Below are 66837 nucleotides of genomic sequence, written 5' to 3'. Positions count from 1 at the left end.
TTATTCTTAAAGGTTATTCTATGGCTACTGGTTACTAGGATGAATCAAACCCCCTCAATACACCTTATTTAGTAAAAACAAATCACTTAAAAAAAAAAGCACCTTCTTCTAATTCGGGTACATGTGTGTTGATATATATAGCCCTCAGTATATATAATCAAAATCATTAAGAGAAATGCGGCTATATTAAAAACTGGTCCAATTCTTGCTAATACACTGCAGAGGGGTTGTCACTTTGTACCTAGGAAATACCTGACTCTTAGGAATACATTGGCCCAATGAAAATATTGTCTAATGTGAATATTTGGTTAAAGTTTAGGAGGTCTTATATGGAACCCTCAGATGCATTTTTGTCAATACATAACTGAAAATGTTCTAATTTCACTGATACAACATCTGGAATCAAGCAGTATACGATTTGGAACACCTCTAATGTAATTTATTGCATCTCATACAAAGGGTACAGCAAACAATATGTGGGACAGATATGCAGGGTTTTAAAAGAATGTATACAATCTGGGCAATCTCTCTTTCTTAACCCTTTAAGTGCCAGCAGAATTTCACATTTTGGTTACGCGAAATGCCAGCCGTTTTTAAGCATTTTGTGCTCTCTCACTTTAGGGGCATTTTCTGAGGGGAAACCTATAGTTTACCTAGGAAAATTATACATTGTTTTTTTCGGTAGAAACTGAGCTTTCTAAATCTGCCTGAGTTTTCATGTATTTCCACCTGTGCAAAAAAATTTATAGTGCTAAATAACAAAAAAAAATGAAAAATTACCATTTTTCATCGTATATCAATTTATACCAGAAAAATATTTCATTTTACAGATGAAAATCCAACGTATTTGGAAAGCCTTATGTCTCTCGAACGTGCCAATACCAGATATGTATAGTTTTAGGGAGATTTAGGATTTCTGTACAGCAAAAACTCCCGGCAGTATATTACTGAATTTTGAAAGCACTAAGGCAGAAAACGGCATGCTTTAGATTCCAAGGCAAAAAATCCTGAAACCATAGGTTTACCCCAGAAACCCATACATTTTTGAAAAGTACACATTCTGCCGATTACAAAATGGGTAACTATGTCTCTCTACTCCCAACTACCAAACAGAAAAGCTTGTCTGAACATAGCGGTTTTTCAAAATAAAATTCAAAATTTTGAAAAATCATTTCAAAGGTTTTATTTTGCTGCTCCGCATATCCCAAACTATATTACGTACCAAGAAAAAGCACCTGAAATATGATTGCCAGGGGTCCACTGAACAGTTTGATACCCATTATGCATAGGTTTACCAAAGTATCTGGCATTTAGAGACACAAATATGAAGTTAGCGCATCCAAATTGTTCAGGACTTTACTTCAGCTACTGAGAAATCAAAACATTGACTGCATTTTTTGTGGGGTAAAAACACAGAAATATATGTTTACCCCCCAAACCCATATATTTTTGGAAAGAACACATTCTACAGAATCTAAAATGGGTACCCATGCCTTTCTGCTCCAAACTACTGAGTCGCAAGGCTTTCCCAAAATTGTCGGTTTTGGTGAAATATCTGAAAATTGCCTCAAAGCTTCAACTTCCCAGCACCATATCACCCATGTATCATTACGTACTAAGAAAAAGCACCCTAAATATGATTGCCAGGGTTCCTCTGAACATTTTGGTGGCCATTGTTCATAAGTTTACCAAAGTATCTGGCATTTAGAGGCCCCAAAATGAAGTTAGCGCATACAAACAGTCCTGTGGGTAACTTCAGCTAATGAAAAATCAACACATTGACTGCATTTTTGTGGGGTAAAAACACAGAAATATATGTTTACCCCCCAAAACCCATATATTTTTGGAAAGTACACATTCTACCGAATCTAAAATGGGTACCCATGCCTTTCTGCTCCAAACTACTGAGTCGCAAGGCCTTCCCACAATTGTCGGTTTTGGTGAAATATCTGAAAATTGCCTCAAAGCTTCAACTTCTCAGCACCATATCACCCATGTATCGTTACGCACCAAGAAAAAACACCCTAAATATGATTGCCAGGGTTCCTCCAAACAGTTTGGTAGCCATTGTTCATAGGTTTACCAAAGTATCTGGCAGTTAGAGGCCTCAAAATGAAGTTAGCGCATACAAATAGTCCTGTGGGTAACTTCATCTAATGAGAAATCAACACATTGACTGCATTTTTGTGGGGTAAAAACACAGAAATATATGTTTACCCCCCAAACCCATATATTTTTGGAAAGAACACATTCTACAGAATCTAAAATGGGTACCCATGCCTTTCTGCTCCAAACTACTGAGTCGCAAGGCTTTCCCACAATTGTCGGTTTTGGTGAAATATCTGAAAATTGCCTCAAAGCTTCAACTTCCCAGCACCATATCACCCATGTATCATTACGTACTAAGAAAAAGCACCCTAAATATGATTGCCAGGGTTCCTCTGAACATTTTGGTGGCCATTGTTCATAAGTTTACCAAAGTATCTGGCATTTAGAGGCCCCAAAATGAAGTTAGCGCATACAAACAGTCCCGTGGGTAACTTCAGCTAATGAAAAATCAACACATTGACTGCATTTTTGTGGGGTAAAAACACAGAAATATATGTTTACCCCCCAAAACCCATATATTTTTGGAAAGTACACATTCTACCGAATCTAAAATGGGTACCCATGCCTTTCTGCTCCAAACTACTGAGTCGCAAGGCTTTCCCACAATTGTCGGTTTTGGTGAAATATCTGAAAATTGCCTCAAAGCTTCAACTTCTCAGCACCATATCACCCATGTATCGTTACGCACCAAGAAAAAACACCCTAAATATGATTGCCAGGGTTCCTCCAAACAGTTTGGTGGCCATTGTTCATAGGTTTACCAAAGTATCTGGCAGTTAGAGGCCTCAAAATGAAGTTAGCGCATACAAATAGTCCTGTGGGTAACTTCATCTAATGAAAAATCAACACATTGACTGCATTTTTGTGGGGTAAAAACACAGAAATATATGTTTACCCCCCAAACCCATATATTTTTGGAAAGTACACATTCTACAGAATCTAAAATGGATACCCATGCCTTTCTGCTCCAAACTACTGAGTCGCAAGGCTTTCCCACAATTGTCGGTTTTGGTGAAATATCTGAAAATTGCCTCAAAGCTTCAACTTCTCAGCACCATATCACCCATGTATCGTTACGCACCAAAAAAAAACACCCTAAATATGATTGCCAGGGGTCCTCCAAACAGTTTGGTGCCCACTGTGCATAGGTTTACCAAAGTATATGGCAGTTAGAGGCCCCAAAATGAAGTTAGTGCATACAAAAAGTCCAGTGGGTAACTTCAGCTAATGAAAAATCAACACATTGACTGCATTTTTGTGGGGTAAAAACACAGAAATATATGTTTACCCCCCAAAACCCATATATTTTGGAAAGTACACATTCTACCGGATCTCAAATGGGTACCCATGCCTTTCTGCTCCAAACTACTGAGTCGCAAGGCTTTCCCACAATTGTCGGTTTTGGTGAAATATCTGAAAATTGCCTCAAAGCTTCAACTTCTCAGCCCCATATCACCCATGTATCGTTACGCACCAAGAAAAAGCACCCTAAATATGATTGCCAGGGTTCCTCCAAACAGTTTGGTGGCCATTGTTCATAGGTTTACCAAAGTATCTGGCATTTAGAGGCCTCAAAATGAAGTTAGCGCATACAAATAGTCCTGTGGGTAACTTCATCTAATGAAAAATCAACACATTGACTGCATTTTTGTGGGGTAAAAACACAGAAATATATGTTTACCCCCCAAAACCCATATATTTTTGGAAAGTACACATTCTACAGAATCTAAAATGGGTACCCATGCCTTTCTGTTCCAAACTACTGAGTCGCAAGGCTTTCCCACAATTGTCGGTTTTGGTGAAATATCTGAAAATTGCCTCAAAGCTTCAACTTCTCAGCACCATATCACCCATGTATCGTTACGCACCAAGAAAAAACACCCTAAATATGATTGCCAGGGTTCCTCCAAACAGTTTGGTGGCCATTGTTCATAGGTTTACCAAAGTATCTGGCAGTTAGAGGCCTCAAAATGAAGTTAGCGCATACAAATAGTCCTGTGGGTAACTTCATCTAATGAAAAATCAACAAATTGACTGCATTTTTGTGGGGTAAAAACACAGAAATATATGTTTACCCCCCAAACCCATATATTTTTGGAAAGTACACATTCTACAGAATCTAAAATGGGTACCCATGCCTTTCTGCTCCAAACTACTGAGTCGCAAGGCTTTCCCACAATTGTCGGTTTTGGTGAAATATCTGAAAATTGCCTCAAAGCTTCATCTTCTCAGCACGATATCACCCATGTATCGTTACGCACCAAAAAAAAACACCCTAAATATGATTGCCAGGGGTCCTCCAAACAGTTTGGTGCCCACTGTGCATAGGTTTACCAAAGTATATGGCAGTTAGAGGCCCCAAAATGAAGTTAGCGCATACAAATAGTCCTGTGGGTAACTTCAGCTAATGAAAAATCAACACATTGACTGCATTTTTGTGGGGTAAAAACACAGAAATATATGTTTACCCCCCAAACCCATATATCTTTGGAAAGTACACATTATACAGAATCTAAAATGGGTACCCATGCCTTTCTGCCCCAAACTACTGAGTCGCAAGGCTTTGCCAAATTTGGCGGTTTTGGTAAAATATTCTGAAAATTGCCTCAAAGCTTCAACTTTCCAGCATCGTATTGTCCATGTATCATTACCAGCATAAAGCATCCTAAATATAAACATAGGGGTCTACTAAACAGTTTGATGCCCAATGTGCATAGATATACCAAACTATGTGGGGCACAGAGACCCCCAAATGACAATATGTATAGACATTTTCACGGCTGACGCGCTGGCTGCTGCAATATAACCACCCAGTGTGTGTATTATGCGACATTAGACCACCTAACAGTACAGAGACCCCAGAAAACCATATATTTTCAGAAAGTACACATTCTGACGAATCCAATATGGGTAAATAAGCGTTTCTACTGCAAACTGCCAAACTGCAAAGCAATGCTGAACATAACGTTTTTTATCAAATTTCTGAAAATCGTCACAAAGCTTGAATTTTACCCCATTATATGCCCCACATTTCGTAACTTATCAGCCTAAAACATCCTGAATATGAACGCCAGGGGTCTACTAAACACTTTGATGCCCAATATGCATAGATATACCAAACTATGTGGCGCACAGAGACCCCCAAATGACAATAGTGTATACATTTTCACGGCTGACGCGCGCTGGCTGCTGCAATATAAGCACCCGGTGTGTGTAATATGCGACATTAGACCCCCCTAACAGTACAGAGACCCCAGAAAACCATATATTTTCGGAAAGTACACATTCTGACGAATCCAATATGGGTAAATATGTGTTCCTACTGCAAACTGTCAAACTGCAAAGCAATGCTGAACGTAACGGTTTTTATCAAATTTCTGAAAATCGTCACAAAGCTTGAATTTTACCCCATTATATGCCCCACATTTCGTAACTTATCAGCATAAATCATCCTGAATATGAACGCCAGGGGTCTACTAAACACTTTGATGCCCAATATGCATAGATATACCAAACTATGTGGCGCACAGAGACCCCCAAATGACAATAGTGTATATACATTTTCACGGCTGACGCACGCTGGCTGCTGCAATATAAGCACCCGGTGTGTGTAATATGCGACATTAGACCCCCCTAACAGTACAGAGACCCCAGAAAACCATATATTTTCAGAAAGTATACATTCTGACGAATCGAATATGGGTAAATATGTGTTCCTACTGCAAACTGTCAAACTGCAAAGCAATGCTGAACGTAACAGTTTTTATCAAATTTCTGAAAATCGTCACAAAGCTTGAATTTTATCCCATTATATGCCCCACATTTCGTAACTTATCAGCATAAAACATCCTAAATATGAGCGCCAGGGGTCTACTGAACACTTTGATGCCCAAAATGCATAGATATACCAAACTATGTGGCGCACAGAGACCCCCAAATGACAATATGTATAGACATTTTCACGGCTGACACGCTGGCTGCAGCAATATAACCACCCGGTGTGTGTGTATTATGCGACATTAGACCACCTAACAGTACAGAGACCCCAGAAAACCATATATTTTCAGAAAGTACACATTCTGACGAATCCAATATGGGTAAATAAGTGTTTCTACTGCAAACTGCCAAACTGCAAAGCAATGCTGAACATAACGGTTTTTATCAAATTTCTGAAAATCGTCACAAAGCTTGAATTTTACCCCATTATATGCCCCACATTTCGTAACTTATCAGCATAAAACATCCTGAATATGAACGCCAGGGGTCTACTAAACACTTTGATGCCCAATATGCATAGATATACCAAACTATGTGGCGCACAGAGACCCCCAAATGACAATAGTGTATACATTTTCACGGCTGACGCGCGCTGGCTGCTGCAATATAAGCACCCGGTGTGTGTAATATGCGACATTAGACCCCCCTAACAGTACAGAGACCCCAGAAAACCATATATTTTCGGAAAGTACACATTCTGACGAATCCAATATGGGTAAATATGTGTTCCTACTGCAAACTGTCAAACTGCAAAGCAATGCTGAACGTAACGGTTTTTATCAAATTTCTGAAAATCGTCACAAAGCTTGAATTTTACCCCATTATATGCCCCACATTTCGTAACTTATCAGCCTAAAACATCCTGAATATGAACGCCAGGGGTCTACTAAACACTTTGATGCCCAATATGCATAGATATACCAAACTATGTGGCGCACAGAGACCCCCAAATGACAATAGTGTATACATTTTCACGGCTGATGCGTGCTGGCTGCTGCAATACAAGCACCTGGTGTGTGTAATATGCGACATTAGACCCCCTAACAGTACAGAGACCCCAGAAAACCATATATTTTCAGAAAGTACACATTTTGACGAATCCAATATGGGTAAATATGTGTTCCTACTGCAAACTGTCAAACTGCAAAGCAATGCTGAACGTAACGGTTTTTATCAAATTTCTGAACATCGTCACAAAGCTTGAATTTTACCCCATTATATGCCCCACATTTCGTAACTTATCAGCATAAAACATCCTAAATATGAGCGCATGGGGTCTACTGAACACTTTGATGCCCAATATGCATAGATATACCAAACTATGTGGCGCACAGAGACCCCCAAATGACAATATGTATAGACATTTTCACGGCTGACGCGCTGGCTGCTGCAATATAACCACCCGGTGTGTGTATTATGCAACATTAGACCACCTAACAGCACAGAGACCCCAGAAAACCATATATTTTCAGAAAGTACACATTCTGACGAATCCAATATGGGTAAATAAGTGTTTGTACTGCAAACTGCCAAACTGCAAAGCAATGCTGAACATAACGGTTTTTATCAAATTTCTGAAAATCGTCACAAAGCTTGAATTTTACCCCATTATATGCCCCACATTTCGTAGCTTATCAGCATAAAACATCCTAAATATGAGCGCCAGGGGTCTACTGAACACTTTGATGCCCAATATGCATAGATATACCAAAGTATGTGGCGCACAGAGACCCCCAAATGACAATATGTATAGACATTTTCACGGCTGACGCGCTGGCTGCTGCAATATAACCACCCGGTGTGTGTATTATGCAACATTAGACCACCTAACAGCACAGAGACCCCAGAAAACCATATATTTTCAGAAAGTACACATTCTGACGAATCCAATATGGGTAAATAAGTGTTTGTACTGCAAACTGCCAAACTGCAAAGCAATGCTGAACATAACGGTTTTTATCAAATTTCTGAAAATCGTCACAAAGCTTGAATTTTACCCCATTATATGCCCCACATTTCGTAGCTTATCAGCATAAAACATCCTAAATATGAGCGCCAGGGGTCTACTGAACACTTTGATGCCCAATATGCATAGATATACCAAAGTATGTGGCGCACAGAGACCCCCAAATGACAATATGTATAGACATTTTCACCGCTGACGCGCTGGCTGCTGCAATATAAGCACCTGGTGTGTGTAATATGCGACATTAGACCCCCCTAACAGTACAGAGACCCCAGAAAACCATATATTTTCAGAAAGTACACATTCTGACGAATCCAAAATGGGTAAATAAGTGTTTCTACTGCAAACTGCCAAACTGCAAAGCAATGCTGAACATAACGTTTTTTATCAAATTTCTGAAAATCGTCACAAAGCTTGAATTTTACCCCATTATGTGCCCCACATTTCGTAACGTATCAGCATAAAACATCCTAAATATGAACGACAGGGGTCTACTGAACACTTTGATGCCCAATATGCATAGATATACCAAACTATGTGGCGCACAGAGACCCACAAATGGATATATAGTAGATAAAATTTACATAGGCAAAACAAAATAACACAGAACAGTGTGAAATGCAAATAAATCACCAAAAACTAATAAAACCACAAAAATCAATGCTTTTTTTTTCACACTAGTGTAATCGGCCACCAGAATTACCGTTTGAATATTTTAGCTGGGCCAAATCGATTATACGGACAGAAACAAGTGAACAACACAAATGCAGAGCTGAAAATGCAATAAAATGGCTAAAAATTCAATAAAATGGCTAAAAATGCACCAAAATACCCAAAATTGCAATATAACCACCAAAATAACATACAAATGCTATTGCACAGTACGGTTAGCGAATACGCTATTCGGAACGGCAATAAAACATTTTTTTTAGCCCAAAAAGAGACGATGCGATAAGAAAAAAAAAAAAAAAGCCACAAAGCCATATATGTACATATGCGTGTGTACAACGGGTAAATTGCATGTTATTTGCGCGTGTGCGCGTGTGCAAGTGTACATGGGTGCTGTGAGTGTGTGTGACCCCCCCAATCCCCAAAAATCTATGTGTGAGTGTGTGTAAGTGTGAATGTAAGTGTATATTACTGTAATAAGTGTGTGTTGGTGTGTTGGTGTGTTTTTGTGTGTGCAAATGTTACACTTACCTGGGGTAGATGCCTCAGATCGATGAGAGAGGGCTCCACGCAGCAGATCTGCAGCTCCAACGGTCATCAGCCATGTGGGGGCGGAGCTGGGCGGAAGTGCAGCGCAGGCAGCAGCAGGACGCATAGGAAACGCGTCCCTGCTGCTGCTTTGGGGCCCCTGGGCGATCGCGCCCCAGGGGCCACACGATCCCCTGCTCTGCTCGTTGTCTAGGGGCAGGGGATCGTGAAGGAGCGGAGCGAGCGGCTCTAACAGCCGCTCCTCCGCTCGCAAACCCGGAAGTGCTGCAGAACGTAGAATCTACGATCTGTGGCACTTTGGTCCTTTGATCCACAGAACGTAGATTCTACGTTCTGTGGCACTTAAAGGGTTAAAAAGCCACAAGTGGGGGAGGACTAAGCCTGTGGAACCAGTGTTTTGATCTTGACACTCTTTCCTCTTTAGGGCTAGTCCACACGGGGAGATAGCGACGCGTTTGCGGTCGCGGCGACAAAGCGCCGCGACCGGCGCAGGCGACAGTTTTGTATGGGCGCCTATGTAAAAACGCCTGTGCTAACCACACGAGGCGATGCGCTTTTCAACAGTCGCCTGAAAAAGCCTGGCGAGGCATTTTCAGGCGACTGTTGAAAAGCGCATCGCCTCGTGTGGTTAGCACAGGCGTTTTTACATAGGCGCCCATACAAAACTGTCGCCTGCGCCGGTCGCGGCGACTGTCGCGGCGCTTTGTCGCCGTGACCACAAACGCGTCGCTATCTCCCCGTGTGGAATAGCCCTTAAAGCCAATGGCAGGGGGAAGATTAAGCCCTGTAAAACCAGTCCCTCGGTCAAGAGACACTTATGCCAAGAAATGCTACCATGCAGGGAAGAATAATTTTGAATAAAAGAGGGGTGACCTAACTAGAAAACTACTGCATCAGAAACTTGGATTGGATTTTTGTGCTAGCCATGTGCAGCACTGTATCTAGGTCCAGTGCCACCCTAGACACTGGACCTCAGCGCACCCCTCCATGAGGATGTGATGTCATGCATACAACTGCACATGACATCATGCACATGACTTTTGACACCATTTCCACTGACACAAGTGAAAAATGTGCTTATAACCCATTACCCTAGGGTGGCAAATTTAAAGGATGTCTATATAACAAATTTAATTTTTTAGGTAAAAATCTTAAATTTCCCCAGCAGCCAGAGACCCATAAGTATCCGGGCAGCTGTAGAAATTTTTTATTTGAACCAAAAAAATTTACAAGGCCCTGTTTCATGTGGTCAATCAAACCATACCTCCCAATATTTGAATAAATGGAAAGAGGGACTAAAAGATCTGCCGCACGTAGTGCAGGGATAATTTTTTGTCCACATTCCCATGTCCATTTTATAAAATTTGGCAGGTTATGGAAAGTTTGTAGAAATTGCCCTTTAGGGTGGTGGCAGACAGGGAGATTAGTCGCCCATCGACTTCCACCGGCGGGAAGGCAGTTCGGGCAATTAGGAGAGATTAGTCATTCAAAGTAGAGGAGATTTGTCACTTGGCGACTAATCTCCCTGTCTGCCACCACCCTTTGGGCAGAGACACACGATGCAATTTGGGGAGATTAGTCGCCCAGCGACAAATCTCCTCTTCTTCGGGGCGACTAATCTCCCTGAACTGCCTCCCCTGCCTTCCCACTGGCTAGAATGTAAATCGACAGCGGGATGGCACTCGGATCGCTTTGTTTTCCTCCAAGAGACCTGCTTATCTTATTACTTTTATCTAAGTTGTATCTAAGAGCTGAGAGTTCTCCAAAAGCTTCCTTATGTAATTAAGTTTAAGAAACTTTGTATATTTTTCTAGCGGGCTGTCCCCAAAAAAAGAGGACAGTTGGGAGGTAGGAATTAAACCCCTAACATCCCAAGAAAGTATCTTAAGCATAAGGGAAACCAGATTTGTGTTAATACAGAGGGAGATACACCAGTATGGTGGGGGGCTAGAGGAGTTAAAAAGGAGGTCTGTGGAGTTCAACTTTCCCATCTAGTGGGAGATACAGGGCTAGCGAAAGTATTTGATAATAAGGCATGCTTTGCAATAAAGTAGAATAGCATGGAAGACAACACACATTAATCATACCAACAGTAAATACCCCCCCCCCCCATCAACTCTATCCCAAATTGAGTTGGTACTTTCTCTGTGCTGAAGGGAAGTAATTTAAAAGAGAGGTGTAGCAATAAGCTAATATCATTTATGGACCCCTCTGGCGGTGTGTGTCCAGCTGTAGACGAGTAGTGTCCTGGGGGAGTCATAGAGCGAGATTCGGTATGGACCACCGGAAGAGATTCCAACACGGAAAGTGCTTCTGCCAGGTTGTTAAAGAAATTAGTGTGCCTGTCCTTAAACACATGAGGCTCAGGTGGGAATATCATGGAATAGTAGTTTTTCATTTACAAGGTTGTATTTCATCTGTGATTGTGAACCTCCTTATAGAAATATTGAGATAGTTTATATTCATGGTATAGTCATAATGTAGCCATGCTCTACTTGATAATAGCTAGAGAAGCTTAAACTGGGCCAAGAAAGGTTTACAACTGACAGTGCTGCCCAAAGCTAAATACAATACAATTTACAAAGTACAAACCTACATCCACTGCATCCATTTGTACATATGCTCTACTACTTGATAATAGCTAGAGAACCTTAAACTGGGCCAAGAAAGGTTTACAAATGACAATATTGCCCAGAGCTAAAGACAATACAATTTACAAAGTACAAACCTACATCCACTGCATCCACAAGCGGCAGTATTTGCCATTTTGTATTTTAACATCATATAACAACTTATAACAAGAAAATAACATTTTAAAATGTTTTTCTTTTTTGTTGCAGCTTTGTGAGTGTGTTTATATTGTATTGGTCTCAATCTCTATATTGGACTAGATACAATAAATATATATAATAAATATTAATATGTGCAAATTGTCCCTCACATTCTTTGCCCTGCAACTTTTGTATTTGTCTTGACAATAGCGACAAGAGGAATGCTAGATACACTAGGGTTAATGAATCAGTGTGCTGTTTACCCTGTCTCCTTCTCATGTAATCTGTACCATTTGCTAGGAAGCTGCCTGCTCTCAGCCAATCCTCAGTGACTCACCACAGAAATAGGATGGCTGGGATCTAGTCAAGCCACCCCTCCTCCTTCTTGCCTCCTGGTCTCCTCCATTGCACATACACAATAGCTTGAGCTAAACCTATACCAGCTGTTCTGTATCTGGGCAAACAGCTTGGGAAATAGCAATCTCAAGAACACTGTTATCATAAGGAAGCATCAACTACCCAAATCTGAGGGGTGATGGAATACAAATTGTCCTGTGTGATATGAGACACTGGCTGGAACGTGCATTGTCTTGAATGTGCGAAAATCAGTGACATCTACATTTTTTGGATTTTCAAATACTCTGCAGGGAAGATAAACACACTGGTCCAACAAGAAATAAATGGATGGCAGTTCTATTATTCAATGCCACTGCTACAGGATTTTAAGTGAAGCATAATGGTACATTGTGGCCCTATGTGGGACAGTGTATAGATGTGGAACAGGAATAATTACACTGATAACTAAATCTGAGGTAAGCGTGGTATATATACAGTATACTTTAGAAAGGTCATATTTTTTGTTAATGACAGTTATTTACATGATTCTTAAAAATATGTAATGTTTCCCTGTTCAGTTGTCATTTGTTTTTAAAATTTTGTTTATGCATATAATATGTGATTTTTTTATCTATATTATGGAGGTTCTTTTTGGGCAAACTCTAGGACAGCCCTGTGAAAAGATAAGCTATTAAGCATAAAAAAATAAACGTTTTGGTACTCATGAATTGTTGTGGAGCTTCCCACTGATATTATTCATTACAATGACCTCAATTCTCTAGCAGATTTTATTACGACAAATTTTATTTTTTATAATTTTCCAATCAAATAATCAATTTCTTTTTGTAATTTAGATTTTTATTTAAGGATCAAATCAAACATATCGTATACAACGTGTATGTTAATATAATATTGCATAAAATATAAAAAGTAAAGTAAAACCTTGTAAGGTATAAAGAAGGAATAGAGTCGTACATGGTTAAGATGAGAGGCCTGGTATGGATGTATTAAGCATTGAGTATCAGATTCAAATAATCAGTTTTAATGCACAGACATATGTGCCCATTTCTTAACCCCAGAGTTCTGCATTTACAAAGTTACGTTTAGAGCATTTTCAACCGCCATTCAGTAGAGTGAAAAGTCATTCATAACTTGTCACCAGCAATCATGTCAAGTTTGAAAATAGTGCACATTAAATCAAATATTTAGGGAAGTGTCAGCTGCACATACAATTCCCAGCAAGCACAAACAAGTTCTGTTGACATACAAACATTCAATCAGACATGTATAGGCACATGACTGTAGGCAAACTCTGTATTAGAATTAATCTTGTTGCTGTAACATAGGATAATTTAAAAAAGACTGAAAAAAGCCCGAGAGGATTTATGTAGTAATTCTTAAATTATAAAAATGAGAGCTATAAGAGGTTGTGTTATTGGACGAAGAGCTGCAGTTGCTGATGGAGAAAATTAAATCTGTTACAAATTGCAGTAGAAATGGGGGTGATCTCTAGGAGTTTGATTTTATGTTTAAACCACACCCAAATGTACCAACATTCCATATCTTTCCCATGATTCATTAAAGCTTTGTTTCACCACCAGAGAGGTTGATTTTATCTGGCATAGGAGTGGCCAAACAGAGGAGATAAGTAGATACATAGATCAGTGCTGTCCAACTGACGGCCCACAGGCCCCTGAATTAAAGTCTTACATCCGCATTTGCAGTTATGCTTCCTGAAAATTTCTTGCAGTCAGTTGTGCGCAAAACCACTTTCATTAAAGATAATTTCGTCAAATGTGCTTCTTGCACTTTAATATAGTTGTGCTTAACAGAATTTGCCTAAGCACAGTCTTAAAGTATATCCCAATTATTATTAGGGCTCATTTATTTCCACCAGTGCAATTCTGCTGCCTACCATTTCTCTGCAGTCAGTTGCATGTAAAGCCGCTATCAATAAAGGTACTTGTGTCAAATGTGCTTCTTGAAATGCAAACATCAATTCAGATGGGGATTTGGAAAAAATGGGGGAATGCCTTAGCGCACTGCTGTCCAACTGGTGGCCCACAGGCCCCCTTGTATACCTCCCCCCACATGAAAGTCTGTCTTCTGTGACTGGGCCATGCATTGTTCACATCACAGACTCAGACTGTAAGCTCCTGCATGATTGCACTGTTCACACCACAGACTTAGACTGTAAGCACTGCATTGTTCATTTATTCACAGCTCTCTACTCTGCCTGCCCTACTCTGCTCCTGTGTGCCATACAGTGCCTGCCCTATTCTCCATGTGTGTGCCATACTCTACCTGCCCTACTTATCTATGTGCCATACTCTGCCTGCTATATGCTGCCTGTGTGTGCCATACATTGCCTGCCCTATGCTGCCTATGAGTGCCATACTCTGCCTACTCTACACTGCCTATGTGTGCCATACTCTGCCTACCATACTCTTCCTGTGTGTGCCAAACTCTACCTGTCCTACTCTGCCTGTGTGTGCCATCATCTTCCTGCCTTACTTTGCCTGTTTGTGCCATATTCTACCTGTCCTGCCCTACTGTGTGTGCCATACTCTGCCAGCTCTACACTGTTTGTGTGCACCATTCTCTTCCTGTACTGTTCTGCCTGTGTGTGTCATACACTGCCTGCCTATGCTGTCTTTCTGTGCAATACTTTGCCTGCCATACTATGCTTGTGTGTGCCATACTCTTCCTGCCCTGCTCTACCTGTGTGTGTCATACACTGCCCTGTCCTACTCTGCCTGTGTGTGACATACTCTGCTTGCTCTACACTGCCTGTTTGTGCCATACTCTGCCTTCTCTACTCTGCCTGTGTGCCATACTCTGCCTGCTCTACTGTGCCTGTATATGCCATACTCTGTCTATCCTACTCTTTCTGTGTGTGTCATACTCTGCCCTATTCTGTTTTTCTGTGCCATACTTTGCCTGCCCTACTGTGTCTGTATGTGTTATACTCTGCCTACTCTACACTGTCAATGTGTGTCATACTCTGCCTGCTCTATGCTGCTTGTGTGTGCCATACTCTGCCTGCCTACTCTGTCTTTCTGTGCAATACTTTTCCTGCCCTACTCCTGTGTGCTCCATATTCTGCCTGCCCTATGCTGCCTATGTGTGCCATACTTTTCCTGCTCGACTTTGCCTTTTGAGTGCCATACTCTGCCTGTTTGTGCCATGTTCTGCCTACCTATACTGCCTGTTTGTGCAATATTCTGCCTGCCATACTCTGCCTGTGGGGGTTTGTTAACATTGGGAAATAGTTGGTATGAGGTGCCTAATTAGGTGCTAGGGGTTGCTGTGCTATCCACAGGGGAGGAGGTGGCAGTATATGGACTTAAGGATATGTCTTAGTATTACTTAATAAACTTTTTTTTACATTAGTGATGGGTGATATCCCTGCCATGAGCACCAACCATTTGGTTTTTATGCTACCACCATTGATTTGAATATGGTTATATTATATTTTCTGTACACTTAATTTCTCATCCTTTAGTTATTGTTCCTGTAGTTCTGTCTAAATTTAAAACTTTATAATTACATTTTTGGATGACAGTTCATGAATAATTTTGCACAAAGTGTTTGAATGTGTGTATACAGATTTGCAAGGAGACACTTATAATATTATGAAATATGTTACACTGTTTGATTAATAAGCATGTTTAATTGATTGGTGGTTTTGAATATTTATACAGTGTGATGACTTCCAGGGGTATCCTGACAGGTTTCAAGGAGAATCAAAATATATGTAAAGTTCCAATTAATCTACTTTTCTATATCCGCGAGTGATTCCAGTGTTTGTATTTGTTTCATTTATTTGGGAAGCTCCCAGACTTTGTTTGGAACATGGCGAGTGCCAGTATCTACAGTGACTGTGTATGTGTATATATATATATATTGTTAAATGTATATTTATATATGAGCTATGGTTATATTCTGTTGTAGAGTGCAGTGCACATCATACTATTGTAGTGCAGAGTTTCTATAGAAGAGCACCTGTTTGATACTTACTGACCAAGCCATATACAGATGGGGACCACCGAAGCCACACTACGCATGGAAAATGTGGATGTAGAAGTGAAAGAGGAATGGCAAGATGAAGACTTCCCCAGGTAAGTTGCCTTTTTTACAGTATGCTATTTCATTTTTGCCACATAGTATACTTGACAAACCTAAACCTCAACATAAAGTATCAAAAAGAGATATGTTAAAGGAAACATATACACATTATTTTATCTTTCATTTTCATGATATGAGCAGCCAGACACTGCTGCTATCAATAATGTGTTACACAAGTGCCCTCTGCTCTGGGCATGGACCAGCAAAACTTCAGAAGCAAAAAGGGGTTGTTCACCTTCCAAACACTTATTTTCAATTCAGTTGTTTTCAGACTGTTCACCTGAAATATTGATTTGTTTCAATTGCTTTCCAGTTTTACTTTTTTACCATTTTTCCAAAATTTACATGGACAGGAATGTTCCCTGTATTGGTAGAACTGGATTGTTTGCATCAGAAAGCCTATTATAGTTTATATAAACAAGCTGCTGTTTAGGCATGGGGCAGCCATTCAAGGCTCAGGTTACATAGCAGATGCACTATGTAGAATACCACTGTATTCTATTACACAGCTTATCAGTTATGTTATGCTTTAATTTTTTGGTGTTACTTTTCCTTTAAGTTTAAAGTTCCTATCTGGTGTTACAGCTCAGTAATCCGGGGGCAGATTCCAAATTGTTACATTAGTGGATAAATTTTTCAGCAGCATGTGTGGAATATTAGCAACTATTGTATCATATAACAGGGGTTCTGCTCAGCAGGACCAAATAAAAGAAATGTATCATTTACTATAGTTTACAGATTTGAAGCTGCTTTAGGAAGACATAAGGTGAAAAATGGAAATATAATGGAAATATTAGAAAAGCAGTAATATTTCTGGTGATCTGAAAACAACTGAACTGAAAAAAAGTTCTGAACAACCCCTGATGCAGACACAACTCTACTGGGCTCTATCACTCAATGTCAGTGAGTATTCTGGAAAATTCCTGTACAAATTCTTCTTTTTAGATTTATATAGACATAGGGTATATTTATCAATGAGTGAAGTCAGAGGTCGCCACAGTGCTCTAGAGTGATTTCTATGGGACTTTTAAAAAAGTATTTATCAATGAGTGAAAGTTCATCCTTTAATAAATAAGCCTTTCAAAATCCTATAGAAATGAATGGAGAGTGGCAGAGTTTCAACTGTGGTGATCTCTAACTTCACTCTTTGATAAATATAACCCATAGTCTTATGGCGGTTTTACTTGTGCCAAACAAATGCTATATATTTATAAATATATACAAATTACAAAATTTACAACAGCACTCCCATATAACCCCCTGAGAGAACCTGTTTTGCACAACTGAACTGTAACTCTAATAAAAAAAGACACTTTTAGTTACAAAGTTTGTACAAAATATGCATAAGCCGGCACTCCCCGTCAAGGCAGTGTCCATGCGTCAGTCCTATCTAAGTGAAAAAAGTATTATCTTTGAGGGGAGAAAGACCATACCTGCTTTTCCTTTTATTTAGCATGATCTCTTCCAAAGACACCATTAAGCGGGGGTTGGCAAAGCAGGCATTTAAGGACAGCGCCACCTCCCCATAATATATAATTTAAATAAACAATGAAATGCAGCTCACCCCTTCCTTCATTGGGTGCATGTGGTCAGGCTTGATATACAAATTACAAAATTTATCACAGCACTCCAACATGTAAGGGGGTTGAGAGAGCATGTATTTAAGGAGAGAAAAGCAGGTATGGTCTTTCTCCCCCCAAAGATAATACTTTTTTCAGGATCATGGTTTAGGTGAAGGCTACAAAAAGCTATCTCAGAGGTTTAAACTGTCGGTTTCAACTGTAAGGAATGTAATTGGGAAATAGAAGGCCACAGGCCCAGTTGCTGTAAAAGCCAGGTCTGACAGGCCAATAAAAATACAGGAGTGGCATATGCGGAGGATTGTGAGAATGGTTACAAACAACCCAAAGATCACCTCCAAAGACCTGCATGAACATCTTGCTGCACGTGGTGTTTCTGTACATCGTTATACAATTCAGCGCAATTTGCACAAAGAACATCTGTATGGCAGGGTGATGAGAGAGAAGCCCTTTCTACACTCACGCTGCAAAGCAGAGTCGCTTGTTGTATGTAAAAGCTCATTTACACAAGCCACAGTCATTTTGGAACAAAGTGCTTTGGACTGATGAAACAAAAATTTAGTTATTGGGCATAACAAAAAGAGCTTTGCATGGTGGAAGAAGAATACCACATTCCTGGAAAAACACCTGCTACCTAGTGTCAAATTTGGTGGAGGTTCCATCATGCTGTGGGGCCATGTGGCTAGTTCAGGGACTGGGACCCTTGTTAAAGTCAAGGGTCGGATGAATTCAACCCAATATCAACAATTTCTTCACTATAATGTTCAAGCATCAGTCCCAAAGTTGAAGTTACACAGTTGGATATTCCAACAAGACAATGACCCTAAACACACTTCGAAATCTATAAAGGCATTTATGTAGAGGGAGAATATTCTGGAATGACCGTCACAGTCCTCCGACTTGAATATTATCGAAAATCTATGGGATAATTTGAAGCAGGCTGTCCATGCTCGGCAGCCATCAAATTTAACTGAACTAGAAAAATTTTTGTACGGACGAATGGTCAAAAATACCGCTATCTTGAATCCAGACACTCATCAAAGGCTATAGGAGGCATCTTGAGGCTGTTACATTTGCAAAAGGAGGATCAACTAAGTATTGATGTAATATCTCTGTTAGGGTGGCCAAATGTTTAATTTTGTTATGATGCATATTGCATATTTTCTGTTAATCCAACAAACTTTATGTCACTGCTGAAATACATTTTTTTTCCATAAGGCATGTTATATATTAAAAGGAAGTTGCTACTTTGAAAGCTCAGCCAATGATAAACAAAACTCCAAAGAATTAACAGGGGTTCCCAAACTTCCAAACTTTTTCATATGACATATATATATATATATAGATCCCATACAACTGGTGCACTCTAAACTGTCCTCAAATGCCTGGGTGCTGGTCAAGGTTCTGTTTTCTATATATATACTGTATATATATATATATATATATATATATATATATATATATATATATATATATATATATATATATATATATATATATAAACCTAGGTGATTCTGACACCATAGCCTGAAATGCATAACATTTGTGGCGAGAGTAGGGCTGATCCAGTAAAATTTCCCATTGCTTTGCAATTGTTGGCTGAAAGTATAAGAAGCAGGGCAATATGTGCAAAGGTGTGAGGGTAGGAGCTCTTTTCTAATAATGAAGTAATGAATTTCCTTTTAAGTTGATTGACATGCATGAATCTGTAAGTGCATATTAAACTGTTTGCTTAAAAGTCTAGGTGTTATTGTAGAAGCCCATAATCCACTACATTACTTTTTTTTTTTTTTAATAAAAAAATGTATTACTTTGGCAGGAATAATCACATCTGTACTGAAACTGAGTACTTTTCTCCTGTGCAATAGTATAACGCTTTGTGCGATCTCAATGAGGAGGTTCTTAGTGATATAAGAGGGTTCACTGTCTATTCATGATCTGGATACAAGCACAGCTGCAAAGAGGATATGTTGGTACATCAATGCAGGAAGTAACCAAGATAGATTAAACAAAGACTAAATAGAATCTTTATACAGCCTGCTGAGATTGCACTCCGTAATACAAAATACATATTATGTAGTAAATACAGACATTGCAGCCTCACCTTGGTTTTAATTCATTTGCAATAAACGGAAGGAAAGAACTGGGAAAACAGACCCTAAGGCTAATGGCATACAGGACTTTTTGACCACCCCTGCCATCCTGCGGATACAGTGATGTCTGCCTGTCACCACTTGTAATGTTTTCAAATAAAAAGCTTTTTATTTAATGTACCCATGTTCCATTAGCCTAAAAACTTTTCATTATTGCCAACCTGGCAATACAAATAGTAGATGATGGTTTTAAACAATTTGAAACGGAAGTATGTGGCTTTTATTTTATAGGGTTAGACACCCTAGGATGTATCCATCACTGAGTTACTTATTTTGATATTTTGGTTCATTTATATAACTTTTATAGTTTTTATTAAAAAGTTCTGTGCTTGCACAGTGTTGGACCTGGCTGTGTTGTAATACATAGAATACATTTGTCCTTCTTTTTAATATTCAAATGTTAGGAAGTATTTACTTTCAATGCCTCTTTCCCAGCAACATAACATGCTTTATATTCAATGCTAGATTTAACTTTCCTGCCCCCTAAGCTGAACTGCCCTGCTGCCCCACCTCACCAATCTCTGTGAAGCTAACAGTGCACCAAGTTTAAAACAGGTTGACAATGTCTGGTACCCACAGCAACTTCCACATACCCCGTTCTCCAAGAGTTAGCAGGTGCATTTTTCGATCATATCCTATTGAAAACTAGGGGGTACAAGTAGTGGTGCTGGCCTTACCACCTGCCAGTGAGAACATGCAAAAAACATTGAGGTAGATACCTGAATGATATGCAGTTAATGGGTGGTCCCAAGTGCTCATGAAACTTCACAAATGATCAAACATTTAGGGACCTAATAGGCCTTTCTTCAGTGATGAGCACCTTGTAGTAAATTTGGGATCACCCCATCATTCCACATCATTCAGGTGTTTGTTCTCATTTTTTGACTGAGTATACTTTGATCATGACTTTCATTGTTTTTTTAATGGAGAACTAAAGCTTAACTAAAGAAGTATGGTTAAATGTTGTACATTATGTTTAGGGTTTCTATACCAGCCCAATGGAACATCAGTCATTTAGCAGTAAAGATCTGTACCTCCAAATATGCCCCTGTAACTCCCCATCTTTTTGTCTGCTGATTCACTGCACATGAAGCATAAGATACTGCTTATGTATAATATAACAACAACATAAGGCTGATTAGTAAATAATTATTGGTACAGGGTAGCTCAGAAACATGCACAATTAACATCAGAATTTAATAAACCCTCTAGCATCGCTTATATGACCAGCAAACCTCATATTCTGCTTGATGATTTGTGACGACCAGCTTGGGCAATATGGGAAATCCCTTTGACAACTTTGAAGGCCTGGATTATTATTTCTATGGAGATACTGAACCATTAGGCTGGTTCCAGAAGTTCAATACCTAAAATATGGCATTTCTAGCCATATCAATTTTTAGGGCTTAATTTTCCTTAATTTTCCTAAACAAGCTTTTATAGAGACCTGTCATAACAGTAAGAATACCAAATTGACCTTTCATACAAATACCCTGATAAGAGAAGGGTGGATTGATATGAAAATATATAGCATGATCAAAATGTAGATGAGGTTCTAGTTTTAGAGTTTAGTAAAAGTAGATCACAGCTGCCTAACATCATCACAGATACCAGCATTAGATTATTTCTTGCAACTAAATTAAGTGGTGGAGCTTGGGTGGTGGTACAAGGGTCTTCTGAGATCAGAATATGCACTGTGCAGCAAGACCATCTGTGCATTTGCTGATTGCCATGGGAAGGGTGCAGACTGAGGTCCACTGCCTAGGGAAGCACCTGACCTAAATACAACCCTGGATACTTACCATTATTTGTTTGACTTGAACAATGGATGCTTCTGATTTACAACATTATCGGTTTCTTTCAGTGTAATACAGTGAAGTGATGATGATTTCTATGGCAGTGTAATACGTGAGGTGAAGACACAGACCATACATTGGTAAAATCTGGGATCAAATGGGTTTTCAAGCACCGCCCAGTGATTACAATTGCTGACTTTGTTTTCCAGGCAAAGGGCTCCACTCTGCTGAAAAATGCAGTGGCCTAGGATATATATTTAACCCTTCTGGCTGCTCAGGACCAGGTACATGCACAGTATAGTAAACTATATGACATTTACTATAATGCACATGCTCACTATCCTGGGCAGCTATACTGAAGCAGCTGAAAGGGCCATCGGGAAGCAGGTGAACATGGTGGCATGACACCAGTGTTAGTATACCCTGGGCCAAGGAGGAGTACCACCTGGGGGACATGGTCAGCAACTGTAATCACTGGTGGGTGCCCTCCATTGATTTTTACTTTCCTTGTTCTTTAATCTGCAGGCTGTGCCTTTTCATCAGACTTGGGCCAAGTAGGGTGGCCCTAACTGATGTGCTTTTTCAATATATATACAGGTTTGGGATCTGTTATCTGGAAACCAGTTATCCAGAAAGCTCCAAATTATGGAAAGGCTGTCTCCCATAAACTCCATTTTATCCAAATATTCCAAATTGGGTTTATTTAATGTTTACATGATTTTCTAGTAGACTTAAAGGGATACTGTCATGAGGAACAAAATCAAAATGAACCAGTTAACAGTGCTGCTCCAGCAGAATTCTGCACTGAAATCCATTTCTCAAAAGAGCAAACAGATTTTTTTATATTCAATTTTGAAATCTGACATGGGGCTAGACATTTTATCAATTTCCCAGCTGCCCCAAATGTGACTTGTGCTCTGATAAACTTCAATCACTCTTTACTGCTGTACTGCAAGTTGGAGTGATATCACCCCCTCCCTCCCCCCCCCCCCAGCAGCCAAACAAAAGAACAATGGGAAGGTAACCAGATAGCAGCTCCCTAACTCAAGATAACAGCTGCCTGGTAGATCTAAGAACAACACTCAATAGTAAAAACCCATGTCTCACTGAGACACATTCAGTTACATTGAGAAGGAAAAACAGCAGCCTGCCAGAAAGCATTTCTCTCCTAAAGTGCAGGCACAAGTCACATGACTTGGGGCAGCTGGGAAATTGACAAAATGTCTAGCCCCATGTCAGATTTCAAAATGTAATATAAAAAAATGTGTTTGCTCTTTTGAGAAATGGATTTCAGTGCAGAATTCTGCTGGAGTTTGAAAAAAACATGTTTTCCAATGACAGGATCCCTTTAAGGTATGAAGATTCAAATTACGGAACGATCCGTTATCTGGAAAACCACAGGTTCCTAAACATTCAGGTAAACAGGTCCCATACCTATATATGTACAAGTATATGTATAGAGGTTTTGTATGTAAAGATTTGTAAAGATTTAATGGATGTTAAATAGAATTGTTTCTATTTAGAAAAAAAATGCATAACATAATAGAAAACATAATTTGTATAATTTTCTATTCAGATATGGAGAATCCTTATATTTAGCTTTAAGATTACTGCTCATTTATTTCCAGAAGAGAATGTGCTGCAATAAACGAGTTAGGCCCATGCATCTCCCTGCCCATATATATATGTTTTTAATGTTGGATCAATTAAAGATTGATATAAGAAAAAGTGAAAACCTCCTGTCTACCTACTTTGAAGAGGAATTTGTGTATGCCCATGTATTCTAATGAACCTTATTTCCAGAAGAGTACCTCTCATTTGCTTAAATGTGGCAATGAGGCGTTTATAATGTTATGTAGTTAGCGGTGCTGCAAGCAGTAATGTTCCTGCATCAGTAGGATATAAATAGAACTGTTGGCATTGTCTGCCTTATGACTAAGTTGGCATCACAGGAGGAGGGGTTTCTGAATCTCTTGTGCGTGGCTGAACTGTGTGTTGTCTGTACCCCATCCTGCAATGATGCTGAGATGTAGAATAAAACAAGATGCACAAGCTCAATGGTTTCAGCATTTGTTTACCCAGGGGATTATAGCTGAGAGCCCGTGCTGTGTGTGGAAAACACATTTTACTAACAAAGTTAAAACCTAACCTCCAAGGTTTTAAATCTTAAATGGTACAATACAGGTGAATGTCAAAGAAGACATACACGAAGGCAAGAATACAGCAGAGTTCATAAGAGAGACCAGGTATGGGTTAAATTATGTAACCACATTTTAGCACTATAAGCCGTTTTGCATGTTAATATATTGTTGAACATGCTTTCTGTGAATTAAATAGGCAAAGATCCTGTGATGTAACTAGCAGCTCATGGGCCCCATGTCATTATTGCTCAGGCCCCCTTTGTCCACAATCATCCAAGCGAACAATTACCATTGGCTTCTCGGTCCTACCATAGTCATTTATCCATATAATTCCTGATTCTGCATGGTGGATTGAATGCCTTTTTTGTGTTAAATGATTACATTTGTTCTGCCCATGGTCTCTACTCTCCATATAGACCTGCATGGAGATACACAACAATTATACTGTATATTAAACTTAGTTATATACTAACTATATATAATATAAAAATAATATAATTAGTGGCACTGAACTAAATTGTTATGGATGAAGAAACACTTTCCATGGATGCCTCTGTAGCTATATTGATGTTGTTTGGATGCTTCAACAGTTAGCACATGGGTTGCATACTGTAAAACTGGAGTGCTGACTCATTTGGAAATGACTATTATATGTATATATACAGTATACAGTATATATATATATATATATATATATATATATATATATATATATATATTATATGTATATACATACAGTATACTGTATATGAATACATGGTTCTATGGCACATGCAAAATTAATGAACTGAGTGGACACTAATATGTACTTACATATAAATATATAACCTCGTATAATAAGCTTGCGGGACCCACAGCAGACACTTTCTTCTCTTTAAGGCAGTTTATCTACTCGCAGAGGTGATTATTTCAGGATACAAAACACAAATCATAAAATAAATTCTGCCCACTGAGCACTACTATAACATATTTGATGAGTTCCCTCACTAAAATGGGCCCCTTGTTCACTACCAGCAAAAACACTTAGGTTAGGTTCCTTTTGGGAAATTGTTCAGCCTCCTGGCTTTCCTCAGTCCCTTAGATTTTTGTTCACAGCTCTCTTTGTACCTTGCAGTTGCAGGCAGCACCCCCATCTATTGGAGATGCTACCTGCATAGGCAGTAAAGGGGGGTTAACCTCTATATAATGAAATGTGGACATTGGGACAGACTGAAGGAAAAGAACATGAACTGCACAGTGGTTGTACATGAACTGCTGGCTGTCATAAAAAACAATATTGGTGTGACCTCTCCTGGGCATGGCCACAGAAAGAAATCTATAATTAAAATGCTAATGTTTCTAAAATAATCAAGTTACTCTTTAGTATTCAGTGCAAGCAATGTCTTTCTTCATGCAGGAGTCGGAGATATAGGTATATTTTGTTTGACATTTGGGTTAAATACATTTTTGTGTGCTCCCTTTGTCTTTACAATATATTAGAGTTACCTATATTTAACTTTTTGAGGGGAGACAGGGAAGAATACCTTGATTATTTTAGAAATGGTACACCATTTTTTAAAGATCATAATTAGAGTTTCTTATTTTCAATAAATTAAGTTTATACAGGTATAGGACCTGTTATCAGGAATGCTTGAGACATACATTTTAAGGATAAGGTGTATTTCCATAATTTGGATCACCATAACCATACTAAAAATCTACTAAAAATTATTTAAACATTATAATGAGATGGCCTTCCTGGATAACAGATCCCATACCTGTATTAACTTTTTCAAGATCTTTTTCAGTGGTTTGAAAATTGGTGTTTTTTTTTTATAGAATTACAACACTAATCTGAATGAAATGAACTCACCCCTGCTGTAATACAGGGGGGGGGGGCACAAAAGGCAGAATTTAAATAGGGTTACCACTTAATCTCTTCTCCTGGCAGTGACATTAAGGGAGCGGAGTGGATTATGTCCAGGAGTGGGGTGATGATATAAGTGGGCAGTGGCATAATGGACTGCAATTAGCCAAATTCTGGGATCATAATGAGTCTTGCCCATGTTTCAGAACCCTGCATTTTGAACTATACTGTCAGGTTCAAAATTGGACAGGTGGCATCCTTAATTGTAATCTACAATTTGACACTGAGATAGTGATATTATCAAAAAAGCCAAGTGTTCTCTAAAAACTAGATAATTTGTTTTGATAATTTGTGTTATTAAAAATGAAATAAATAGTGTTAATTTAAATTCATGGCAGTGTAACATTTAAATCTGGAGGTTCCGATGTGAAAACTTCATTAAAAACAGAACCCACATTACTACAGAATGTACCCCACTATAATATAATGAATATAATCCAAGTAGGTAGAGTTTTGCAAGAATATTTTATTCTAAATAGAAACAGCAAATTATGTTTATGAACAATGAACACTAATTTGGAGATCGTTCAAACTGACATCATTAATGTTTATGTTAAAAATCCTGTAAATTTTGATAACCTATTTACTTTTTAACCTGTCTGATAGAATTGCAGCACAAATATTTAATTCTCTTCTTAGTGGAACATGGGGGATTGGATAGGAAATATAAAAGTGTTGAGCAAATACTTTTACAGCAAATTTAAAGATATTAAAAAATTATAAAATGCATGAAAAGACAATGATATGATAGTTTTACTTTCTGGTGTCAGTATCTCTTTAAAGGGGTGGTTCACCTTCAAACAACTAGTTGTTTTCAGATAGATCACCAGAAATAACGAATTTTCCAATGATTTTCTATTTTCTATGTGTCACCGTTTTTCTAATATTGAAGTGTAAAGTGTAATTTTTCACCTTCTAAAGCAGCCCTGGGAGGGGGGGTCGCCGATCCTGCCTGTAAACTGTTGTAAATGGATACATTTAGTTGATACATTTCTTATCTGTCTCCCTGCTGAGCAGAATCCCTGGGTTTCATTACAGGCAGCTGTTAGAATTGATACAATAGTTGCTAATACTCCAGAGATGCTGCTGAGAAATGTATCAACTAAATGTTGCAAAATTGTAACAGTTTGGAGTCTGCACCTGAATTACTGAGCTGTCAGACTTAAACACCAAAGACAAGAACATTCAACTTTAAACTTAGATTTTGGAAAAACGGTAAAAAATAAATAATGGAAAGTGATTGAAAAAAGTCTTTATTTCTGGGGAACAATCAAAAAACAACTGCATTGAAAAAAGTGTTTGGAAGGTGAACAACCCCTTTAAACACAGCAGTTTGGGCCCCCAATTTATTTTACAGCCTTTACATAATAGATTTGTTTAAATTGGCAGAAGTTTGGGGTATTGGGGTGCTAATAGCACAATGAATTGCTTTTTATAACTTCTTCCTCATGGAAAAACCACTTTTACTCTTTTAATAGGCCCCTTCCTGAAGATACAGGAATGGATAGTCTTAGCAGTCCCCTTGAAGATGACTTTACTTCCTGTAAGTATATTTTATAGATTATCTACACAAACATATGCACACCGGCTTCTCTCACTTAATTTATTTTTATTTCAGCTCCTCCTAACACATTAAATATCAGCTCATCCCATAGCAAAAGGAAGACCCTGGTAGCCCCAGAAATCAACATATCTCTTGACCAGAGTGAGGGTTCTGTGCTATCTGATGACTTCCTGGATACTCCTGATGATCTGGACATTAATGTAGATGATATTGAGACGCCAGATGAAACAGATTCTTTGGAATTTGTGGCCAATGGAAATGAGCTTGAATGGGAAGGTAATGGTAGAATAAATACTTTGTATATCATTGTTGTTTCCTAAACACAAACTCCTAATAGTTTTACGATCAGTATATATTTAATAATTGGGCTGATATCTGCCCTGTGTGTACAGTGATAGGCATAAGAAAGCAATATGAATGGCAGGAGGCTAAGGCAGTATTGGGGGGAAACTGGCAGTTTTTCTTGATTAATCCATTAACTCCTTTTTCCACAGTCATTTGTGCAGTGTGGCAAGAATAAACAGAGTGCAGAGCCAGAATGTAGACTATAGATCCACAATGGAGAATTAGATTAGGGAACCAACATAACTATATTTTTATTTTTCTCTTGAATTTATAAAAATGTAATGGTGTATTATTTTATATTGGCTTATTTGAAGGTAGTGCAGGTATGGGACCTATTATCCAGAATGCTGAATGTATAGTGGCCATTTAATAGGATTCTTCTTATGCAAAGGTTGATATCAACTTGATACAGGAACAGGAAACAACATTATTGAATTCTTAAATATGAGAATTTCTTCTTTAGATGATACACCGGTTGCAAGTGCAAAGAACATGCCTGGTAATAGCGCTGATCTTTTTGGTGATGGGGCTGGTGAAGAAGGTGGCACCACTAATGGACGCATGTGGCGAACTGTGATAATTGGGGAGCAAGAACATCGAATTGACCTGCAAATGATAAAACCATATATGAAAGTAGTGACACATGGAGGTTAGTAGGCAGATAGCTTTTTCCTATAAAAATGGGAATTGAAGTAGAGAACAGCAATAGGTGTATGAGTCTTAGACAAACATATTGTAGGAGACTAGGAGTTATTGAGCTGGCAGTTGCCAGGGGGAACAATATGCTTCCAGCAATAACCCCTGCTGTTCATCCTTAACATAAAAAATCCTAGGTTAGCTAAAACTTGTCCAGTCCAAAAGATCGAAGAATTAATTGTGATAGTCTGTCTTGTTTTGTTGAACTGTATATATGATCTGTATGTTGTTGTTTCTTAACTCCTCTCAAAGCCATCTTATGCATCACCCTATGATCATCACAAACAAAAACATAAAATCTAAAATAATAATAGTTTTCTGTGGTCTGTGGTTCCTACAGAGTTTAAATAGGTTCCCTGTGAACAGAGCTCAACTTTGATAAACATGAGATTTTGCCAAATTATAAAGAGCAGTGCTTCCCAGCTGTAGTACTAACCACAGATTGTACACAAGAAATAGCTCCAAAACTCTGAAAAAGGCTAACTGCAAGCAGAGGCATCAAGTATTTGGTGAGGGTCTTTCCTTTTATGAATTTAAGTATAGAGCTGTTTAAGGATAACATTTCAGAAGAAAAATCACTCACCAATTCTAACAGCACCTTTAATCAATTATGCACATTATGAGTCACTACAAACATCATACCGATAATACTTATATGATTGATATCAGTATTATGTATGAAATTAGTAGTACATCCACAGTTCTGCAATCAACCCTGAGGGGTGGTTCGCCTTTAAGTTAGCTGTTAGTATGTTAAAGAGTGTCCTATTCCTAGCAACTTTGCAATATTCCCCCTAATATTCCAATCTCTCATTCAACCCACTGGCTGGTTGCTAGGGTAAATAAGACCCTAGCAACAAGATAGCTGGTAAAATACTGTAGGGACCCATAGGGTTAATGTGGCCCTATGGCTTTAAATCCTTAAATGTCCATGTAGCTAGTTGTAATTTGCTTAGTTGTATTATTGGCCAGGAGGCGCTGTGGTTATACGACATATTTTAGTTAAAAAATGTCTTTATTAGTCAAAGTTAAAAAATGTATACTTACATCTCCATCCGCCCTACATGTTTCGTACCCACAGTCAGGTCCGGCCCACAGTGGATCTTCCTCTTTGGCTTCTGGTTGCGGACCCATCAAGATGTGTCCAGGGAGCCTAGGTACACCAAGGCCCAGTAAAGACCCAGTTTACCTTAGAGGGACCTGAACATCTAGGGGCAGTAGGGACCTGAACATCTAGGGGCAGATTTACAAAATTCGAGTGAAGAATTCGAATGTAAAAAACTTCGAATTTCGAAGTATTTTTTGGGTACTTCGACCATCGAATTGGTTAAATTCGTTCGAATTCGAACGATTCGAAGTAAAAATCGGTCGACCATTCGATAATCGAAGTACTGTCTCTTTAAAAAATACTTCGACCACCTACTTCGGTAGATAAAACCTACCGAAGTCAATGTTAGCCTATGGGGAAGGTCCCCATAGGCTTGCCTGTGATTTTTTGTTCGAAGGATTTTCCTTCGATCGTTGGATTCAAATCCTTCGAATCGTTCGATTCGAAGGATTTAATCGTTCAATCGCACGAAAAATCCTTCGATCGATCGATCGCAGGATTTGCGCAAAATCGTTCGACTTCGATATTCGTAGTCGAACGATTTTAGTTCCCAGTCGAATATCGAGGGTTAATTAACCCTCGATATTCGACTATTGATGAATCGGCCCCCTAGTGTTTAAGTCAGGGAGCAGGGCCCCATGAATGAGGCTAGTGAGTGGCAGGAATCAGGGGTGTAACTACAGAGGAAGCAGGGGGGCCCAGGAGGTGTAGGGGGCCCCATGGGTCTCTAATCAATGAACAATTTCAACATATATTGGTAAAACAGGACAACCACTTGATATGTTGGGGGCCCTAAAATTAATTTTCTGTGAGCCCAATAACATCTAGTTACACTACTGGCAGGAATATAATTGTTATAGTACTCTCTAGGAGAGTAAGACAGTGAGGGAAGAGAGAAAGAGCAGTTTGTGCTCCATCAAGGAGAGGTAGTAGGGAGTAGCTTCCCAGGCTGCAAGATTGCCTACAGTGAAGGGTCCATAGTAGATAGGGTGTCAGGCTTTAGGTTCTCCTCCCTGACCACTCCACTGGGTGAGATCCAGACCACATGTGAGATATTTATGCCTAGAGGGAAGTTGTACTGCCTTGACTACATCCTCAGGGAATGCACTTGCATCTGCCTCTACTATACTCTCTGAGCTGTGTGCTTATATATATTCTGCAAATGCCTCTTTATTGATGTAAGTAACCTGTGGATCATTAGTCTCTGACAAATAAAGTGATTTTGTTCTGTTTGATTTACAAGAACCTCCTGGCTCCCATTTCTTTATTGGTTAAAGCATGTTAACCTATGGGAGTTGTAGTTGCACTACACCGCACCTTCAATACTTCCCTTTTTGCAAAGGCCCTGCCTTAAGTGATAGGGTCCAATGTAACCCATGCTCTAGTATACTAGCTGGTTGTAAACCCCGTTGGCGCATTGGACTGCTTACCTTAAAATAATTAGGTTGGTGCCTGGAGAGCAATATGCAAGTAAAACTATAATATAGGGTGTTCTAACTTTGTTGGGTGCTCTGTCTTGTTTCCAGTTTATACTAACACAGGTGGATCAGAAAACAGTTGTGAACCAGTGTATTAAGCCTCCAGTTTAGGACAATTTCTGTATGATCAAGTTTCAGTTTCTGATCAGTTGGATTGGATTGTCTCCCAAGTATGGTTGATGCAGAGCATACACACATGTTTAGCTGGCCTGTAGACAAAATGATGAAATCACATGGAAAAATACATGGAAAGCAAAAGGGAGGTGGGGAACCCTTTTTTCCTTTTGGTTAATTGTTGACTTCCGCTACACGTTAGCTGGCATCTGGTGACATACTGAGATACCGACACCTGTAATCTGAAGAGATTGCATGCCATTTTATTTAAACCATTGTCCAAGGTGCGCATATGCCAACTAATAATTTGGTATGTGCAGTCAACTTTATTCATACCAGGCAGATAAAGAATTGATGTCCTGTTTATGGAAACCACATAAATAAAATACTACATGATGTTTAAAATGTACATATGCACAATCAATATCCACAGGTCACTAAAATGATTTTTTCTTCCAGGTTATTATGGTGAAGGTCTCAATGCTATTATAGTGTTTGCAGCCTGTTGTCTACCAGATAGCAACTGTCCTGATTACCATTACATCATGGAAAATCTCTTTCTGTAGGTAGAAATTACATTGTATGTATACTGTATACCTATGATAACATTTCAATATTTTTTGTTCATTTTATCATTTGTTGGCATGTATCATAATTTAGAAAGATTAAAATATATAAAGTTTTAATCAAAGACCATAGTTTAAATAAAGACCATAGACTTCAATGCAGTTCAGCTAATTTTCTGTTTCGACAATTTTCGGTGAAACAAAAAGGGTCAGATTCGCCCATCACTAAACATGACTTATTATACTGAACTCATTTTTTCAACTAAATATTTTTTTTTTAATCTTGATTATTTATCAAGATCCTTAAGGATAATTCCTGAACTATTTATTGCCCAATAGTTTAAAATATATATAAAAACAAGTCCATTCTCAGGTCTATTATGTTTTCAGTAGTCAATGTTAGCCCAAAAAAATTATCATAATTGTATCATATAGCTATGATACTCCTTGCTTTCAAGTGCGTCACCAGATGAAGGAAGCATCTTATGAACTTTCTGGATAACAGGTTTCCAGATAACGGATTTCATATCTGGAGTACCCTATGCCACTTCTTGTCCATGAGTATTTTTTATAAATTTGCTTCTCCGTTTACGCTGAAACAAAAGGCAATTACATTTATTTAATAGGTTACATCCCCCTATAAAATAGTGTAATAAAATAAGAATACACAAGAGCCATAAATATCCTGTAAATTATATAGTGAATAAAGTACTCCCTGTTGTAAAATCTTAAGATATTATAAGTTACAGAGGAGTTCCATGACCATATAAAAACACAAGGCCAAAGGCAGGTCATGGAACTCTGAGGTGACTTCTAATATCCTCATATTTTGCAACAGGGGGTACTTTATTTATTATAATACACAAGTTCCAGTGAGTCATGTGACAGAAATTACATCACTAAGCTCCAATTATAATTGATTATGTCACTAAGAGCCGTTTACAGTATATGGATATAATACACAAACGCCATGAATATCTTGTAAATTATATCCTTATAAACGGTGAGTTCTTATGTCATCAGTTATAAACGTGAGTTCTGATGTCATTTCTGTCACATGCCTCACTTTGTGTAACATGACTCTCTGAGCCTTGTGCCTTTATAGGGTAATGGAACTCCTTCATGACTTATAATATCCTTGTATCCTAGAAGGTATTTCCTATATTAAACAATATAATGCTTAACACAGACTAAATATCATACACATTTACTCTCCTGTTTCCTACTTATTTTTGCTGGCCATTCTTGTTTTTTTCAGTTATGTCATAAGCAGTTTGGAGCTGCTGGTAGCTGAGGATTATATGATTGTCTACCTAAATGGGGCAACACCACGAAGACGGATGCCTGGGATAGGATGGCTAAAGAGATGCTATCAGATGATCGACAGGAGGTGAGTAATCGCTGGCTTGAATTTATTAGATTTTTTTATTCTCTTTATTAGATTTTTTTCTCCTCTTGCTTTGGAAATATGCATAAGAAAGCTAAAACAATTCTTCAACATTAACTAGAACTGGAAAGACAAATATAGAATAACAAAATCAATGCATTTTGTATTTTCACTTAAAATATACTTTGTTGGCATGCTGATATACACAAGGACTCGTTTACAAGACACCAGTGCAGTTTGCAGCAGTAAGCTTTGTGAAAAAATACAATTCATTACAGTTACTTGCATCAAAAGCCACTTTTTGCACTTCCATATAGGCTGAAGTTGGCAGTAGCTTCATGGCTCACACAGAGGGCTGCGTCAATTGGCGCAGTGATCTTCTAAAGAATCAGATGCATATCATCATTTTGACAGCGAAATTGTGTCCAAATGGCATCAAAATACAAGATGCTTCAGCTGCAATCGCAACCCTCCGTACCATCATTTTACAAAAATTATGGGAAAAACACTACATTTTGAGAAAAAACCCCAGAGAAAATGCTCCACTTATTACAATTTGCTCACTGCATTGAGTGCTCGTAAATGACTCCTAGTAAGTCTCATCCTCAATGAGAAAGCATGAGAAATAATTTTCATGGGATCCATAATTATAATGCATTTATATTTCAAACAGTGTACTTCCTCATACCTACATCATATATATTTTTTTTCTTTTTTGAGGATTTACAAGTCTTTGGGAGAAGTAAGCCATCCATTTTTCATTTCCACCATCCGCATCTTCTGTATGTACTTTATGTTTTTGATTTCCATATCCTCTGGAATAATTTTGCTTTTATACCTTTATTCTTTGTCTACTGATTAGATGTACATTTAAAAAGTTTTAGGTTTATACAAATCATAATAAACAGAACAAAGGTTGTTCACATGTAGTATATATTGAAGTTCAGCACAATATAGAATATATATATAAATTTTAATTAATGCTAATTTCTCAAAACTATTTTTCTAGATTAAGGAAAAACCTCAAATCTTTGATTATCGTCCATCCTTCTTGGTTTATCCGAACAGTGCTGGCTATCTCCAGACCTTTTATTAGGTTAGTTGTTCTTTTATCACAAAGTGGTTTGAAATATTGAAAATATGAATTGAAGATTAGTGGGCAGATTAATCAAAGGTCAAATTTCGAATGTAAATATCTTTTTTTACTCTAATAAATTCGAATATACATTCGAATGGGAGGTTATTTAAGAAAAAATGTGAACATCTAAAACTTGAACTAATATTACCGACTCTAATCAAATTCTACTAAACTCGAATCGAGCTTTTTCTCCGAAAAAAAACTCGAATGTCAGGAAGGCTATTAACATCTCCAAATGGGTCACTGGACCTCTGCCATTGACTTCTACATGAACTCAGCAGGTTTTAGGAGGCGAATAGTCAAATTCGAATTGTTCCCAGGGTTAAGAGTTTTGACCAAAAATACAATTCGAAAATTCTAATTTACTATTCAACCCTTAATAAATCTGCCCCCTAGGTGTTGTTCATTTTATTTGGTTTCTACTTGATAATATAAAGATTTATTATATTGACATCCATTATTTTTTATACATGGGTACCAGTGCTGGACAAGGACATCTGGGCAGCCCTGAGGCTGCCTGGCCGGCCACCCCCTCCAGCAGATGCACATAAAAAAAAGTGAGCACACCCACGAACAGGTGCACAGACGAGCACATGTGTGCGTGAATAAGCACGCGCCACTGCCGAGCTTGTCTTGGCACAGAGGGAACACTTGCTGGGCTAGGGGTAGGTAAGGTACATGCTTGGCGCTCCCCAAACTTTGTGCCCTGGGCACATGCCTCTTCTGCCTACCCCTAGTTCCGGCCCTGATGAGTACCATTAGATATGCATTTTAAAATCTCTCATTGCAGCTTGTACCTGCTTTTCTGCTTCTGGTTAACATAGATCAGCAACTTTTGAAACATTCCCTTTCTTAAAGACAAAAGCCTTAAAGTAAGGGTATTACTACAAGTGTGAAAAAAACCTACCCAAGCTTCATATAATTATACCTGATATATTTTTGGCTGCCTGCAGTATTATTTTCTGCAGATAATAGTGCTACAGAGCAGGAACCCTACATATACAGCTCACAGACCATTCTGTGAATATTCACGGAGCACAGGAGTACAGTGCTTGGATTGAAACATCATCTTTATTGTTATCTTCATTAAAAACATTCTCATGACAGAGACTTATATCTTACACATACGATTAACGCGTTTCATGGCTTCTTGCCACTACTTCAGCAGATAGTATGGTGAACCCTAACAGCCACTCACTTAAATCATCCCCATATCCTCCCCCAATAAAAACATTAATCCCATCAATCCCAAAGATAAAGCCCTGTAAACAGCATATCCCATAAATAACATCAACAAAGAACCCCCATTTCATATATACAATACAATCGATTAATTCTTAGTTAAACATTTTATTATTATAGTCTGCCAAGATAGAAATCATTCTGATACCCAGAAACCCTGCAATACATTTTTACAATAGCAAGATATCTCCTGCTCTCTGTACGTTGCAATTCTGTAGTTTTTAAATTATATATGCAAAACACTTCCTTTTCAGATAATCTCTTATCTACATCACCTTTCCTAATATTCCATTTAGGTTTATCAGTAATTTATACCACTGTGTTTTTCCACAACATGCTTAGCAATAGCCAACTTAAAATCTTTCTGATCCATGGCAGATAGATGCTCTAAAAACCTAGTACCTGCTCTGCAGGTTGTTTTGCCCACATATTGGGCTCCTCATTCACACGTGGCCAGATAAATTATCCTTTTAGGCCAACAATTGAAATATTAATTATTAAATAATATCATAAACTCAGCCTGTACTAGTACAGATGTAGGGTTTAGACACATTTAGCACTCCACATGCTTTACATCTAGTTCTGCTGCATTTATAATACCTCTATAACGTAGCCATCCAGATTCTTCACTCCTCTCACCAGACATATTGAGGATCTTAGAAACCCAAAATGCCAAGTTTCTTCCACTCCTATACACAAATGTTGGCTATTTATCTGAAATCTTTTCTAGGATAGGGTCTTGCAGCAAAACTCCCCAATATCTAAAAAAAAAAATCGCATGCACATCAAGGCCATACGTAGTACAGAATCTTACACTAGACTGTGAATCTTGCTTACGCAAATTATAATTATATCCATGACTCAAAAGATCTTGGGGTAGATTTATCAAAGAATAAAGTTAGAGATCTCCACAGTCCGCAGAGTGAAATACCACCTCTCTCCATTCATTTCTATGGGATTTTTAAAGGCGTATTTATCAAATAGTGAACTTTCTCTATCACCCTTTTATAAATACTCCTTTAAAAATCCCATAGAAGTGAATGGAGAGAGGCGGTATTTCACTCTGCGGACTGTGGAGATCTCTAACTTCACTCTTTGATAAATCTACCCCCTTGTCTGTTAGTAGCTACATTACTGTCATACGTCATTTTTAGAACTTCCATCTCATATCCTCTGTGGATAAACCTATCACAGAGTTACATTGCCTGATCCTGAAAGGCATCCCAAATGGAGCAGATGCGTTGAAGCTGTAAAAATGACCCACTGGGATGCCCCTTACACAGGAGGCCAGATCCCCACTACGGGCATGCAAGAGGGTGTTACACAATGGGCTTACAAAAAAGACTGGTTTCCACCTGAACAGGGGAGTACTGTACCTTTAGAGGTAGCAGACCCTAAGGCCCAATGAGCAATTTCAATATTTATTGATAAAACAGGTAAATCTCTGGATATGTTGGGGGTCCTGAAATTAAATCTTATACCTTCAACTACCCCATTACAGTATTCTAGAAAGGATCACAAAGAATTCTCATCACCATCCCACACTGCAATGAATCATCTATATAGCGATAGAATCTTAAAATATGCTTTTTATAAGGGTTATCATCTTGGAGCCGCTGTTACCACCCCATAAAGAGGTTGGCATATGTGAGGCAAAGGAAGCCCCCTTTAGCCGCCCCATGGCTCTGGAGGTAAAATTTCCCATTAAACAGAAAATAGCTGGACTGTAGCAAGAAATTAACTGCCTGTACAATAAACTCATCAGAATACCTTAGTTCAAGATCTAGTCAATATTGTATAGATTGTAGTCCTACCTGATGATTAATGGATGAATTTAACTCTATAAAATCCACTGAAAACATACGAGGGTTTCCACACCAAATCAGCCATTTTATTAATTCACATAGTCGTATCCCTCTGATAAGTTGGAAGCTGGTCATCAACAATTTATTCACATATTGGGAGAGACCATTATTCAAAGCCCTAATTCCTGCTACTTTTGTGCGTCCTTTAACATCTTAAAGAAACTTATGAACTTTTGGAAAGATATGAAAAATGGGGATCACAGGATGTAAGCAGTTTAAAAAGTTGTATTCCTTTTATTAATTATCCTCATACTATATCCCTCCAACAACAAATCCCCCAGCTGTTTCTGAAATTTTTGTTTCTCATAAGCATCCGTGCATCCTATACAACTACTGACATCTGACCCCTCAGCAAGCAAGCTTAATAACCACATTTTTACTTCTACTCAATTCTTTAAGGGCTTTACATTCTCCAGAGGTTAGATTACCCTTACTTAAATCATTACTTTTACATGTCTGATTTTCTGCCATATTTTCTGTATCCTCTAACACAAATTTTTGGAATGAATCAATCTGCTGACTTTTTGAATGAACTGGGTAGTCGGCGATCTATTCTTTAAATTAGTTCGGACAATGGCTAACAATGAGGCATCCTCCCTAATCCCTTCTCTCTGTAATTTCCTGCAGGACCTGTAATGCACATGCATCATGAAAATCAAAATAGCCAGTCTGAAAGTGCAAATAATCATTATTATTTATATTTTCAACAGTATCTGGATCATCACCACATAGGGAACCCCATTCTAGGGGCAAAAGTCGTTTTGCATTTACAAATTTATTCAGATTCAATATTGCTGAAAACAGATCACAAGCAACATGTGTACAAATGTAAACCACATATAGACATATAAACACACAACTCTCATTTTCAGAAGTTTTCAGGGCAACATCCATGGCACTTCACAAAACACACTGTTACAATCTTGGGTAGGTAGTAAAAATAGCTTACTGAAGATGCATATATGTTCTTCTCATACTGCACTATTAGAATCTTGGGAAGTTAGGATAAGAACCACATAAGGCACTGGATGCAGTCCTCTCCAGAAAAGAAGACACTTCGAAATCTAGTCATACACAATATTATTCTAAATTATTATATAATTATAATATAAATTATATAAATTATTCTTGCAGAATGTATTTACTTATGTACGCATTTTTTTTAACATAAATTCAATAAACTGGGCGTGTGAAGAACAAATTATTTTCCTGTTGTTTTAATTACTAAACAGGGAAAAATCTGAAATTGAAGTCACATTCTACTTATGGTTCTCCCAAGCACAACCCTCTGTATAATAAACTGCTTCTTATCTAAAAATATAAAGGCTGCAGCTAGGAAGTGGAGGGATTTTTTCATAAAAAGGGTTTCTCAGCAAATAGATGATTTGTTGACAATTTGATGTTGTGCTTGTGAGTACCTAATGCAGATTGTGACTTTAACCCTTTAAGTGCCAGCAGAATTGACCAATTTGGTTACGCGAAATGCCAGACGTTTTTGAAACATTCTGTGCTCTCTCACTTTAGGGGCATTTTCTGAGGGGAAACCTATAGTTCACCTAGGAAAACGATACATTGTTTTTTTCGGGAGAAACTGAGCTTTCTAAATCTGCCTGAGTTTTCATGTATTTCCACCTCTGCAAAAAGATTTATAGTGCTAAATACAAAAAAAAAATGAAAAATTCCTATTTTTCACAATATATGAACTTATACCTGAAAAATATTTCATTTTACACATGAAAATCCAACTGATTTGGAAAGCCTCATGTCTCTTGAACGTGCCAATACCAAATATGTATAGTTTTAGGCAGATGTAGGACATCTGTACAGCAAAAACTCCCGGCAGTATATTACCGAATTTTGAAAGCAGAAGGCAGAAAACTGCATACTTTTGATTCCAAGGCCACAAAATCCTGAAACAGTATGTTTACCCCAGAAGACCATATATTTTTGGAAAGTACACATTCTGCCGATTCCAAAATGGGTAACTGTGTCTCTCTACTCCTAACTACCAAACATCAAAGCTTGTCTGAACGTAGCGTTTTTTATCAAAATGTATCAAAATTTTGAAAAATCACTTCAAAGGTTTTATTTTGCTGCTCCGCATATCACACACTATATTAGATACCAAGAAAAAGCACCCTGAATATGATTGCCAGGGGTCCACTGAACAGTTTGATCCCCATTGTGCATAGGATTACCAAAGTACCTGGCATTTAGAGACCCCAATATGAAGTTAGCACATCCAAATTGTCCAGGACTTTACTTCAGCTACTGAAAAATCAACACACTGACTGCATTTTTTGTGGGGTAAAAACACCGAAATATACGTTTACCCCCCAAAACCATATATTTTTGGAAAGGACACATTCTACCGAATCTAAAATGGGTACCCATGCCTTTCTGCTCCAAACTACTGAGTCGCAAGGCCTTCCCAAAATTGTCGGTTTTGGTGAAATATCTGAAAATTGCCTCAAAGCTTCAACTTCCTAGCACCATATCACCCATGTATCATTACGTATCAAGAAAAAGCACCCTAAATATGATTGTCAGGGTTCCTCCAAACAGTTTGGTGGCCATTGTTCATAGGTTTACCAAAGTATCTGGCATTTAGAGGCCCCCAAATGAAGTTAGTGCATACAAATAGTCCTGTGGGTAACTTCAGCTAATGAAAATTCAACACATTGACTGCATTTTTTGTGGGGTAAAAACACCGAAATATATGTTTACCCCCCAAAACCATATATTTTTGGAAAGGACACATTCTACCGAATCTAAAATGGGTACCCATGCCTTTCTGCTCCAAACTACTGAGTCGCAAGGCCTTCCCAAAATTGTCGGTTTTGGTGAAATATCTGAAAATTGTCTCAAAGCTTCAACTTCCTAGCACCATATCACCCATGTATCATTACGTATCAAGAAAAAGCACCCTAAATATGATTGTCAGGGTTCCTCCAAACAGTTTGGTGGCCATTGTTCATAGGTTTACCAAAGTATCTGGCATTTAGAGGCCCCCAAATGAAGTTAGTGCATACAAATAGTCCTGTGGGTAACTTCAGCTAATGAAAATTCAACACATTGACTGCATTTTTTGTGGGGTAAAAACACCGAAATATATGTTTACCCCCCAAAACCATATATTTTTGGAAAGGACACATTCTACCGAATCTAAAATGGGTACCCATGCCTTTCTGCTCCAAACTATTGAGTCGCAAGGCTTTCCCAAAATTGTCGGTTTTGGTGAAATATTTGAAAATTGTCTCAAAGCTTCAATTTCCCAGCACCATATCACCCATGTATCATTACGTACCAAGAAAAAGCACCCTAAATATGATTGCCAGGGTTCCTCCATACAGTTTGGTGGCCGTTGTTCATAGGTTTTCCAAAGTATCTGGCATTTAGAGGCCCCAAAATCAAGTTAGTGCATACAAATAGTCCTGTAGGTAACTTCAGCTAATGAAAAATCAACACATTGACCGCATTTTTGTGGGGTAAAAACACAGAAATATATGTTTACCCCCCAAAACCATATATTTTTGGAAAGTACACATTCTACCGAATCTAAAATGAGTACCCATGCCTTTCTGCTCCAAACTACTGAGTCGCAAGGCCTTCCCAAAATCGATGGTTTTGGTGAAATATCTGAAAATTGCCTCAAAGCTTCAACTTCCCAGCACCATATCACCCATGTATCATTACGTACCAAGAAAAAGCACCCTAAATATGATTGCCAGGGTTCCTCCAAACAGTTTGGTGGCCATTGTTCATAGGTTTACCAAAGAATCTGGCATTTAGAGTCCCCGAAATGAAGTTATTAGCTGAAGTTACCCACAGGACTATTTATATGCACTAACTTCATTTTGGGGCCTCTAAATGCCAGATTCTTTGGTAAACCTATGAACAATGGCCACCAAACTGTTTGGAGGAACCCTGGCAATCATATTTAGGGTGCTTTTTCTTGGTACGTAATGATACATGGGTGATATGGTGCTGGGAATTTGAAGCTTTGAGGCAATTTTTAGATATTTCACCAAAACCGACAATTTTGGGAAGGCCTTGCGACTCAGTAGTTTGGAGCAGAAAGGCATGGGTACCCATTTTAGATTCGGTAGAATGTGTACTTTCCAAAAATATATGGTTTTGGGGGGTAAACATATATTTCTGTGTTTTTACCCCACAAAAATCTCCCAAATGAAAATAGTACATATGAATTTTCACATATGACACTCTGACTGCTACAATACAAGCACCTGGTATGTGCATTATGCACCATAAGACCCCCTAACAGTATAGAGACCCTAGAAAACCATATATTTTCTGAAAGCACACATTCAGACGAATCTAAAGCAAGTAATTACATCTTTCTACTGCAAACTACAAAACCACAAAGCAATGCTAAACATAACGCTTTTTATGGAATTTCTGAAAATAGTCACAAAGCTTGCATTTTACCCCATTATATACCCCACATTTTGTAACGTACCAGCAAAAGTCATCCTCAATATGAAAGCCAGGAGTGTACTGAACAGTGTGATGCCTGATATGAAAAGATTTACCAAACTAGGTGGCATACAGAGACGCCCAAATGAAAATAGTACATATGAATTTTCACATATGACACTCTGACTGCTACAATACAAGCACATGGTATGTGCATTATGCACCATAAGACCCCCTAACAGTATAGAGACCCTAGAAAACCATATATTTTCTGAAAGTACACATTCAGACGAATCTAAAGCAAGTAATTACATCTTTCTACTGCAAACTACAAAACCGCAAAGCAATGCTAAACATAATGCTTTTTATGGAATTTCTGAAAATAGTCACAAAGCTTGCATTTTACCCCATTATATACCCCACATTTTGTAACGTACCAGCAAAAGTCATCCTAAATATGAAAGCAAGGAGTGTACTGAACAGTTTGATGCCTGATATGAAAAGATTTACCAAACTAGGTGGCATACAGAGACGCCCAAATGAAGATAGTACATATGAATTTTCACATATGACGCTCTGACTGCTACAATACAAGCACATGGTATGCGCATTATGCACCGTAAGACCCCCTAAAAGTATGGAGACCCTAGAAACCCATATATTTTCTGAAATTACACATTAAGACAAATCTAAAGCAGGTAATTACATCTTTCTATTGTGAAACTACCAAACTGAAAAAGCAATTCTAAACATAACTCTTTTATGGAAATTCTGAAAATAGTCACAAAGCTTGCATTTTACCCCATTATATACCCCACATTTTGTAACGTACCAGCAAAAGTCATCCTAAATATGAAAGCCAGGAGTGTACTGAACAGTTTGATGCCTGATATGAAAAGATTTACCAAACTAGGTGGCATACAGAGACGTCCCAATGAAAATAGTACATATGAATTTTCACATATGACACTCTGACTGCTACAATACAACACCTGGTATGTGCATTATGCACCATAAGACCCCCTAACAGTATGGAGACCCTAGAAACCTATATATTTTCTGAAAGTACACATTCAGACGAATCTAAAGCAGGTAATTACAATTTTCTACTGCAAACTACAAAACCGCAAAGCAATGCTAAACATAACGCTTTTTATGGAAATTCTGAAAATAGTCACAAAGCTTGCATTTTACCCCATTATATACCCCACATTTTGTAACGTACCAGCAAAAGTCATCCTAAATATGAAAGCAAGGAGTGCACTGAACAGTTTGATGCCTGATATGAAAAGATTTACCAAACTATTTTGTACACAGAGACCTCCAAATGGTTATATAGCCGACAAAATTTCCACGGTCAAAATGAAGTAACAAAAATCCCTAAAATCCAACAAAACCGCAAAAATCAATGCTTTTTTTTTTCGCCTACTGTAATCAGCAGTCAGAATCAATTTTTGATCATTTTAGCATGGCCAAATAGGTTTTACAGACAGAAAAAGGGGAACAACACCTTTGCAAAGCTGAAAATGTAATAAAATGGCAAAACATGCAATAAAATGTCTAAAAATGCACCAAAATCACCCAAATTGCAGTATAATCACCAAAATAACATACAAAAGGTATTGCGCAGTGCAATTAGCGAATACGCTATTCGCAATGGCAATAAAACAGTATTTCAGCAAAAAAACCAGACGATGCGATAAGGAAAAAAAAAAAAAAATACACAACAGTGCAAGTGTGTATGTGTGTGTACAACTGACCAATTGCATGTTGTGTGTGTGTGCAAGCGTGTGGGGGTGCTGTGAATGTGTGTGACCCCCCTGATCCCCCAAAAATGTATGTGATTGTGTGTAAGTGTGAATGTAAGTGTGTAATGGGAAAATAAGTGTGTGTTTCTGTGTGTGGATGGGCACTAACCTGGGGGAAGCAGGTCCAGATCGTTGTGCAGGGCTGGAGGAAGAAAATGCTGCATCACCCAGGAAGATCCGTTGTGAGGGGGCGGAGCTTCGGCTCAGGAAGTGAAAGCAGCAGCAGGACACGCAGTGTGCACATGTCTGCTGCTGCATTTGGGGCCCCTGGGCGATCGCGCCTCAGGGGCCACTCGTTCCCGGGCCCCTGCTCGTTGCCTGGGGGCTGGGGAACGAAGAGGAACGGAGCAAGCGGCTTGAAAAGCCGCTCCTCCGTTCCCTAACCCTGAAATGCTGCAGAACGTAGAATCTACGTTCTGTGGCATTTCAAGTGCCATCCCCACAGAACGTAGATTCTACGTGGGGTGGCACTTAAAGGGTTAATTCTAGTTTCAGATTTTGCCCTGTTTAGTCCAAAACCCAACAAACCCCAAATATAATGCTGGTTTAAAGGGGTTGTTTAAAGTTGTTCACCTCTAAATTAACTTTTAGATAGAGAGTGATATTCAGAGACAATTTGCAATTGGTTTTAATTTTTTATTTGTAGTTATTTAGCTTTTTATTTAGCAGTAGTAATGGGCAAATTATTTCGGCAGGCGCATTGTCACGTCCAAAAATGGACGCTGGCGTCAAAAACGGACACCGGCGCCGTTTCGCAAATTTTTCACCGGTTAGCGAATTTCACTGGAAATTCGCAAATTTTTCGGTGAAGCAAAATGGCCTTCACTATTTAGCAGCTCTTCAAGCTTGCTATTTGAGCAATCTGGTTGAATATGAATATGAGAGAGCCTACATAGAAAGAAGAGTAATAAAAAGTAGCAATATCAATAAGTGTGTGGCCTTACAGAGCTTTTGTTTTTTTAGAAGGGGTCTGGAAACAGTCAAAAATAATAAGGCAAATTATTCAAAAACTATTAAAAAGAAAAAGTAAAGATCAATTGAAAAATTGCTTAGAAGCCATTCTTTAACATGCTAAATTTAGTAAAGTACCCCTTTAATAGTAGGAATAGTACAATACATTCTCAGCCTTCTCTCTTGACAAGTATTTATTTTAATTTGTATATATATTGTAGTGTTTCTTTCCCTCTAGTCTGTATTTTTTTTAATTGTACAGTTTTGCATATATAGGTTGCAACATATCAAAGTATAAGTGATTACACTTAGACTTTACAAGTACATTAGAGGACATTATAGACAAATAGCAGGGGACCTTTTTACCCATAAAGTGGATCACTGTACCAGAGCAACCAATGTGTAAAAGAAACGGATCCGCACACACACCGATTAGTGCAGTCGGGGATTATCCCCTTTTATTCAGCCACCAAACATCAACGTTTCGGGGGGGAAACCCACCCTTCATCAGGATGAAGGGTGGGTTTCCCCCCCGAAACGTTGATGTTTGGTGGCTGAATAAAAGGGGATAATCCCCGACTGCACTAATCGGTGTGTGTGCGGATCCGTTTCTTTTACACATTGGTTGCTAAGGGACCCGGCCGGGTCATCGGAAGGAACGCACCACCAGTTTGCAGGATTGGTGAACTACAGGTGTGCGGTAGGAGAATTACATTGTAGTCACTGTACCAGAGGCCACCCCTTCAGACTAGAGGAAAAGAACTTTCATTTGAAGCAGCGTAGGTGGTTCTTCACAGTGAAGACCGTGAGGTTGTGGAATGCACATGCTGAATGCTGATTCTGTTAATGCTTTTAAGAATGGCGTGGATGATTTCTTGGACAGACACAGGGCCAGACTGGGAGTTAAAAGCAGCCCTGGGAAAAACTGGGAAGCAGCCCACATGCATACATCTGCCTGGCAATAAACCCTATACATAAAGACTTTGCACTGTAAAGTGTACGGTGCACAAAGTACTCCTAATCTGATGTGCTACACACTTGCATATAGCAAATATGTAACTGCTGTACAGCTCTTGGCAAAAATGTGGCGATCAAAATTCTTGTCACTGCAGGTGAAGCAACTGTTTTTCACTGAGAAGTTATTTCCAAGCAATTAATGGTGTGTTCACATTTTTTGTATTAAAAATCCTACTTGTCCCATAGTACTTAGACACTTGCAATAAAACTAACTTAGCTGACATTTAACAAATGTAGAGCAAGGTATATATTATTTATTGCAGGAATTTAGTTTATTCATCAAAACAGAGAATGTATTTCTATTTCCCCTGGTCACTATGGCAGCCTTCACACCAAGGGTTATTCCCCACCTCTCAGGTCGATAGGACAGGTTAACATCAAAACTCCTCCCCAAAAAAGAATAGCAACACCTATTAACCTTATATACACCCCTACTTGCTCCTTACTCTTGTCTTTTTTCCTGTCCTCGCTGGAGATAGGACGAAAAAAATTTTTTTAGGGCTTGGAAGGCAATATGGGGTCCATTAACCTAGGGAGTTTTTGCGCCTCTCTCCCTGGAAGGGTTATGCAAAAAGTGTTGCCTCACAGAGGAACAGGCTAACCATGACCCCGTTACTAGGCAGCCCGGGGCATATATGCTATATGGCTCTGCGTCCAGGCAGGGAAAATAACATACCTGCGTGTTACACCAGGTTGTGGGCGGCACCAGGGAACTCTCTCTCTCTTTCTGTGCACATAGGATAGGGAAGAGGCGGACGGCGCCATTTTCTTTGTGGGCGCTAGCACAGGACGTGCCCATACTTCAGGCGCTTACTGATGAGGTCAGTCCAGCGTGTATCAAACTTCTATGCGCTGGAAAGACAGGCGCGTCTTGTGCTGCACGCAAGGAGAGTGGAGCGTTTGGTGACTGAAAGGGTAAGAGAATAGGCTTTTGTTTTAGGGAGCGTTTTTTATTTAAAAGGCTCTCATGATTGTTTCTTTTCGGTGTTTATTAGATTGCTCAATGATGGAGCCACAGGTGCCTAGTAGCCCAGAAAATGCTGCCCAGAGTATTAGGAGGTGAGCCATGTAAACAGGTAGGTTTGTGTTTTAAAAAAGAGGGAAAAAGAGTGCAGCTTTTGTAATGATATTTTTGGTTCTTTACTTGTTAGTGTGCCTATGCCCAGGAAGAGGAGTAGCAAGGAGAAGAACAAAGTCTGTGTAGCATGCCAGAATACAGCACAAAAACACTCAAAATTTTGTGATCGTTGCTCAAGAAGGCTGGCTGGGGATGCAGCAGCAGATACAGCAGACATCTTAAGATGGATAAAAGAAGCTGTTTCAGAAGGAGTGCAAGAAGCCAGAAAAAGATCCAGAGCTGATCTAGAAACAGAAGTAGAGAGACCTTTACATAGAAGTGAAAGACAACACGTAAGAGAGCTGATGTCAGACGATTCATCAGAAGAAGGGTCTGAAGAGGAAGAGGTTAAATCTTCATTTGATCTCTCACTAGTAGAACCATTAATAAAGGCAGTAAGAACACAGTTGGAGTTGCCTGAACCACAGGAGGCGCACACATCTTCATTTAATCCTTTTAAGTCTTTAAAAAAGGAAAAAGCAACTTTTCCAGTACATGAAGTGATAAAAGAGATTATATCAAAGGAGTGGGAAAAGACAGAGGGAAGATATCCAATTCCAACTAAGATATTTAAAAAATATCCTTTTTCTCTAGAGGAGGAGCAGGTGCTAAACAAACCCCCTAAAGTAGATGCTGCAGTAGCTCGTTTGTCAAGGAGAACAGCGTTACCAGTGGAAGATGTGGCATCTTTTCAGAATCCAATGGATAAGAAAATTGAAACATCGTTAAGAAAATCGCATGTGGCGTTGGGAGCGACTACGAAACCAGCACTAGCATTAACATCGGTTTCGAGAGCATTGCAATGTTGGATTCAGAATATAGAAAGAGCTCTAAAAGGTGGAGTAAATAGAGCATATATTGTGGATTCCTTGGAGGAAGTAAAGCTTGCGACGGATTTCATCGCGGAAGCGTCAGTCGATTTGGTCAAGGCATCATCCAGAGCAATGGCGTTATCTGTAGCAGCACGAAGAGCGTTGTGGTTGAGATCATGGACAGCGGATAAAGCGTCAAAGATAAGCCTTTGCAATTTACCATTTGAAGGTACAATGCTGTTCGGAAAGAAATTGGAAGAAATAATCAAGAAAGTTACAGGAGGGAAGAGTGTGTTTCTTCCACAAGAGAGGGTATCAATGAGAGGAGAAGGGAATAAGAACAAACAGTTTTTTCAGGAAAGAAAATTCCCTAGAGATCAGAGGTTTAACAGAACGACAACGAGAAACTCCACATCCAGTCAGTGGAGGGGAGGTCAGAGTTCTCTTTTAGACAACAGAGAGGAAGAGGAACAAGACTTGCAGGGCAAGATAGAAAGATGTATTGAGGATTCGGCAGTCCAAACTTCGTTGATACCCAGAAGATTAGAACGTTTTGTGGAGGTTTGGACAAAGTCTACAAAGGATCAGTGGGTATTACAGATAATAAGAAAAGGATACTACCTGGAGTTCGACAGAACACCAAGAAACAGTTATTTTACGATATCGAATGTTCCAGTAGACAAGAAAAAGAGAGAGATTATGTTAAGTTATGTACAACAACTGTTGATGGATGGGGCCATTGTTCCAGTACCTCAGGAAGAGAGAAAGACGGGTTTTTACTCTTCAATGTTCCTGTTGGAAAAGAAGACGGGGGACTACCGGCCAGTCTTGGATTTAAGGCCCATAAATGTTTATCTGAAGGTAAAAAAATTCAGGATGGAGTCAATTCAGACAATTATTGCGCAGATACAACCAACAGATTGGATGTTGTCACTGGATCTAAAAGATGCATATTTGCACATACCGATCGCAAAGAGTCATCAGAGATTTCTTCGATTTGCGATAGGGGCAGACAAGCATTTCCAGTTCACATGCCTGCCGTTCGGATTAGCGACGTCTCCGCGAGTATTCACAAAGGTCTTGCAAGCTCTGATAGCAGAAATCAGGAAAAGGGGTATTTTAATATACCACTATTTAGACGACATTTTGCTAAAGGCGGAAGATTCAAGAATACTAGAGATTCATTGAGATGTAGTGATAGATATACTTCAGAGTCATGGATGGAGGCTGAATATGGGAAAAAGTCAATGTCGGCCCACACAGGATCTGGTATATCTAGGGGCAAGGTTCTTGACAGAACAAGCCTTAGTGACATTACCAGAGGACAAAAAGATCAAGATAAGGATAGTCATGGCACAGTTTCTTCAAAAGTCCACTTGGCCAGCAAGGAAAATAGCAAGTGTCTTGGGATTGTTGAATTCAACAATTCCAATGGTAAGATGGGCGAGATGGCATATAAGACCTCTGCAACAAAGTTTCATTCGACAGTGGAGACGATCAGATCAGTCATGGAGTCAAAAATTTCTGATTACGGATCAGGTTCAAGAGGAAATGAGATGGTGGCTATCACAAGAAGATCTGACCAGGGGAAAGTCCCTAGTAGAGGTGCAGTGGACGGTGTTGACAACAGACTCAAGCCCGTGGGGCTGGGGAGCACACCTAAATCAGATTTATATTCAAGGGAGATGGAGTGCAGAAGAAAAGCACCTATCATCCAACATTTTGGAACTAAGAGCGGTCTGGAAGGCAATCCAAACTCTAAATCAGCAATTGTACGGAACTTCTTTGATGGTGAAGATGGACAATCTAGCAGCAGTGATGTACATCAAGAAACAAGGGGGTACTCGCAGCAGGAATTTGTTGGAGGAACTAAAACCCATTATGAGATGGGGAGAAAAATACCTTCAAGATCTGTCAGCGTTACATATCCCAGGAAAACTCAATCAGGTAGCAGACTTTTTGAGTCGGACGACAATCAACAAACACGAGTGGGAGCTGAGTCAGGAAATATTCCTGAAGATTGTACAGAGATGGAGGCAACCAGTTGTGGACCTAATGGCAACAGAAAAAAATCGAAAGGTAAAGCAATTCTATGCGAGGACGCATTGTTATCAAGCACTAGCGACGGATGCTCTGGTGCAAGATTGGAGTCAGGGTCTGTTATACATCTTTCCTCCATATCCATTAATCCCGAGGGTACTCAGGAAGATAAAGAGGGAGAGGGCCAATGTGATAGCAATCCTTCCAGATTGGCCCAGGAGAATCTGGTATCCATTGCTGAGATCAATGTTGATAGACAATCCATGGACGCTTCCAATGAGGACAGACCTACTTCTTCAGGGTCCAATGATACATCCAGGTCCGCAGGGATTATCTCTGAAGGCTTGGAGATTGAAAGGAGTAGGCTAATAAAAGAAGGATTCTCAGAGGCAGTAATTAAAACAATGTTGGCCGCAAGAAAACCTTCAACTAATAAAACTTATCAAAGAGTATGGAAGGTATTTTTGCCGTGGTTGCTTAAGAAGGGAGTCACTCCTGAGCAAGTAACAGTGTCCCATGTATTGGACTTTCTCCAAGCAGGATTTGATAAAAACCTGAGTGTGAGGACTCTAAAATTACAGACATCAGCAATTTCTGTGTTAACAGAAAAGCAGTGGGCAAGAGACCAAAAGATAGTAAAGTTCTTAACAGGAGTACTACATCTGAGACCGCCAGTCAAAAAGCTTTCAGCAACATGGAGTTTGCCTCTAGTCTTGAAAGCATTAACAAAGGAACCATTCAAACCACTAGACACAGTGGCAGAGATGTTGTTAACTCTGAAGACAACCTTTTTAATTGCAGTCACTTCAGCTAGAAGAGTAAGTGACTTGCAGGCGCTTTCATCAGAAGAACCATATACAGTCCTGCAAGCAGATAAGGTGGTGATGAGAACAGTGCCAGAGTTCTTACCAAAAGTGGTAAGAGAGCATCATTTAAACAAAGAGATCATCCTACCAGCGTTCTATCCAGAGCCAATATCTGAAAGGGAAACAGAATGGCATACTCTGGACGTAGTAAGATGTTTGTCGATATATCTTAAGAGAACAAGGATGTGGAGAAAAGAGAAAAGGTTATTAATTATTCCAGCCGGGAATAAAAAAGGAAAAGCAGCGTCCACAACTACGATAAGTAGGTGGATAGTAAACTGCATCAAGATGGCCTATCAGGAAGTCGGGGTTCGGTTTCCAAGAGGTGTAAAGGCACACTCCACAAGGGCAATCAGTGCTTCATGGGCTTTTCAGGCAGAAGCTCCAATGGGAGAAGTATGCAAGGCAGCATCATGGAGCTCTGCAAATACATTTTTGAAGCACTATCATTTAGATGTGCGATCCACTCAAGAAGCTAATGTTGCGTTAAAAATTTTGGAATCAGTGTGTGAATAAAGTTTTTTCGTTCAGCAAGATAAAGAGTTTTTTGATTTTCCCTCCCTAAAATATTGCTCATGTATATCACCCTTGGTGTGAAGGCTGCCATAGTGACCAGGGGAAAAGAGAAAATTTAAATTCATACTTACCGAAATTTTCTTTTCCTGGTTACTATGGGCAGCCTTTACACTAAACCCTCCCTAATGTTGAGCTCGGACAAAAAGACAAGAGTAAGGAGCAAGTAGGGGTGTATATAAGGTTAATAGGTGTTGCTATTCTTTTTTGGGGAGGAGTTTTGGTGGGGAATAACCCTTGGTGTGAAGGCTGCCCATAGTAACCAGGAAAAGAAAATTTCGGTAAGTATGAATTTAAATTTTCTCTTTTGTGCTATTTCTCACAATGGCTACCAAAGTTCGCCATAAAGTAAAGGGGCACAGTTCAAAGTTCTCCAAAAACTGATAGAGCTTGGAATGATTTAAAATAGAAAGGAATGGTGAATGTCTACTACATTTTTGAACTATAATGCCTTCACCATCTTCCTTCATACAGGGCCATATAGCCAGTAGACAACATTATTAAACTTGACAAACTTGCAGAAGTGGCATATAAAGTGTAGTGAATAGAAGCACAATATAGCTCCACTATTTGAATAGGGACTGTGGCCCTACAGGCCTTACAATTTTGCTGAAATCTTATAGTTCAACACCACAGGCTAAAGGGCTGCAAATTTGCAATATCCTACAGGCTTTTAAAAACTCTCAGAAAACACAGCAATTAATGTAGAAATAATCACCAGTACCATAAAATTGTAAAGAATTACACAGGCTAAATCTTTTGCTAAGAGAAAATGCAGGGACATTTTTTACCTTTCCAGCTGCACATTGCTTGCTCTTTGCTGGCCCTGCCCCCTTTCTCGGCCGGCTTAGCCAGGGAAACTGTTACATTGTTTCAACTAGAACCCTACCCTGGAAGCAGCTGAGCTGAGCTGGTAACTGCTACATAAAAGCTTCGATTCCTAACTTCACCTGCCTGTCTCAATGGTACGTGCAGCCAGCTTCCCTCGCTGCCAAATTCCCATACCCCTTCAGCCTGCCTTGCTTCTTTTTAATTGGATAGATAGTGAGTATAAGGTTGGGAGGGAGGACCATACTCGATAACGGATTGGGCCAGCAAAGATGATCCCTCCACCTCCAGCAGCCCCTTTACAGAACAGAGAGGACCCGTGCAGCCCATTTACTCTATAAGCAGAGAGGCCCCTTCGGGCAATTTCCCAATCAGGGCCTGGACAGACATAATATCAAAGGCTATTGTGATACTAAACTCTATAGTATATAGTATAGATATGTGTATATATAATTTATGTGAAAGTATGGAGGGGTGTGTGTATGGAAGCTGGGTTTTCATTTTGAAGAGTTGAACTTGATGTCATTTTTCAACCCGATTTAACTATATAACTATGTAATTTGCGTTTTGTCAGGATTATGCATTTTTTTAATTACATTTGTTTGACCAGGGAATGTGCATTGATCAATCTCTCTTCTTTTTCTCTATGACATTTGTAATATATATACCCCCTAGAGGTGTTCTTTGTGGTTTTTAACTATGATTTTTTTTCTTTCTTTCATTGTATAATTTACTCTGAAAAACTGTGAACCAGTTTGTAGCATGCTTAAAATGTACATTTTCTCTTTTTTTTCTTGCAGTGTGAAATTTATAAATAAGGTCCAATATATTCACAGTTTAGAGGACCTAGAACAAACCATTCCCATGGAGAACATACATATCCCTGATTGTGTTTTGGAGTAAGTCGGTTTACTTTAATGCCAAAATTACTTACATATAGTGCAATGTTCAGTAGAGTAGTCTAGTGTTTGAAAAATGAACTGTCCCATTCATATAAAAGTACAGTGGTACACATACCTAGTCCCTGATTGTGTATTGCAGTAAGTCGGGTTTACTTAATAAATGCCAAAACTACTTACATATACAGTGAAAACTTGATTTCAAGTACCCTGATTTTAAGTTTTCCTGCATTTTGCATTTTTTATTTATGGTCCCACCAATTTATAATGCATTTCAATGGGTGCATTTCCCTGGTTTTAAGTAATGTTTTAGCACATTTTACATCAAACTTTTGTCCTGATGTACCCCAAAACTGTTTTTTTTCCTCTATGAATGTTATTATTTGTGAAATAAAGAGGTTTAAAATATTAACAGATGTATATTTTGCCTTGGTTCTGCCTGTAAATGGTCAATTCCAATTAGTCTGCCCCTTGTACAGTCAGGGCCGGCCTTAGGCCAATTGGACCAATTGGGCCCAATTGGGCCCCGCACCTCTGGGGGCCCCGCACTGCCCCTTTCCTTTCTATTTTGTGCCTGTATGCCCTTATTTTCCTAAATACTTGCTGTGTCAGTAGCCAGCAACACTTTGTCTAGGGGCCCCGCCAACATGGTCCCAATTGGGCCCCACATTTGATAGGACCAGCCCTGTGTACAGTTCTGCACCAATCACTTATTGCTTTAGGTTGTGTGTGTGACTGACAGAAACAGCGTGCACATGCCCCTCATAGAGATAAAAAGTTACTTTAACACATTTCCCTAATTTTACATTTTCCCGGAATTTACATAATTTTTTTTGGTCCCCTGAAAAATTTTGAAAAATTAACTGTACCATTCATAAAAAAGTACAGCAGTACAGGGACCTAGGCTTAGTGCTCCAGCCCGACTTTCACAAAAGAATAAAAAAAAAGGCGTCATAGCTACTTTAACAAAGACATGGGATACAGCTGCTAAGGTGGATTTAGTAGCAGTTTTGGTGTGAGCACAGAATTACAAATGCAGGTAATACTGCACAATGCAGCCTTTCTTTCCTGAATTCCAGTGCAATTGCAAACTATTCAACTAACTCGCGAACACTAGTGCAACAAGATACACCAAAAGGTTCAGTTATTGGCACAAGTGTTATAGAGGTGTGCTGAAATTAAAGTTAAATTGATCAAGCATTAATGTAATTCATAAAAGGTACTTGTAGAAACTCCTTGCACTTTCGTTACTTGAGTGCACTACTGTCCTCACTGTTCAGACCAGCAGTTTTCAGGAGTAACATCAATGTAGTTGGAGAAAGGGAAGGGGCCCTACTTTTTACATTTACAGGCAGGGTTGAGAATGCTTTTGCTAATAGTTACTTCTATTATTTTTTTTACCTTTTATTATTAAACAACTACAATTACCACTTTGTTACAGATATGATGAAGAAAGAATGAAAGCCAAAAGAGAGACGTAAGTCTACAAAAAGCAGTATTTTGTGGGGAGTCAGAGCAGCAACCTTCGGCTTTGTCCTTAAAGGAATTCTGTCATTGGAAAACATGTTTTCCATTTTGATATGTTTTGTTAGAGTTAATTGATATGTTATGTTCGAGTTCTATAGTTTATTACATTTGTTATGACATTGTGTGTATTTTTTCTCAAGGTCAGAGGAGAAGCAAGAGACTGCTGTACCAGACAGGTAATTTCTAGTTTCTTAATTCTTCAGTATAACGTTCACAGCAGTATTTTAAAATAGAGGAAACAGTCAATAGATCGGGACAACAGAAAAAATGGTGAGAAACAGTAAAGGCAACTGACAATATAAATAGGTAATTATCAGTTAGTCCAGCTGCTGCCATCACCTTCTGCTAGATTCAAGTTTTTCCTAAATGCTTCTTTTTAAAGGAACAGTAACACCAAAAAATGTAAGCGTTTTAAAGGAATGACAATATAATGTACTGTTGCCCTGCACTGGTAAAACTTTTGTTTTATTCAGAAACACAACTATAGTTTATATCATCTATAAGCTGTTGTGTAGCCATGGGACATCCATTCAAGCACAGGATACACAGTAGATAACAGAGAAGTTCTGAAGAATCCCATTTAATAATACAGAGTTGATCTGTTATCTACTGTGTATCCTATGCATTTTCTCCTTTTTCAGATTTGAATGGCTGTCCCCACGGCTACACAGCAGCTTGATTTAATAAACTACAGTGCTGTTTGTAAACAGTGTAAGACTGGGACACCAGGGGCCCATCCAAAAACCTTTGACCAGGGGCCCACTATTAGTACTATGTTTTTTCCTCTCCTCACTCAACCTCTATTCTCCTAGTCTCTTTTCTTTACATACTATACTCTATTTTTCCATCTATTTAGCCTCTTTGTTCTCATAGAAATAGGGAATGGCCATGAAATAGGCCAAATGTTTAGCAGCATGAGGGCCCACTGACACCTGGGCCTACCAGGACTTTTCCTGATATCCCGGTGGGCCAGTCCGACACTGTTTGTAAAGCAAACACACTAGTTTTACCAGTGCAGGGCAACAGTACACTGTATTGACTATGACGATTTTCATTCATCCAGGTCATGGTATATCTAGTATAGGTAAATCTAAACACAACTCCAGTCAGTTGAACTGAAGAAGCTGCTCGGATGAGTAGTAAAACGTCTTCATTGATTACTCAGCAAGTCCAGTTAGACTTACTTATACTAGATATACCATGACCTGGACGAATGAAATGCTGTAGACTGTAATGGTAACCATGCAGCATGAATTGTTAATCAGCCATTCAGAATGCACATTTCCAGTTCTTGTTGCAGTGAACTTTTTAAAACAGTTTCCCTGCAGTATGCATTTTACAGGTGTTCATAGAAAAAAGGGATTTATTTTATTTAAATAGACCCATAAGTTGTAGTTTGCCAGTTTTATGTAGCTAGGTTTACCAGAGCACCCCTCTCAAACTAGATAAATATAAAATATGCTGACCTCCTGAATACCCCTTTAACTGGTATAGATGGGATCCATAAAATCCATGCTGACCTACAAGATGCACTCTATTTGTACACTTTGAGTGACTTTTTCCACAGGACAAGACATTTTATTTCAGCCCTGCAGCCTACAATTGTATAGACATTTGCTTCTACATTGGATACAGATAAGTAATAGGTGAAATACTGACCCTTTACTTATTTGAATTTAAAGTTAGATTTGACATATATAACCTTGATTTCTGCTCTGTATATTTGTTTGAGTTAAGTTTGAGTTGGTCCCTAAGCTGAACTGATTCATAGTAGTCCAGAACAAACTGAGCATATGCAATATGCCTACAGAAAGATGAGCATTCTTTAGAAATCTTGATCTTCTATGGGCTGCCTTAAATCTAGGCTGACACGGTAAGCTAAAAACAAGGGGTACATAATTTATAGCCTGTTTTGAGTTTTTTTAAGATGATGCTGCTTAATTAAATTATATATCTGAATAATTTTTAATTGTATCATTTATAATAGCATGCAGCCAACTGAAACCGTGTCTTGTAAGTAAATCCATGAACTGAATGGAGTTCCATCAATAATACCTTCCTTGACATCTTTTGCTGGATGAAAACATATGGCTTCCAGAGGACAAATTGCTTTTATAAACATTGGTCAGCTCTAGGCGTTATATTGTCCAAAAAAGACTTGAGCATCAAAAACATTTGTTTCTCATAAGACTGTATCTTGTTCTTTGTCCTTTAATCCAGATCTAAACAGTAGAGACATGAGATCATGTGTAAAGGAACACTCTTTGTATAGGTTCTCCTTCTATCTCCATTTCGAAGCAAGTTGTGGAGACACCACTTTTTTCACACGTCCTAAAATTGCATAAAAGCATTTCTGTTTTATTGTATTAAAGCAAAAAACAGTGCTACATGAGTATCCTTGGATGGGACCTAGTTACAAAATGTTAACTTCCGATTTCCTGGAGATACTGTATATTTGAATTAAAGACTGTTCAAAATGTTCTATTTACTGTAATGCAGCTTTGTGTTCATCAATCTACATATTGCACCCTACAAACTCTCATTGCTTTCTAAATTTGTGTGGTTAATTTCTTGATTTACATTTAAAAAACAGGTTTCGATGTTGTTAGCAGTACATGTTTATTATAGAAAAATAAAGTACAGTTAAGTGATATGGAAGGATATGGACATTTTACACAAGTTTTACAAATGGCTCAGTTATGATGAGTGCCATAGCAAGGGGAAAAAAAGCTTTGACTAGTTTCTGAAATATTATTTTTGAAAATGTGTAGTGCAGTGAAATGCAAAGTGTGACAAAGATTCAGCTATGCAGAGCCTATCGATTAAACCCTACTATCTATATATATATATGGGCTGTGGTGAGATAATATTTTCTTTTGATGTTAATCAAGGTTTAGGATAAAAGTTTTTATTTAAATGAATTGAACATTTTCTGCAATTCATGTTGTAATATATGCTGTGTCAATATTTTTCCCAGACATTGGAAATAAAACAATGAAAGTTCTAGCATGTCAAACAAGTGAGCTATGTTTTGCGGTCACAAAAAAAGTAATGCCGGTTTTATGTATTTTTAGTTAAAAGTACTAATGTACTGTAAAACATTGCTGAGTGGCAATTACATGTTGGCACCTGTAATTAACAACACTAGTTCTGAAGTACCAAGGGGTGCAAAATAGTGCCACTAAGGGATCATATATACAGTATAATATAGATTAAAGATTTGGTTCAAGGTGCAGCCTGCATTGAATCAAGGCAGCCCTGAATGGTGAACATTAATCAAAGGGTTCCCAACTTGCATGATCTGAATGATCTGCAAGCTAGAGGCATTTCAGGTGGTAACCACATGCCACCCACCTCCCTCCTCTTCTGTATGTATTGCAGATGCATGCAGGCAGTACTACATACAAAGTGAGGCACAACTTCAGCAGCACAAATGGATTAAAAGTGAGAGGGTTTTCAGTGAAGAAAACGTTATGATTTGCACTTTTTTGTAAACGAGCCCTTATAAAATTGAGCATGTATTCTTAGCCATGGTTCTACAGCATCCCTGTTAAAGGGTTAGTTCATCTTCCAAACACTATTTCAGTTATTTTGTTCAATGTCAGCAACTAATGTATCAATTGTAGTACTTGAAGAAATATAATTTATAGGACTGAAATTAAGAAATGTATTGAATAATATATACAGTTTTACCAGTTTACTTATGTTTTCAAAATAGTGCACCTTCATGCTTATTCGGGATGTGCTTGCATCCTGGATCCCATAGGGCACATTGGAAGTACAGGGCCTATAAATAGTGACTATGTCATCTTACAGCTCCCTTCCTGGCATTTAACAGAATCCACAGATTGCCAGTCCGGGCCTGAACACATATCTCCCCCCCCATCTATCCCTCATGAATACAGCACTGACAAATGTATGCAGCACTATATTAATATGGTGAACAAGGGTTTTTGCACTACATTCTGATGGTGGGGCAGAGTGCAAAGTGCATATAACATGGCTCAACATTTTGACAGCCTACTGCCAGAGAGCCAGTATTATAAATATAGGAGGGCCTTAACAGAAAGAAAAAATTCTGACAATTCTTCTCTCATGAAGGGATTGATCTCTGTACTACAAATAGCTCTCCAAATACTATAAAGACAAATGATATCAACTTCAGATGACTTCGGAAGATCGAAGAGACACATGGGGCAAATTTCCTAACCGCCGAAAATTCGCCAGCAGCCATTTGCAACACTTTGCAGCCATTGCAACACTTCGCCAGGCGTAAATTCGATAGGACAACGCTAATTCACTAGTGCGAAGTTGTGTCCAGGGTGCCAAACTCTGGCGAATTTTCGCTAGCGCTACTTTGGCAATCAAAGAGAAGATGCGCTAGCATTGACTAATTTGCATACAGCAGTAAATGATAAAGTTACATGGACGTATATGTTGCAGCAAATACATTACATTACACAAGTCCAGGGAACCTTAATAAAAAAATAGAGTTGTTATATATGACCTACACATAAGCCCACTGTATAATGTATGTTCCATATGTTAGAAAATGGACGGGGGAACCCAGTTACCCCAAAAAAAATTTATGGACCTTTGCAGGCTATCACTTAGAAAAAATGAAAAGACGCCATCGTTTTTTGGGACTTGAAATTGAGGAAGTCCTATGCACTCCATTGCACTTCATATCAAGCTCCGTAATGGGTCCGACGAAATAATAGCCTCCCCTATGCCTCTCACTGGAACTTAGAGCCTGGGTGGGGACAGGAATAAGTCCAGATGAAGAGTAACAGAGGTGCCGGTAGATAGATGTTGGGTAGGCACTTGTAAAAAAGTCAAGTCGAGGTAGCCAAACAGGGATAAGCGGAAATCGTAGTCAAGCCAGGCGTGGGTCAGGAACGGAATCAGCGGTAACAGGGGAAGTCCAATAGAAGAGTCAGAAACAGGCCAATAATCAGGAAACCAATGGATCAGCAATGTAGAATTCAAAGAAACGCTTAGTGTCAAGGCAAGATCACTTCGCAGTGACTTGCAGGCCTCGGCGTCCTTTTACGCGCCGTGCGCATGCGTCAACAACCTGACGCAACCGCGCCGATGCGCAAACACGCCGCGATCCTTCGCTGGGGCGCAAGTCAGTACCAAGGGACTGACATTGCCCCCCCCCGAGGCGCGGCCTCTGGACGGGCCCAGGTTTAGCAGGATAGCGTTTGTGAAACAGCTTAATAAACTGAGGAGAATGAACATTGTTTGCTGGTTCCCAAGACCTCTCTTCAGGAGAATAACCCTTCCAATGTATTAAATACTGTAACTGACCTCTGTGATACCTGGAATCCAAAATTGAACCTACTTCAAATTCTTCAATTCCTTGAATGGTTACTGGTACTGGAGGAGAAGAAGAACGACCAGGAAAAGTGTTCTTGACAACCGGTTTGAAAAGAGATACATGAAATACTGGGTGGATCTTGAAAGATGCAGGCAACTTCAGCTTAAAAGCCACATTATTGATTTGTTGAATGATGGGGAACGGACCAAGAAATTTTTGCCCTAACTTCTTGGAAGGACAGTCTAATTTAATATGTTGAGTGGATAACCACACTCGTTCCCCTACTTTAAACCCTGGACTCCCTCTTCTTTTCTTATCGGCAAAAAATTTATAATTCTTTTGTGACACAGTCATAGCTTGTCGGATCTTTTGAAGGTTATTGGACAAAAAAGTAAGTCGATCTTGAAGTACGGGTAGTGTTACCTCTCTAGGAAGGTTAGGTAAAACTTGAGGATGAAACCCATAATTGGCGAAGAAAGGAGTTTCCTTAGTTGATGAGTGTACAGAGTTATTGTAAGAAAATTCGGCAAATGGAAGAAGTTGACACCAATCATCTTGTAGGAAGGAAGTGAAACAACGAAGATATGGTTCAAGGGTTTGATTCGTTCTTTCTGTTTGCCCGTTAGTTTCAGGGTGAAAAGCTGTGGAAAAAAGAAGTTTGATCTTCAGAGACTGGCAGAGTGTTTTCCAGAATTTGGACGTAAATTGTACCCCTCTGTCGGAAACAATCTCATCCGGAACTCCATGTAGTCTGATGACCTCTTTAATAAAAACCTCAGCAGTAGAAACAGCAGAAGGAGTACCAATCATGGGAATGAAGTGTGCCATCTTGGATAGACGATCGACCACAACGAAGATTGTATTAAAGCCTTGAGATGGAGGTAATTCCACAATAAAATCCACTGAAAGTGACCCCCAAAACCTGTCAGGGACTGGTAACGGATGAAGAAGCCCCATGGGTCGACAATGAGAAGATTTAAAACGAGCACATGTCTCACAAGAACGGAACAAACAGCCTGCAGTCCTTACTCATCTTGGGCCAGAAAAAAAGTCTTTTGGCTAAATTAATAGTTTTTCTTGTACCTAAATGTCCAGACAGAGGATGACTATGAACAAACTGAAGAACATCCACACGAAGTTTCTCAGGGACAAAAATCTTATTCTTAAAAAAAAGAAAACCATCCTTAGGTTCTAGACTTGGGAAAATATCAGTGGAAAAAGAAGCTTCTTTAACTCTTGACATAAGTTCAGACTGTAACAAAAGGAAGTTCTGAGGTTGGAGAATGGTATGGGTTTGTTCATGAGATTTATTATCTTCAGAAAATATACGGGAAAGGGCATCAGCTTTACCATTTTTTGCTCCTGGCCTGTAGGTAATATGGAAGTTAAAACGGGAGAAGAATAAAGCCCACCTAGCTTGTCGAGGCTTGAGACGTTAAGCTGTACGTAGGTATTCTAAATTCTTATGATCAGAAAAAACAGGATGTATAGCCCCTTCCAACAGATGTCTCCATTCTTCAAACGCAGCTTTAATTGCGAGGAGTTCCCTGTCGGAAACGTCATAGTTCTTTTCCGAACATGATAGCTTCTTAGAAAAAAAAGCTACAGGGAAAAGAGAACCTTGGGCTCCAAACCTTTGAGAAAGAATGGCACCGACTGCAACCTCAGAAGCATCGACTTCAAGGACAAACGGCAAAGTTGGATTTGGGTGTTTAAGAATCTGTGCTGAAACAAATAGTTTCTGAAATGCAGATTGAGCCTGAGGAGTCCAGATAAAGGGTTTAGAGGAACTGGTTAAATCTGTGATGGGGGCGATGATCTTGGAAAAGTCTCTAATAAATTTTCTGTAGAAATTCGCAAACCAACAAATCTCTGAACTGCTTTACGATTATCAGGGACTGGCCATTCAAGAATTGTAGAAACCTTCTTCTTATCCATGCAAATCCCTTGATCGGAGATGATGAAACCCAAAAATTCGATGGAAGATTTATTAAACTCGCATTTCTCTAGTTTAGCAAAGAGACCATGAGTACGGAGCCTATTGAAAACTCTCTTCATGTGTATAACATGTTCTTCATAAGATGTAGAAAAAATAAGTATGTCGTCCAAATAAACAATAACGAATTGATCGAGGATGTCTCTAAAAATATCATTGACGAAATGCTGAAAAGTTGCGGGGGCGTTGCATAGGCCAAAAGGCATGACTAAATATTCAAAATGTCCATAGCGAGATCTGAAAGCTGTCTTCCATTCATCGCCCTCTCGAATCCTCACCAAATTATAAGCACCTCGTAGGTCAAGTTTTGAAAATATCTTTGCCCCTCGAAGACTCTGGAAAAGCTCATGAACCAGAGGAAGAGGGTAACGATTTTTGACAGTTATATGGTTCAATTGCCTATAATCAATACATGGTCGTAAAGAGTGGTCCTTTTTCTCGACAAAGAATATGCCTGCCCCAGCTGGTGAAGTGGAAGGACGAATAAAACCCTTCTTTAAATTATCGTCGATATAGTTCTTTAACACAGCCAGTTCAGGTTCCGAAAGAGGGTAAATTCGTCCAAAAGGAATGGCTGCTCCAGGCAGAAGGTCGACAGGACAATCGTAAACACGGTGAGGGGGAAGTTTGTCAGCTCCCTTTTCATCAAAAACGTCCAAGAATTCGTCCAAGAATTCGTGTAAAAAGTATGGTATTTTTGTTAAACGATCGTCAGAGGAGGAACACTGAGCTATGAAAACCTCTTTATTTTCTGTAACTGAATGAGAAATACTGACTTCAGAGTCGAATTGCAGGACACCAGTGCACCAATTTATTGAAGGATTGTGACGTCTTAACCAAGGTAAGCCAAAAATAACAGGGAAAAGAGGAGAAAAAATCACATTGAATACAATAGACTCAGAATGGCAGGAGTTTATCATTACACTCAAAGGGATTGTCTCATGCGTCACAGGCCCGGAAGAAAGCGATGAACCATCGGCCGTCTTTACGGAGAAGGGCTCTTGTTTGAGACGAATAGGGATAACGTAAGTCTTAACAAACTCAGAATCAATGAAACAGTCACACGCCCCCGAATCAATGATGGCCGATGCTTTAACTCTTCTTTCGAGCCACTGTAGAAAAATGGAAAGAGTTAAGGGTGAGAATCCTCTGGACGAAGTACTGACAGATAAAAAAGACAGTCGTGCTTTACCAGAAGGACGAGTGGGACAGTCCTTCAAAAAATGACCAGACAACCCGATATACAGGCAGAGGTTCAGTTGACGTCTGCGAAGTCTTTCTTCAGGCGAGATAGCAGACCTCAGAAGACCAATTTGCATAGATTCGCCCGACTCCACATGATGAGAAGAGGCAGAAAGGCGAGGGAGCAAAGGAGCCTTGGGAAGAAGCCAGGAAGAAGACCTTTCAGCGCGTCTTTCTCTTAGACGTTGATCCATTTGGATTACAAGATCAATAAGGCCTTCCAAATCGGTGGGCATTGCAACACGAGAGAGTTCATCTCTTAAGGCATCAGAGAGTCCAAGACGAAATTGATGTCTCAAAGCTTTGTCATTCCACTCCGTGTCTGCTGCATATCTGCGAAAATCAGAAATGTAGTCCTCTACAGGCCGTCTCTCTTGGCGTAAAACACGAATGGCAGCCTCAGCAGATACGTCGCGTCTGGGGTCATCATAAATTTGACTAAGGCCTGGAAGAACGTATCGGAGTCATTCAGGAGTGGACTTTGGCTCTCCATCAGACGATGAGCCCAAGCTTGTGGTTCCCCAGACAGTAAAGAAATAATAACTCCAACCTTGACTTGTTCAGAGGCATAGGTCTGTGGTTTCAGGGAGAATACCAGTCGGCAACCATGGAAAAATGCACGAAAAAGTTGTCTATCTCCGGAAAACTTTTCTGGCAGCGCCACCTTGGGTTCAAAATACACAGGAGCAGAAGCGGAAGGTTGAGTTGGAGCTTGGGACACAGGAGGTGGAGGAGGATTAACAGGAGGGGTAAGATCATGAAGCTGAACCTGGATCTGTTGATAACCTCCTTGCAGGTCTCGTACTGCTTTAGTAAGAGATGTAATTTGCTGAACGAGGGCATCAAAAGGCTGAGAGGCTTGATCACCGCCAGACTCCATATTGGCGAAGTGATACTATCAAGCTCCGTAATGGGTCAGACGAAATAATAGCCTCCCCTATGCCTCTCACTGGAACTTAGAGCCTGGGTGGGGACAGGAATAAGTCCAGATGAAGAGTAACAGAGGTGCCGGTAGATAGATGTTGGGTAGGCACTTGTAAAAAAGTCAAGTCGAGGTAGCCAAACAGGGATAAGCGGAAATCGTAGTCAAGCCAGGCGTGGGTCAGGAACGGAATCAGCGGTAACAGGGGAAGTCCAATAGAAGAGTCAGAAACAGGCCAATAATCAGGAAACCAATGGATCAGCAATGTAGAATTCAAAGAAACGCTTAGTGTCAAGGCAAGATCACTTCGCAGTGACTTGCAGGCCTCGGCGTCCTTTTACGCGCCGTGCGCATGCGTCAAAAACGGGCGCGCGCCCGCGAACCTCCGCGCGCGCGCACAACCTGACGCAACCGCGCCGATGCGCAAACACGCCGCGATCCTTCGCTGGGGCGCAAGTCAGTACCAAGGGACTGACACTTCACCTGGTCTCAGCTGGAGAAGGCAAGTCTGTCGAATGAGGTAACGTTAAATCCGCATCTTAGTGAATTTGCTGAGTTATGACTATTCACCAGAGCGAAAATTCGCCTGGCGCTAGAGTGCGAAGCAATGCTAGCGTCTATCTCCTTCGAAAGTGAAGTGACGCCTACACTCGTTAGGAAATTGGTGAAGTTCCGAAATGATGTCAAGCTGGCGATTTTTGCTAGCGTTAGACACTTCACCCTTCAGGAAATCTGCCCCATCGGTTTTACCACCAGCGATTCACTTTATCTACAGTGAGAAAGCATTTACAGGAGATCTAGGGGACACATGGGTTTTACCACCAGCGATTCACTTTATCTCCAGTGTGAAAGCATTTACAGGAGATTAGTCGCCCCCAGAAGAAGAGATCTATCAAGTGCGATTAATCTCCTGGTCTGCCATTGCCCTAAATATTGCTCTACCTAGGAAAGGGACCTTAATACTCCACTTCCAGGGGATGGTTGGCATAAAATTTGAATGACAGCACAAAGTGCTTCTTAAAACCTTGCTGTAAAAGAATTTTCCTATAACCTTATAACCAGATGGTATATAACACTGCAAAGGAAGCATCATATTTCCCCTGTTCATTCTCCTCTTTGCTTCAGAGGTTGGGATTCTAATGGTATGCTAACACATATCTGGTTTGTTATGAAGGAAGACATACATCAAGGAGGTACATGCTCAGGATCTAGTAGCACAGACTTTATTTATTATCGGATCCCAAGAGAAAGCATTAGCAGATGCACACACAGTCTGTAACTACAAACAAGTCTCTTCCAGCTAACCTTAGCAAAAGTCAAAACAGTGAGACCTCTAGTGGTCAGTTGCAACAGTCAAAACAATGAGACCTCTAGTGGCCAGTTGCAACATATCATATTGCTACATCCTTTAAAAAACACAAAAAATTACAGAATATTGGGAACTTAATAACGGCACTGCATCCTCAGGTATTGTGTGGGAGGCTTGTAAAGCCACAATGAGGGGTGCACTTACCACAGCAATTAGAGGGGCTAGAGTGGAGGCAGCAAGGGAGTTGGAAGAGAGGCAGAGAGTGTCAGCTGAGGCAGAAAGAAACTACATAGAAAAAGTGGGGCCTGACACGCTCGGTGCCCTCAGAGCGGCACAAACTGCCGTAGAAGAAGCTAGAATCAAAACGACCCAAAAGAGGCTGTTATATGCTACCCAGAGAACATTTGACAAAGGGGAAAAGAATGGGAAAATCCTAGCTTATCTTTCCAGGTCCCAAACCCCAACCAATACTATCCCCAAAATTGTCTCCCCCTCAGGTGTCACGGTCAAAAACCCCTCCCAAATAGCTAACTCCTTTGCCGAGTACTACCAAGACTTATATGCCTCTAAAGTCAATTACACAGCAGATCAATTAACGGCCTATCTTGATGCTATACCTTTCCCCCAGCTGACGCCCCACTCGGTCACCTCCTTAAATGCACCCATTACCCTAGTGGAGGTGCAGGACGCAATTGCCTCCCTTCACCCCAACAAGACACCTGGCCCAGATGGCCTCCCTTCAGATTGGTATAAAAAGTTCCAGAGAACTCCTCTCCCCCTGGCTACATAAAACCCTAACGGATGCCACAGAGGAGAACCAGCTCCCCCCCTCATTTAACGAGGCACTGATTGTGGTGATCCCGAAAGAAAGGAAGGATCCCCTTAATCTCAAGAATCTACCAATCTCAATATTCGCAGACTATTCACAAACATACATGCAAAACATAATAATCAAGGATCACGTATCATAGTGTCCCTAGATGCAGCTAAGGCCTTTGATTCTGTGGAATGGGTATACCTTTGGGGAATTTTGAAAACATTTGGTCTGGGGGACCAATTTATCCAATGGGTAAGGCTACTATATCAGCAACCAACAGCAAGAGTAAGATCCAATGGCTACTTATCATCAACTTTCAACCTGTAGAGAGGCACTCGCCAAGGGTGCCCCCTATCACCGCTTCTCTTTGCCATAGCGATAGAGCCCTTGGCAATTTTGATCCGTCAGGCCAAAAATATCACAGGGCTCCTCCTGGGGAGATTGGAGGAACGCATATCCCTATACGCCGATGACATACTATTATACCTGGACAACCCAGGTGACTCCCTACAGGCGGCCCTGCAAATAGTAGACCGGTTTGGTCAATTCTCAGGCCTCAGGATCAACTGGGGGAAATACACTATTTTCCCTATTGACAAGGACACTGACCCAAACTCATTCCCCCTCACCCCTCTAGTCTGGGTGGACACATTCAAATATCTGGGTATCAATATACACAGAAGCCTTGATGCCTTCATACCCTCAAACCTAGAGCCTATTCTGCTCAACATGAAAGAGAAACTGAAGGTGTGGGCAAATCTCCCCATATCAATTTGGGGTAGGATCAATCTCCTAAAAATGTTTTTTCTCCCTAAGTTCCTCTATATCTTCCATAATTCCCCTGTTCTTATCCCTCGTACATTCTGCACATCTATAGATACGACGCAAACAGCCTTTCTCTGGGCAAACAAACCCCTCAGATTTGCTAGGGGGGGGAACTGGGTCTCCCACACTGGTATTTTTACTCCC

At 39.5% G+C, this 66837-nt stretch overlaps 1 protein-coding gene across 5 annotated transcripts; it reads left to right on the top strand.

Moving 5' to 3' along the window:
• The first annotated feature begins 12207 nt into the window (after positions 1-12207).
• On the top strand, positions 12208-57263 carry atcay.L (ataxia, cerebellar, Cayman type L homeolog). Of its 5 annotated transcripts, XM_018253976.2 has the most exons (12): positions 12210-12653; positions 16132-16298; positions 27360-27424; positions 27500-27721; positions 28254-28439; positions 31646-31748; positions 33011-33142; positions 34149-34235; positions 52634-52732; positions 54174-54209; positions 54400-54435; positions 56247-57263. In XM_018253976.2, the coding sequence occupies exons 2-12, from the start codon at positions 16216-16218 to the stop codon at positions 56278-56280; spliced, it is 1083 nt and encodes a 360-aa protein (XP_018109465.1). In that variant the 5' UTR covers positions 12210-12653; positions 16132-16215; the 3' UTR covers positions 56281-57263. The 5 variants fall into 5 exon arrangements, with proteins under 5 accessions (XP_041416993.1, XP_018109475.1, XP_018109465.1 ...); XM_041561059.1 differs by lacking the exon at positions 34149-34235 and having other exon boundaries at positions 12208-12653; XM_041561062.1 differs by lacking the exons at positions 12210-12653; positions 16132-16298 and adding an exon at positions 23807-24080.
• The last annotated feature ends 9574 nt before the right edge of the window (positions 57264-66837 follow it).

This window comes from Xenopus laevis, chromosome 1L, assembly GCF_017654675.1.
Source record: "Xenopus laevis strain J_2021 chromosome 1L, Xenopus_laevis_v10.1, whole genome shotgun sequence".
NCBI classification, from domain to species: Eukaryota; Metazoa; Chordata; class Amphibia; order Anura; family Pipidae; genus Xenopus; species Xenopus laevis.
This window is presented reverse-complemented; position numbering and strand designations above follow the sequence as displayed.

Excerpts from the sequence above, each read along its gene's own strand:
- atcay.L (XM_018253976.2), top strand. The coding sequence starts at position 16,216 with ATGGGGACCACCGAAGCCACACTACGCATGGAAAATGTGGATGTAGAA. Across the intron at positions 16,299-27,359 it reads CAAGATGAAGACTTCCCCAG|GCCCCTTCCTGAAGATACAG; the intron begins GTAAGTTGCCTT and ends CTCTTTTAATAG. Across the intron at positions 27,722-28,253 it reads AAATGAGCTTGAATGGGAAG|ATGATACACCGGTTGCAAGT; the intron begins GTAATGGTAGAA and ends TTTCTTCTTTAG.